A 72,089-nucleotide genomic window follows, 5' to 3' on the forward strand; every position below is an offset into this window, starting at 1 on the left:
TCCCAGGGACAGCACAGGGTTAGATACAAAGTAAAGCTCCCTCTACACTGTCCCCCCCATCCCAGGGACAGCACGGGGTTAGATACAGAGTAAAGCTCCCTCTACACTGTCCTTCCCATCCCAGGGACAGCATGGGGTTAGATACAGAGTAAAGCTCCCTCTACACTGTCCTTCCCATCCCAGGGACAGCACAGGGTTAGATACAGAGTAAAGCTCCCTCTACACTGTCCCCCCATCCCAGGGACAGGGACAGCACAGGGTGAAGCTGTGATGGGGACGGGTGGTGGTGGGGATTAAGTGAGGCAGGTTGCCATGGTGCCCGTACCTGGTTTATCGCCGGTGAGGACCCAGATCTTGATGTTGGCGAGGGTGAGGATGGCGATGGTCTCTGGCACACCCTCCTGCAGTCTGTCCTCAATGGCGGTGGCTCCGAGTAGCTGCAGACCAAAGGGGGGGGGGGGGGGGGGGGGGGTGGAGATGGGGAAGAAGGACAAAGGACATTTCATTGTGCTAGCGCCGGGTGCATCTGTGCTCTGCACGGCCGCCCCGTTTCCCACATCCGGCACTGGCTGATCGGCTGTAAAAGCCCTGGCACCGCAGACTCCAGCTTGCCCCCAATTCCTTCCCCCCCCCCAACACCTTCTCTATCCACACACTCCCTCACCGTCCCCAATCCCCTTCACAACACCCACCCGGCCCCCACCCCCAGCAGCCTCCGGTTCCTTATTCCCCCACCTCGCTCACAGACCTCAGCACTGGAGTGTCGTCCAAATGTCACAGACCAGCTGAGGGAGCGGGCACCGTCGGAGGGTCAGCGCTGAGGGAGCAGGCGCCAACAGAGGGTCAGCGCTGAGGGTGGGGACACCATCGGACGGTCAGCGCTGAGGGAGCGGGCGCCATCGGAGGGTCAGTGCTGAGGGAGCGGGTGCTGTGGGAGGGTCAGTGCTGAGGGAGTGGGTGCTGTCGGAGGGTCAGTGCTGAGGGAGCGGGCGCTGTCGGAGGGTCAGTGCTGAGGGAGCGGGCGCCATCGGAGGGTCAGTGTTGAGGGAGTGGGCGCAGTCGGAGGGTCAGCGCTGAGGGAGCGGGTGCTGTGGGAGGGTCAGTGCTGAGGAAGCGGGTGCTGTGGGAGGGTCAGTGCTGAGGGAGCGGGCGCTGTCGGAGGGTCAGTGCTGAGGGAGTGGGTGCTGTGGGAGGGTCAGTGCTGAGGGAGTGGGTGCTGTCGGTGGGTCAGTGCTGAGGGAGTGGGTGCTGTCGGAGGGTCAGTGCTGAGGGAGTGGGTGCTGTCGGTGGGTCAGTGCTGAGGGAGTGGGTGCTGTCGGAGGGTCAGCACTGAGGGAGTGGGTGCTGTGGGAGGGTCAGTGCTGAGGGAGTGGGTGCTGTCGGAGGGTCAGTGCTGAGGGAGTGGGTGCTGTCGGTGGGTCATTGCTGAGGGAGCTGGTTTGCTGAGTTGGGGTGGGGTGGTCATGGAGATATTCAAGGTGATATTGTCCCGCCAGTACCCCCCCACCCCAGGGAGCAGCCACTCGCCAATGGGAAGACGGGTGTGGACAAAGCTGTGGGGTTGCACTGTGATATTGCTGGCGACCCCAGCGCACAACAGCCACCCACAGAATCCCTGACGCAGCGTGTGCCAGGTAATGGGATCTTGCTGTGCACCAGCGGGTCCTCCTGTGGGGGGAGCGCAGTCTTGTACCATCATGTCTTGCTCGATTTCCCCGTAGACAGTGGCCACTCTCTCATCGCGGTTGTCCATAGCGGCTCTCGCCTGTTGAAGCCTTTCTGACCAGGCCTCGAATTCCTTCTCATCCAGATCCCTGTAGGCCAGCACCAGGGTCCGTAGGCCCTCACTCGCAAACTCCTACCGAGGGGGGAGAGATAGGGAGAGACAGAGAGGCAAGGGAGTCAGACACTGATACTGTGGGGAAAGGAGAGGGGCAACCGAAGGGGGTGGGGATTGAGGATTGGGGTGTCCAATGTTGGGGGGGGGACGGGAGTTGAGGAGAGGAGGCGAACGAGGGGGAATTGGGGAGAGGGGGTGACCGAGGTTGGGTGGGGGGGGGGGGGGGGGGTAGGAAATTGAGGAGAGGGGTGACATTGAGGAGAGGGACAACCGAGGTGGGGGTATTTAGCAGAGGGGCGGGGGGGATTGAGGAGCGGGGTGACTGAGGGGGGGGGATTGAGGAGAGGGGTGACCGAGGGGGGGATTGAGGAGAGGGGCGACCGAGGTGGGGGGGGGGGAATTGAGGAGGGGCGACCAAGGGGGGGAATTGAGGAGAGGGGCGACCAAGGGGGGGAATTGAGGAGAGGGGCGACCGAGGGGGGGAATTGAGGAGAGGGGCGACCGAGGGGGGGAATTGAGGAGAGGGGCGACCGTGGGGATTTAGCAGAGGGGCGACCGGGGGGGGTGGTTTGAGGAGGGGGGGGGATTGAGGAGAAGGGGGATTGAGGAGAGAGGCGACCGAGGGGGGGATTGAGGAGAGGGGTGACCGAGGGGGGAGATTGAGGAGGGGGGCGACCCGAGGGGGGAGATTGAGGAGAGGGCGACCGAGGGGGGAGATTGAGGAGAGGGGCGACCGAGGGGGAGATTGAGGAGAGGGGCGACCGAGGGGGGAGATTGAGGAGAGGGCGACCGAGGGGGGAGATTGAGGAGAGGGGCGACCGAGGGGGGAGATTGAGGAGAGGGGCGACCGAGGGGGGAGATTGAGGAGAGGGGCGACCGAGGGGGGAGATTGAGGAGAGGGGCGACCGAGGGGGGAGATTGAGGAGAGGGGCGACCGAGGGGGGAGATTGAGGAGAGGGGCGACCGAGGGGGAGATTGAGGAGAGGGGCGACCGAGGGGGGAGATTGAGGAGAGGGGCGACCGAGGGGGGAGATTGAGGAGAGGGGCGACCGAGGGGGGAGATTGAGGAGAGGGGCGACCGAGGGGGGAGATTGAGGAGAGGGGCGACCGAGGGGGGAGATTGAGGAGAGGGGCGACCGAGGGGGGAGATTGAGGAGAGGGGCGACCGAGGGGGGAGATTGAGGAGAGGGGCGACCGAGGGGGGAGATTGAGGAGAGGGGCGACCGAGGGGGGAGATTGAGGAGAGGGGCGACCGAGGGGGGAGTGGGGATTGAGGGGAGAGTAATAGAGGGGGTGGGGGGGAGGTGGATTCCCGAGTGGGAGGGAGGGGGAGCACAGGCCGCTCACTCACGTTGAGGTGATCGAGGGTGAGGGACGTCAGTTGCTGATTGGCCGGGTGCAGTCGGTCACAAAGGATCGTGTCAGCCCCTTTACAGTAAAGGCGGATGGATCCCTCAGGATCCCGCACTGAAACACACCCAGAGGGAGAGAGGTTAGAGTGGAACTCCGACTCACTATCCTCCTCACCCTCTGTCCCTTCCCCCCCTCCATGCTTACCCTCCCTCCCTCAACCCTATACCCTCGTTCCAGCTTCTTCCATTGCATAGCCCCCCATTACCCAGCACCCAGGGTGCGCCATAGCCCCTATTACCCAGCACCCCAGGGTGTCACACCCCATTACCCAGCTCCCCGGAGTGCCACACCCCCCCATTACTCAGCACCTCATTACCCAGCACCCCAGGGTGCCAGCCCCCCATTACCCAGCACCCCAGGATGTCACACCCCATTACCCAGCACCCTGGGGTGCCACACCCACAATACCCAGCACCCTGCGGTGCTACACCCCCCATTACCTAGCACCCCCAGGGTGTCAGCCCCCTATTACCCAGCACCCCTGGGTGCCAGGCTCACCATGACAGACATCCTCTTGCGGAGATTGTTGAAGTCGAGGATTGCCAGCAGCTGGTAGGTGATGGGTCGGCCCAGTTCCACCACCGTCACCGAGCCCGGGGTCCGAGAGCGAAAACACAAACCCAAAATTCCTGGCTGCTGTCACCAGGGCACCCTCGTCAGGGGACTGCACCTTGTAATACAGCTCCCCTGGGACAGGGAGGGGGAAACAGGGGGGTGGAGGGAGTGAGAGAGGGAGGGAGTGAGAGAGGGAGGGAGTGAGAGAGGGAGGGAGTGAGAGAGGGAGGGAGTGAGAGGGGGAGGGAGTGAGAGGGGGAGGAGTGAGAGGGGGAGGGAGTGAGAGGGGGAGGGAGTGAGAGGGGGAGGGAGTGAGAGGGGGAGGGAGTGAGAGGGGGAGGGAGTGAGAGGGGGAGGGAGTGAGAGGGGGAGGGAGTGAGAGGGGGAGGGAGTGAGAGGGGGAGGGAGTGAGAGGGGGAGGGAGTGAGAGGGGGAGGGAGTGAGAGGGGGAGGGAGTGAGAGGGGGAGGGAGTGAGAGGGGGAGGGAGTGAGAGGGGGAGGGAGTGAGAGGGGGAGGGAGTGAGAGGGGGAGGGAGTGAGAGGGGGAGGGAGTGAGAGGGGGAGGGAGTGAGAGGGGGAGGGAGTGAGAGGGGGAGGGAGTGAGAGGGGGAGGGAGTGAGAGGGGGAGGGAGTGAGAGGGGGAGGGAGTGAGAGGGGGAGGGAGAGAGAGGGGGAGGGAGAGAGAGGGGGAGGGAGAGAGGGGGGAGGGAGAGAGGGGGAGGAGAGAGAGGGGGAGGGAGAGAGAGGGGGAGGGAGAGAGAGGGGAGGGAGAGAGAGGGGGAGGGAGAGAGAGGGGGAGGGAGAGAGAGGGGGGGGAAGAGAAAGGAAGGGGAGGGAGGGAGACAGAGGGGGAGGGAGACAGAGGGGGAGGGAGAGAGAGGGGGAGGGAGACAGAGGGGGAGTGAGGGGGGGAGTGAGGGGGGGAGTGAGCGGGGGAGTGAGCGGGGGAGTGAGCGGGGGAGTGAGCGGGGGAGTGAGCGGGGGGGGAAGAGGGGGAGTGAGAGAGGGAGTGAGAGAAGGGGGAAGGGGAGAAAGGGTGAGGAGAGAGCATAGTGCGTTGGGAGAGGGGGAGAGATGAGAAAAAATGGAAAATGTTGAACAAACCGGAATCACTTGTCGGGGAATTTCACTTGTCGGGGTGAGGGGTCAGTGTCCATCAGGGGGTGGGGTGAGGGGTCACACTCTCCGGGGGTGGGGGAGGGTGAGGTGTCACTCTGTGCCGGGGGGGGAGGGTGCCAGGGGATGGTGAGGGGTCACTGTGCCAGGGGAGGGGGGTCACTCTGTGCCGGGGAGGGGCCACTCGGGGTCGGAGGGTGCTGAGGGGTCACTCTGTGTCGGGGTGTACCTTGATGACGATCCTCTGACATGACGGTGTGACAGAGCGAGAGCAGGCGGGAAGAACTCGTGAACCGGATGGTGGCCCCGTCTGACCGAATCCAGCAACGTGCCGTCGTAGAAGGTGAAAGGGTCAGCCAACGGGTTCATAGAGAAATCAACCGGCACCTTCTCCTGTCGGAGACACACACCGACTCAACCCCTCACCGCACACACCCACACCGACTCAACCCTCACCGCGCACACCCACACCGACTCAACCCCTCACCGCGCACACCACACCGACTCAACCCTCACCGCGCACACACACACCGACTCAACCCTCACCGCGCACACACACACCGACTCAACCCTCACCGCGCGCACCCACACCGACTCAACCCTCACCGCACACACACACCGACTCAACCCTCACCGCGCGCACCCACACCGACTCAACCCTCACCGCGCGCACCCACACCGACTCAACCCTCACCGCGCACACACACACCGACTCAACCCTCACCGCGCACACACACACCGACTCAACCCTCACCGCGCACACACACACCGACTCAACCCTCACCGCGCGCACCCACACCGACTCAACCCTCACCGCGCGCACCCACACCGACTCAACCCTCACCGCACACACACACCGACTCAACCCTCACCGCGCGCACCCACACCGACTCAACCCTCACCGCGCGCACCCACACCGACTCAACCCTCACCGCGCGCACCCACACCGACTCAACCCTCACCGCGCGCACCCACACCGACTCAACCCTCACCGCGCACACACACACCGACTCAACCCTCACCGCGCACACACACACCGACTCAACCCTCACCGCGCGCACCCACACCGACTCAACCCTCACCGCGCGCACCCACACCGACTCAACCCTCACCGCGCGCACACACACCGACTCAACCCTCACCGCGCACACACACACCGACTCAACCCTCACCGCACACACACACACCGACTCAACCCTCACCGCGCGCACACACACCGACTCATCCCTCACCACACACACACACACCGACTCAACCCTCACCGCACACACACACACCGACTCAACCCTCACCGCACACACACACACCGACTCAACCCTCACCGCACACACACACACCGACTCAACCCTCACCGCGCGCACACACACCGACTCATCCCTCACCACACACACACACACCGACTCAACCCTCACCGCGCGCACCCACATCGACTCAACCCTCACCGCACACCCACACCGACTCATCCCTCACCGCGCGCACACACACCGACTCATCCCTCACCGCGCGCACACACACCGACTCATCCCTCACCGCGCGCACCCACACCGACTCAACCCTCACCGCACACACACACCGACTCAACCCTCACCGCACACACACACACCGACTAAACCCTCACCGCGTGCACCCACACCGACTCATCCCTCACCGCGCACACACACGCCGACTCAACCCTCACCGCACACACCCACACCGACTCAACCCTCACCGCGCGCACCCACACCGACTCAACCCTCACCGCGCACACCCACATCGACTCAACCCTCACCGCGCGCACCCACACCGACTCAACCCTCACCGCGCACACCCACATCGACTCAACCCTCACCGCGCACACCCACATCGACTCAACCCTCACCGCGCACACCCACATCGACTCATCCCTCACCGCGCGCACCCACACCGACTCAACCCTCACCGCGCGCACCCACACCGACACATCCCTCACCGCACACACCCACACCGACACATCCCTCACCGCACACACACACACCGACTCAACCCTCACTGCGCGCACCCACATCGACTCAACCCTCACTGCGCGCACCCACATCGACTCAACCCTCACTGCGCACACCCACACCGACTCAACCCTCACTGCGCACACCCACACCGACTCAACCCTCACTGCGCGCACCCACACCGACTCAACCCTCACTGCGCGCACCCACACCGACTCAACCCTCACTGCGCGCACCCACACCGACTCAACCCTCACCGCGCGCACCCACACCGACACATCCCTCACCGCACACACCCACACCGACACATCCCTCACCGCACACACACACACCGACTCAACCCTCACCGCGCGCACCCACATCGACTCAACCCTCACCGCGCGCACCCACATCGACTCAACCCTCACCGCGCACACCCACACCGACTCAACCCTCACTGCGCGCACCCACACCGACTCAACCCTCACTGCGCGCACCCACACCGACTCAACCCTCACTGCGCGCACCCACACCGACTCAACCCTCACTGCGCGCACCCACACCGACTCAACCCTCACTGCGCGCACCCACACCGACTCAACCCTCACTGCGCGCACCCACACCGACTCAACCCTCACCGCGCGCACCCACACCGACTCAACCCTCACCGCGCGCACCCACACCGACTCAACCCTCACCACGTGCACCCACACCGACTCAACCCTCACCGCGCGCACACACACCGACTCAACCCTCACCGCGCGCACACACACCGACTCAACCCTCACCGCGCGCACACACACCGACTCAACCCTCACCGCGCGCACACACACCGACTCAACCCTCACCGCGCGCACCCACACCGACTCAACCCTCACCGCGCGCACCCACACCGACTCAACCCTCACCGCGCGCACACACACCGACTCAACCCTCACCGCGCGCACCCACACCGACTCAACCCTCACCGCGCGCACCCACGCCGACTCAACCCTCACCGCACACACCCACATCGACTCAACCCTCACCGCACACACCCACACCGACTCAACCCTCACCGCGCACACACACCGACTCAACTCTCACCGCACACACACCGACACATCCCTCACCGCACACATCCACACCGACTCAACCCTCACCGCGCACACCCACACCGACTCAACCCTCACCGCACACACCCACACCGACACATCCCTCACCGCGCACACACACACCGACACATCCCTCACCGCGCGCACCCACACCGACACAACCCTCACCGCACACACCCACAGCGACTCAACCCTCACCGCGCACACCCACATCGACTCAACCCACACCGCACACACCCACACCGACACAACCCTCACCGCGCACACCCACAGCGACTCAACCCTCACCGCACACACACACACCGACTCAACCCTCACCGCGCACACACACACCGACTCAACCCTCACCGCACACACCCACACCGACTCAACCCTCACCGCACACACACACCGACTCAACCCTCACCGCGCACACACACCGACTCAACCCTCACCGCGCACACCCACACCGACTCATCCCTCACCGCACACACCCACACCGACTCAACCCTCACCACGTGCACCCACACCGACTCAACCCTCACCGCACACACCCACAGCGACTCAACCCTCACCGCACACACACACACTGACTCGACCCTCACCGACTCAACCCTCACCGCGCGCACACACACTGACTCGACCCTCACCGCACACACACACACCGACTCAACCCTCACCGCGCACACACACCCCGACTCGACCCTCACCGCACACACACCCCGACTCGACCCTCACCGCACACACACCCCGACTCAACCCTCACCGCACACACACCCCAACTCGACTCTCACCGCACACACACACCGACTCAACCCTCACCGCACACACACACCGACTCAACCCTCACCGCACACACACCCCAACTCGACCCTCACCGCACACACACACCGACTCAACCCTCACCGCGCGCACACACCGACTCAACCCTCACCGCACACACACACACCGACTCAACCCTCACCGCACACACACACACCGACTCAACCCTCACCGCACACACACACACCGACTCAACCCTCACCGCACACACACACACCGACTCAACCCTCACCGCACACACACACCGACTCAACCCTCACCGCACACACACCCCAACTCGACCCTCACCGCACACACACACCGACTCAACCCTCACCGCACACACACACACCGACTCAACCCTCATCGCGCACACCCACACCGACTCAACCCTCACCGCGCGCACCCACACCGACTCAACCCTCACCACACACACACACACCGACTCAACCCTCACCGCGCACACACACCGACTCAACCCTCACCACGTGCACCCACACCGACTCAACCCTCACCGCACACACACACACCGACTCAACCCTCACCGCGCACACACACACCGACTCAACCCTCACCACGTGCACCCACACCGACTCAACCCTCACCGCACACACACACACCGACTCAACCCTCACCGCACACACACACACACTGACTCAACCCTCACCGCGGACACACACCGACTCAACCCTCACCGCACACACACCGACTCAACTCTCACCGCACACACACACACCGACTCAACCCTCACCGCGCGCACACACCGACTCGACCCTCACCGCGCGCACACACCGACTCGACCCTCACCGCACACACACACCGACTCAACCCTCACCGCACACACACACCGACTCAACCCTCACCGCACACACACACCGACTCAACCCTCACCGCACACACACACCGACTCAACCCTCACCGCACACACACACCGACTCAACCCTCACCGCACACACACACACCCCAACTCGACCCTCACCGACTCAACCCTCACCGCACACACACTGACTCGACCCACACCGCACACACACACCGACTCAACCCTCACCGCGCGCACACGCCGACTCAACCCTCACCGCACACACACACACCGACTCAACCCTCACCGCGCACACACACACCGACTCAACCCTCACCGCGCGCACACACCGACTCAACCCTCACCGCACACACACACCGACTCAACTCTCACCGCACACACACACACCGACTCAACCCTCACCGCACACACACACACCGACTCAACCCTCACCGCACACACACACACCGACTCAACCCTCACCGCACACACCCACACCGACTCAACCCTCACCGCGCACACCCACACCGACTCAACCCTCACCGCGCACACCCACACCGACTCAACCCTCACCGCGCACACCCACACCGACTCAACCCTCACCGCACACACACACACCGACTCAACCCTCACCGCACACACCCACACCGACTCAACCCTCACCGCGCACACCCACACCGACTCAACCCTCACCGCGCACACCCACACCGACTCAACCCTCACCGCGCACACCCACACCGACTCAACCCTCACCGCACACACACACACCGACTCAACCCTCACCGCACACACACACACCGACTCAACCCTCACCGTGCACATCCACAGCGACTCAACCCTCACCGCGCACACCCACAGCGACTCAACCCTCACTGCGCACACCCACACCGACTCAACCCTCACCGCGCACACCCACACCGACTCGACCCTCACCGTGCATATCCACAGCGACTCAACCCTCACCGCGCGCACCCACACCGACTCAACCCTCACCACGTGCACCCACACTGACTCATCCCTCACCACGTGCACCCACACCGACTCGACCCTCACCGCACACACACACCCCAACTTGACCCTCACCGCACACACCCCAACTCGACCCTCACCGACTCAACCCTCACCGCGCGCACACACACTGACTCGACCCTCACCGCGCACACACACTGACTCGACCCTCACCGCGCACACACACACCGACTCAACCCTCACCGCGCACACACACACCGACTCAACCCTCACCGCGCGCACACACCGACTCAACCCTCACCGCGCACACACACACCGACTCGACCCTCACCGCGCACACACACACCGACTCGACCCTCACCGCGCGCACACACACCGACTCAACCCTCACCGCGCACACACACACCGACTCAACCCTCACCGCACACACACACACACCGACTCAACCCTCACCACGTGCACCCACACCGACTCAACCCTCACCGCACACACACACACCGACTCAACCCTCACCGCACACACACACACACTGACTCAACCCTCACCGCGGACACACACCGACTCAACCCTCACCGCACACACACCGACTCAACTCTCACCGCACACACACACACCGACTCAACCCTCACCGCGCGCACACACCGACTCGACCCTCACCGCGCGCACACACCGACTCGACCCTCACCGCACACACACACCGACTCAACCCTCACCGCACACCGACTCAACCCTCACCGCACACACACACCGACTCAACCCTCACCGCACACACACACCGACTCAACCCTCACCGCACACACACACACCCCAACTCGACCCTCACCGACTCAACCCTCACCGCACACACACTGACTCGACCCACACCGCACACACACACCGACTCAACCCTCACCGCGCGCACACGCCGACTCAACCCTCACCGCACACACACACACCGACTCAACCCTCACCGCGCACACACACACCGACTCAACCCTCACCGCGCGCACACCCCGACTCAACCCTCACCGCACACACACACCGACTCAACTCTCACCGCACACACACACACCGACTCAACCCTCACCGCACACACACACACCGACTCAACCCTCACCGCACACACACACACCGACTCAACCCTCACCGCACACACCCACACCGACTCAACCCTCACCGCGCACACCCACACCGACTCAACCCTCACCGCGCACACCCACACCGACTCAACCCTCACCGCGCACACCCACACCGACTCAACCCTCACCGCACACACACACACCGACTCAACCCTCACCGCACACACACACACCGACTCAACCCTCACCGTGCACATCCACAGCGACTCAACCCTCACCGCGCACACCCACAGCGACTCAACCCTCACTGCGCACACCCACACCGACTCAACCCTCACCGCGCACACCCACACCGACTCGACCCTCACCGTGCATATCCACAGCGACTCAACCCTCACCGCGCGCACCCACACCGACTCAACCCTCACCACGTGCACCCACACTGACTCATCCCTCACCACGTGCACCCACACCGACTCGACCCTCACCGCACACACACACCCCAACTTGACCCTCACCGCACACACCCCAACTCGACCCTCACCGACTCAACCCTCACCGCGCGCACACACACTGACTCGACCCTCACCGCGCACACACACTGACTCGACCCTCACCGCGCACACACACACCGACTCAACCCTCACCGCGCACACACACACCGACTCAACCCTCACCGCGCGCACACACCGACTCAACCCTCACCGCGCACACACACACCGACTCGACCCTCACCGCGCACACACACACCGACTCGACCCTCACCGCGCGCACACACACCGACTCAACCCTCACCGCGCACACACACACCGACTCAACCCTCACCGCACACACACACACCGACTCAACCCTCACCGCGCACACACACCGACTCAACTCTCACAACACACACACACACCGACTCAACCCTCACCGCACACACACACCGACTCAACCCTCACCGCACACACACACACCGACTCAACCCTCACCGCACACACACACACCGACTCAACCCTCACCGCGCGCACACACACCGACTCAACCCTCACCGCGCGCACACACACCGACTCAACCCTCACCGCACACACACACACACCGACTCAACCCTCACCGCACACACACCGACTCAACCCTCACCGCACACACACACACCGACTCAACCCTCACCGCACACACACACCGACTCAGCCCTCACCGCACACACACACCGACTCAACCCTCACCGCGCACACACACACCGACTCAACCCTCACCGCGCGCACACCCACACCGACTCAACCCTCACCGCGCGCACACACACACCGACTCAACCCTCACCGCGCGCACACACACACCGACTCAACCCTCACCGCGCGCACACCCACACCGACTCAACCCTCACCGCGCGCACACACACCGACTCAACCCTCACCGCACACACACACACACCGACTCGACCCTCACCGCGCACACACACACCGACTCGACCCTCACCGCACACACACCGACTCAACCCTCACCGCACACACACACCGACTCGACCCTCACCGCGCACACACACCGACTCAACCCTCACCGCACACACACCGACTCGACCCTCACCGCGCACACACACCGACTCAACCCTCACCGCGCACACACACCGACTCGACCCTCACCGCACACACACACACACCGACTCAACCCTCACCGCGCACACACACCCCGACTCGACCCTCACCGCACACACACACACACCGACTCAACCCTCACCGCGCACACACACCCCGACTCGACCCTCACCGCACACACACCGACTCAACCCTCACCGCGCGCACACACACCGACTCAACCCTCACCGCACACACACACACCGACTCAACCCTCACCGCACACACACACACCGACTCAACCCTCACCGCGCGCACACACACCGACTCAACCCTCACCGCGCGCACATACACCGACTCAACCCTCACCGCGCGGACACACACCGACTCAACCCTCACCGCGCGGACACACACCGACTCAACCCTCACCGCACACACACACACCGACTCAACCCTCACCACACACACACACACCGACTCAACCCTCACCGCACACACACACCGACTCAACCCTCACCGCACACACACACCGACTCGACCCTCACCGCACACACACACACACACCGACTCAACCCTCACCGCGCGCACACCCACACCGACTCAACCCTCACCGCGCGCACACACACACCGACTCAACCCTCACCGCGCGCACACCCACACCGACTCAACCCTCACCGCGCGCACACACACCGACTCAACCCTCACCGCGCGCACATACACCGACTCAACCCTCACCGCGCGGACACACACCGACTCAACCCTCACCGCGCGGACACACACCGACTCAACCCTCACCGCACACACACACACCGACTCAACCCTCACCACACACACACACACCGACTCAACCCTCACCGCACACACACACCGACTCAACCCTCACCGCACACACACACCGACTCGACCCTCACCGCACACACACACACACACCGACTCAACCCTCACCGCGCGCACACCCACACCGACTCAACCCTCACCGCGCGCACACACACACCGACTCAACCCTCACCGCGCGCACACCCACACCGACTCAACCCTCACCGCGCGCACACACACCGACTCAACCCTCACCGCGCGCACACACACCGACTCAACCCTCACCGCACACACACACCGACTCGACCCTCACCGCGCACACACACCGACTCAACCCTCACCGCACACACACACCGACTCGACCCTCACCGCGCACACACACCGACTCAACCCTCACCGCACACACACACCGACTCAACCCTCACCGCACACACACCGACTCGACCCTCACCGCACACACACACCGACTCAACCCTCACCGCGCACACACACCGACTCAACCCTCACCGCACACACACACACACCGACTCAACCCTCACCGCGCACACACACCCCGACTCGACCCTCACCGCACACACACACACACAGACTCAACCCTCACCGCGCACACACACCCCGACTCGACCCTCACCGCACACACACACACCGACTCAACCCTCACCGCACACACACACCGACTCAACCCTCACCGCGCACACACACCCCGACTCGACCCTCACCGCACACACACACCGACTCGACCCTCACCGCACACACACACACACCGACTCAACCCTCACCGCGCACACACACCCCGACTCGACCCTCACCGCACACACACACCGACTCAACCCTCACCGCGCGCACACACACCGACTCAACCCTCACCGCACACACACACCGACTCAACCCTCACCGCACACACACCCCGACTCGACCCTCACCGCACACACACACCGACTCAACCCTCACCGCGCGCACACCCACACCGACTCAACCCTCACCGCGCGCACACACACACCGACACAACCCTCACCGCGCGCACACACACACCGACACAACCCTCACCGCGCGCACACCCACACCGACTCAACCCTCACCGCGCGCACACACACCGACTCAACCCTCACCGCACACACACACACACCGACTCGACCCTCACCGCGCGCACACACACCGACTCGACCCTCACCGCACACACACCGACTCAACCCTCACCGCACACACACACCGACTCGACCCTCACCGCGCACACACACCGACTCAACCCTCACCGCACACACACACCGACTCGACCCTCACCGCGCACACACACCGACTCAACCCTCACCGCGCACACACACCGACTCGACCCTCACCGCACACACACACACACCGACTCGACCCTCACCGCACACACACACACACCGACTCAACCCTCACCGCGCGCACACACCCCGACTCGACCCTCACCGCACACACACACACACCGACTCAACCCTCACCGCGCACACACACACCGACTCGACCCTCACCGCACACACACACCGACTCGACCCTCACCGCGCGCACACACCCCAACTCGACCCTCACCGCGCGCACACACCGACTCAACCCTCACCGCAAACACACACACCGACTCAACCCTCACCACACACACACACACCGACTCAACCCTCACCGCGCACACACACCGACTCAACCCTCACCGCGCACACACACCGACTCGACCCTCACCGCACACACACACACACCGACTCGACCCTCACCGCACACACACACACACCGACTCAACCCTCACCGCGCACACACACCCCGACTCGACCCTCACCGCACACACACACACACCGACTCAACCCTCACCGCGCACACACACACCGACTCGACCCTCACCGCACACACACACCGACGCGACCCTCACCGCGCGCACACACCCCAACTCGACCCTCACCGCGCGCACACACCGACTCAACCCTCACCGCAAACACACACACCGAATCAACCCTCACCACACACACACACACCGACTCAACCCTCACCGCGCGCACACACACCGACTCAACCCTCACCGCGCGCACACACACCGACTCAACCCTCACCGCACACACACACACCGACTCAACCCTCACCGCACACACACACACCGACTCAACCCTCACCGCACACACACACCGACTCAACCCTCACCGCACACACACACCGACTCAACCCTCACCGCGCACACACACACCGACTCAACCCTCACCGCGCGCACACCCACACCGACTCAACCCTCACCGCGCGCACACACACACCGACTCAACCCTCACCGCGCGCACACCCACACCGACTCAACCCTCACCGCGCGCACACACACCGACTCAACCCTCACCGCACACACACACACACCGACTCGACCCTCACTGCGCACACACACACCGACTCAACCCTCACCGCACACACACCGACTCGACCCTCACCGCGCACACACACCGACTCGACCCTCACCGCGCACACACACCGACTCAACCCTCACCGCGCACACACACCGACTCGACCCTCACCGCACACACACACACACCGACTCAACCCTCACCGCGCACACACACCCCGACTCGACCCTCACCGCACACACACACACACCGACTCAACCCTCACCGCGCACACACACCCCGACTCGACCCTCACCGCACACACACACCGACTCAACCCTCACCGCGCGCACACACACGAACTCAACCCTCACCGCACACACACACACCGACTCAACCCTCACCGCACACACACACCGACTCAACCCTCACCGCACACACACACACCGACTCAACCCTCACCGCACACACACACCGACTCAACCCTCACCGCACACACACACACCGACTCAACCCTCACCGCACACACACACCGACTCAACCCTCACCGCGCACACACACCCCGACTCGACCCTCACCGCACACACACCGACTCAACCCTCACCGCGCGCACACACACCGACTCAACCCTCACCGCACACACACACACCGACTCAACCCTCACCGCACACACACACCGACTCAACCCTCACCGCACACACACACACCGACTCGACCCTCACCGCACACACACACCGACTCAACCCTCACCGCACACACACCGACTCGACCCTCACCGCGCGCACACACACACCGACTCGACCCTCACCGCACACACACACCAACTCAACCCTCACCACACGCACACACACCGACTCAACCCTCACCGCGCACACACACCGACTCAACCCTCACCGCACACACACACACCGACTCGACCCTCACCGCACACACACCGACTCAACTCTCACCGCACACACACCGACTCAACCCTCACCGCGCACACCCACCGACTCAACCCTCACCGCACACACCCACCGACTCGACCCTCACCGCACACACACACCGACTCGACCCTCACCGCACACACACACCGACTCGACCCTCACCGCACACACACACCAACTCAACCCTCACCGCACACACACACCGACTCAACCCTCACCGCACACACACACACACCGACTCGACCCTCACCGCGCACACACACCGACTCAACCCTCACCGCACACACACACCGACTCAACTCTCACCGCACACACACACACACAAACTCAACCCTCACCGCGCACACCCACCGACTCAACCCTCACCGCACACACACACCGACTCAACCCTCACCGCACACACACACACCGACTCAACCCTCACCGCGCACACCCACACCGACTCAACCCTCACCGCGCGCACCCACACCGACTCAACCCTCACCACACACACCGACTCAACCCTCACCGCACACACACACCGACTCAACCCTCACCACGTGCACCCACACCGACTCAACCCTCACCGCACACACACACCGACTCAACCCTCACCGCGCACACACACACACCGACTCAACCCTCACCGCGCGCACACACCGACTCGACCCTCACCGCACACACACACACCCCAACTTGACCCTCACCGCACACACACACACCCCAACTCGACCCTCACCGACTCAACCCTCACCGCGCGCACACACCGACTCAACCCTCACCGCACACACACACACCGACTCAACCCTCACCGCACACACACACACCGACTCAACCCTCACCGCGCACACACACACCGACTCAACCCTCACCGCACACACACACACACCGACTCAACCCTCACCGCGCACACACACCCCGACTCGACCCTCACCGCACACACACACCGACTCAACCCTCACCGCGCGCACACACACGAACTCAACCCTCACCGCACACACACACACCGACTCAACCCTCACCGCACACACACACCGACTCAACCCTCACCGCACACACACACACCGACTCAACCCTCACCGCACACACACACCGACTCAACCCTCACCGCACACACACACACCGACTCAACCCTCACCGCACACACACACCGACTCAACCCTCACCGCGCACACACACCCCGACTCGACCCTCACCGCACACACACCGACTCAACCCTCACCGCGCGCACACACACCGACTCAACCCTCACCGCACACACACACACCGACTCAACCCTCACCGCACACACACACCGACTCAACCCTCACCGCACACACACACACCGACTCGACCCTCACCGCACACACACACCGACTCAACCCTCACCGCACACACACCGACTCGACCCTCACCGCGCGCACACACACACCGACTCGACCCTCACCGCACACACACACCAACTCAACCCTCACCACACGCACACACACCGACTCAACCCTCACCGCACACACACACACCGACTCGACCCTCACCGCACACACACACCAACTCAACCCTCACCACACGCACACACACCGACTCAACCCTCACCGCACACACACACACCGACTCGACCCTCACCGCACACACACACCAACTCAACCCTCACCACACGCACACACACCGACTCGACCCTCACCGCGCACACACACCGACTCAACCCTCACCGCACACACACACACCGACTCGACCCTCACCGCACACACACCGACTCAACTCTCACCGCACACACACCGACTCAACCCTCACCGCGCACACCCACCGACTCAACCCTCACCGCACACACCCACCGACTCGACCCTCACCGCACACACACACCGACTCGACCCTCACCGCACACACACACCGACTCGACCCTCACCGCACACACACACCAACTCAACCCTCACCGCACACACACACCGACTCAACCCTCACCGCACACACACACACACCGACTCGACCCTCACCGCGCACACACACCGACTCAACCCTCACCGCACACACACACCGACTCAACTCTCACCGCACACACACACACACAAACTCAACCCTCACCGCGCACACCCACCGACTCAACCCTCACCGCACACACACACCGACTCAACCCTCACCGCACACACACACACCGACTCAACCCTCACCGCGCACACCCACACCGACTCAACCCTCACCGCGCGCACCCACACCGACTCAACCCTCACCACACACACCGACTCAACCCTCACCGCACACACACACCGACTCAACCCTCACCACGTGCACCCACACCGACTCAACCCTCACCGCACACACACACCGACTCAACCCTCACCGCACACACACACCGACTCAACCCTCACCGCGCACACACACACACCGACTCAACCCTCACCGCGCGCACACACCGACTCGACCCTCACCGCACACACACACACCCCAACTTGACCCTCACCGCACACACACACACCCCAACTCGACCCTCACCGACTCAACCCTCACCGCGCGCACACACCGACTCAACCCTCACCGCACACACACCGACTCAACCCTCACCGCACACACACACACCGACTCAACCCTCACCGCGCACACACACACCGACTCAACCCTCACCGCACACACACACACCGACTCAACCCTCACCGCACACATACACACCGACTCAACCCTCACCGCACACACACACACCGACTCAACCCTCACCGCGCACACACACCGACTCAACCCTCACCGCACACACACACCGACTCAACCCTCACCGCACACACCCACACCGACTCAACCCTCACCGCGCACACCCACACCGACTCAACCCTCACCGCGCACACCCACACCGACTCAACCCTCACCGCGCACACACACACCGACTCAACCCTCACCGCACACACACACACCGACTCAACCCTCACCGCACACATACACACCGACTCAACCCTCACCGCACACACACACACCGACTCAACCCTCACCGCGCACACACACCGACTCAACCCTCACCGCACACACCCACACCGACTCAACCCTCACCGCGCACACCCACACCGACTCAACCCTCACCGCGCACACCCACACCGACTCAACCCTCACCGCGCACACCCACACCGACTCAACCCTCACCGCGCACACCCACACCGACTCAACCCTCACCGCACACACACACACCGACTCAACCCTCACCGTGCACATCCACAGCGACTCAACCCTCACCGCGCACACCCACAGCGACTCAACCCTCACTGCGCACACCCACACCGACTCAACCCTCACCGCGCACACCCACACCGACTCGACCCTCACCGTGCATATCCACAGCGACTCAACCCTCACCGCGCACACCCACACCGACTCGACCCTCACCGTGCATATTCACACCGACTCAACCCTCACCACGTGCACCCACACTGACTCATCCCTCACCACGTGCACCCACACCGACTCGACCCTCACCGCACACACACACCCCAACTTGACCCTCACCGCACACACCCCAACTCGACCCTCACCGACTCAACCCTCACCGCGCGCACACACATTGACTCGACCCTCACCGCGCACACACACCCCGACTCGACCCTCACCGCACACACACACCGACTCAACCCTCACCGCGCGCACACACCGACTCAACCCTCACCGCGCACACACACACCGACTCAACCCTCACCGCGCACACACACACCGACTCGACCCTCACCGCGCGCACACACACCGACTCAACCCTCACCGCGCACACACACACCGACTCAACCCTCACCGCGCACACACACCGACTCAACTCTCACAACACACACACACACCGACTCAACCCTCACCGCACACACACACCGACTCAACCCTCACCGCACACACACACACCGACTCAACCCTCACCGCACACACACACACCGACTCAACCCTCACCGCACACACACACACCGACTCAACCCTCACCGCGCGCACACACACCGACTCAACCCTCACCGCGCGCACACACACCGACTCAACCCTCACCGCACACACACACACACCGACTCAACCCTCACCGCACACACACACACCGACTCAACCCTCACCGCACACACACACACCGACTCAACCCTCACCGCACACACACACCGACTCAGCCCTCACCGCACACACACACCGACTCAACCCTCACCGCGCACACACACACCGACTCAACCCTCACCGCACACACACCGACTCGACCCTCACCGCGCACACACACCGACTCAACCCTCACCGCGCACACACACCGACTCGACCCTCACCGCACACACACACACACCGACTCAACCCTCACCGCGCACACACACCCCGACTCGACCCTCACCGCACACACACACACACCGACTCAACCCTCACCGCGCGCACACACACCCCGACTCGACCCTCACCGCACACACACCGACTCAACCCTCACCGCGCGCACACACACCGACTCAACCCTCACCGCACACACACACACCGACTCAACCCTCACCGCACACACACACACCGACTCAACCCTCACCGCGCGCACACACCCCAACTCGACCCTCACCGCGCGCACACACCGACTCAACACTCACCGCACACACACACACCGACTCAAGCCTCACCGCACACACACACCGACTCAACCCTCACCGCACACACACACACCGACTCGACCCTCACCGCACACACACCGACTCAACTCTCACCGCACACACACCGACTCAACCCTCACCGCGCACACCCACCGACTCGACCCTCACCGCACACACCCACCGACTCGACCCTCACCGCACACACCCACCGACTCGACCCTCACCGCACACACACACCGACTCGACCCTCACCGCACACACACACCGACTCGACCCTCACCGCACACACACACCGACTCAACCCTCACCGCACACACACACACACCGACTCGACCCTCACCGCGCACACACACCGACTCAACCCTCACCGCACACACACACCGACTCAACTCTCACCGCACACACACACACACAGACTCAACCCTCACCGCACACACACACCGACTCAACCCTCACCGCACACACACACACCGACTCAACCCTCACCGCGCACACCCACCGACTCAACCCTCACCGCACACACACACCGACTCAACCCTCACCGCACACACACACACCGACTCAACCCTCACCGCGCGCACCCACACCGACTCAACCCTCACCACACACACCGACTCAACCCTCACCGCACACACACACCGACTCAACCCTCACCGCACACACACACCGACTCAACCCTCACCGCGCACACACACACACCGACTCAACCCTCACCGCGCGCACACACCGACTCGACCCTCACCGCACACACACACACCCCAACTTGACCCTCACCGCACACACACACACCCCAACTCGACCCTCACCAACTCAACCCTCACCGCGCGCACACACCGACTCAACCCTCACCGCACACACACACACCGACTCAACCCTCACCGCACACACACACACCGACTCAACCCTCACCGCGCACACACACACCGACTCAACCCTCACCGCGCACACACACACCGACTCAACCCTCACCGCACACATACACACCGACTCAACCCTCACCGCGCGCACACACACCGACTCAACCCTCACCGCGCACACACACCGACTCAACCCTCACCGCGCACACACACCGACTCAACTCTCACCGCACACACACACACACAAACTCAACCCTCACCGCGCACACCCACCGACTCAACCCTCACCGCACACACACACCGACTCAACCCTCACCGCACACACACACACCGACTCAACCCTCACCGCGCACACCCACACCGACTCAACCCTCACCGCGCGCACCCACACCGACTCAACCCTCACCACACACACCGACTCAACCCTCACCGCACACACACACCGACTCAACCCTCACCACGTGCACCCACACCGACTCAACCCTCACCGCACACACACACCGACTCAACCCTCACCGCGCACACACACACACCGACTCAACCCTCACCGCGCGCACACACCGACTCGACCCTCACCGCACACACACACACCCCAACTTGACCCTCACCGCACACACACACACCCCAACTCGACCCTCACCGACTCAACCCTCACCGCGCGCACACACCGACTCAACCCTCACCGCACACACACACCGACTCAACCCTCACCGCGCACACACACACCGACTCAACCCTCACCGCGCACACACACACCGACTCAACCCTCACCGCACACACACACACCGACTCAACCCTCACCGCACACACCCACACCGACTCAACCCTCACCGCACACACACACACACACACCGACTCAACCCTCACCGTGCACACACACACCGACTCAACCCTCACCGTGCACATCCACAGCGACTCAACCCTCACCGCGCACACCCACACCGACTCAACCCTCACCGCACACACCCACACCGACTCGACCCTCACCGTGCGCATCCACAGCGACTCAACCCTCACCGCGCGCACCCACATCGACTCATCCCTCACCGCACACACCCACACCGACTCAACCCTCACCACGTGCACCCACACCGACTCGACCCTCACCGCACACACACACCCCGACTCGACCCTCACCGCACACACACACCGACTCAACCCTCACCGCACACACACACCGACTCGACCCTCACCGCACACACACACCGACTCAACCCTCACCGCACACACACCGACTCAACCCTCACCGCACACACCCCAACTCGACCCTCACCGACTCAACCCTCACCGCGCGCACACACACCGACTCAACCCTCACCGCACACACACACACCGACTCAACCCTCACCACACGCACACACCGACTCAACCCTCACCGCGCGCACACACACCGACTCAACCCTCACCGCGCGCACACACACCGACTCAACCCTCACCGCACACACACACACCGACTCGACCCTCACCGCGCGCACACACACCGACTCGACCCTCACCGCGCGCACACACACCGACTCAACCCTCACCGCACACACACACACCGACTCAACCCTCACCGCACACACACACACCGACTCAACCCTCACCGCACACACACCGACTCAACCCTCACCGCGCACACACACCGACTCAACCCTCACCGCACACACACACACCGACTCAACCCTCACCGCACACACACACACACCGACTCGACCCTCACCACACACACACACCGACTCAACCCTCACCGCACACACACACCGACTCAACCCTCACCGCACACACACACCGACTCAACCCTCACCGCGCACACACACACCGACTCAACCCTCACCGCGCGCACACCCACACCGACTCAACCCTCACCGCGCGCACACACACACTGACTCAACCCTCACCGCGCGCACACCCACACCGACTCAACCCTCACCGCGCGCACACACACCGACTCAACCCTCACCGCACACACACACACCGACTCAACCCTCACCGCACACACACACACCGACTCAACCCTCACCGCACACACACACACCGACTCAACCCTCACCGCGCACACACACCGACTCAACCCTCACCGCGCACACACACACCGACTCAACTCTCACCGCGCACACACACACCGACTCGAACCTCACCGCGCGCACACACACCGACTCAACTCTCACCGCACACACCGACTCGACCCTCACCGCACACACACACACCGACTCGACCCTCACCGCGCACACACACACCGACTCAACCCTCACCGCGCGCACACACCCCAACTCGACCCTCACCGCGCACACACACACCGACTCAACCCTCACCGCACACACACACACCGACTCAACCCTCACCGCACACACACACACCGACTCAACCCTCACCGCACACACACACACCGACTCAACCCTCACCGCACACACACACACACCGACTCAACCCTCACCGCACACACACACACCGACTCAACCCTCACCGCACACACACACACACCGACTCAACCCTCACCGCGCACACACACCGACTCGACCCTCACCGCACACACACACACACCGACTCAACCCTCACCGCGCACACACACCCCGACTCGACCCTCACCGCACACACACACACACCGACTCAACCCTCACCGCGCACACACACCCCGACTCGACCCTCACCGCACACACACACCGACTCAACCCTCACCGCGCGCACACACACCGACACAACCCTCACCGCACACACACACCGACTCGACCCTCACCGCACACACACACCGACTCGACCCTCACCGCACACACACACCGACTCGACCCTCACCGCACACACACACCGACTCAACCCTCACCGCACACACACCGACTCAACCCTCACCGCACACACACACACCGACTCAACCCTCACCGCACACACACACACCGACTCAACCCTCACCGCGCACACACACACCGACTCAACCCTCACCGCACACACACACACCGACTCAACCCTCACCGCACACATACACACCGACTCAACCCTCACCGCACACACACACACCGACTCAACCCTCACCGCACACACACACACCGACTCAACCCTCACCGCACACACACACACCGACTCAACCCTCACCTCGCACACCCACACCGACTCAACCCTCACCGCGCACACCCACACCGACTCAACCCTCACCGCACACACACACACACCGACTCAACCCTCACCGTGCACACACACACCGACTCAACCCTCACCGTGCACATCCACAGCGACTCAACCCTCACCGCGCACACCCACACCGACTCAACCCTCACCGCACACACACACACCGACTCAACCCTCACCGTGCACATACACACCGACTCAACCCTCACCGCACACACACACACCGACTCAACCCTCACCGCACACACACACACCGACTCAACCCTCACCGCACACACACACACCGACTCAACCCTCACCTCGCACACACACACCGACTCAACCCTCACCTCGCACACCCACACCGACTCAACCCTCACCGCACACACACACACACCGACTCAACCCTCACCGTGCACACACACACCGACTCAACCCTCACCGTGCACATCCACAGCGACTCAACCCTCACCGCACACACCCACACCGACTCAACCCTCACCACGTGCACCCAGACCGACTCATCCCTCACCGCACACACCCACACCGACTCAACCCTCACCACGTGCACCCACACCGACTCGACCCTCACCGCACACACACACCCCGACTCGACCCTCACCGCACACACACACCGACTCAACCCTCACCGCGCACACACACACCGACTCGACCCTCACCGCGCACACACACCCCGACTTGACCCTCACCGCACACACCCCAACTCGACCCTCACCGACTCAACCCTCACCGCGCGCACACACACCGACTCAACCCTCACCGCACACACACACACCGACTCAACCCTCACCGCACGCACACACACCGACTCAACCCTCACCGCACGCACACACCGACTCAACCCTCACCGCGCGCACACACACCGACTCAACCCTCACCGCGCGCACACACACCGACTCAACCCTCACCGCACACACACACACCGACTCAACCCTCACCGCACGCACACACACCGACTCAACCCTCACCGCACGCACACACCGACTCAACCCTCACCGCGCGCACACACACCGACTCAACCCTCACCGCGCGCACACACACCGACTCAACCCTCACCGCACACACACACACCGACTCGACCCTCACCGCGCGCACACACACCGACTCGACCCGCACCGCGCGCACACACACCGACTCAACCCTCACCGCACACACACACACCGACTCAACCCTCACCGCACACACACACACCGACTCAACCCTCACCGCACACACACACACCGACTCAACCCTCACCGCACACACACACCGACTCAACCCTCACCGCACACACACACCGACTCAACCCTCACCGCACACACACACACCGACTCAACCCTCACCGCACACACACACACACCGACTCGACCCTCACCACACACACACACCGACTCAACCCTCACCACACACACACACCGACTCAACCCTCACCGCACACACACACCGACTCAACCCTCACCGCGCACACACACACCGACTCAACCCTCACCGCGCGCACACCCACACCGACTCAACCCTCACCGCGCGCACACACACACCGACTCAACCCTCACCGCGCGCACACCCACACCGACTCAACCCTCACCGCGCGCACACACACCGACTCAACCCTCACCGCACACACACACACCGACTCAACCCTCACCGCACACACACACACCGACTCAACCCTCACCGCACACACACACACCGACTCGACCCTCACCGCGCACACACACACCGACTCGACCCTCACCGCGCGCACACACCCCAACTCGACCCTCACCGCGCACACACACACCGACTCAACCCTCACCGCACACACACACACCGACTCAACCCTCACCGCACACACACACACACCGACTCGACCCTCACCGCGCACACACACCGACTCAACCCTCACCGCACACACACACACACCGACTCAACCCTCACCGCGCACACACACCGACTCGACCCTCACCGCACACACACACACACCGACTCAACCCTCACCGCGCACACACACCGACTCAACCCTCACCGCACACACACACCGACTCAACCCTCACCGCGCACACACACACCGACTCAACCCTCACCGCGCGCACACCCACACCGACTCAACCCTCACCGCGCGCACACACACACTGACTCAACCCTCACCGCGCGCACACCCACACCGACTCAACCCTCACCGCGCGCACACACACCGACTCAACCCTCACCGCACACACACACACCGACTCAACCCTCACCGCACACACACACACCGACTCAACCCTCACCGCACACACACACACCGACTCAACCCTCACCGCACACACACACCGACTCAACCCTCACCGCGCACACACACACCGACTCAACTCTCACCACGCACACACACACCGACTCGAACCTCACCGCGCGCACACACACCGACTCAACTCTCACCGCACACACCGACTCGACCCTCACCGCACACAGACACACCGACTCGACCCTCACCGCGCGCACACACCCCAACTCGACCCTCACCGCGCACACACACACCGACTCGACCCTCACCGCGCACACACACCGACTCAACCCTCACCGCACACACACACCGACTCAACTCTCACCGCACACACACACACACAAACTCAACCCTCACCGCGCACACCCACCGACTCAACCCTCACCGCACACACACACCGACTCAACCCTCACCGCACACACACACACCGACTCAACCCTCACCGCGCACACCCACCGACTCAACCCTCACCGCACACACACACCGACTCAACCCTCACCGCACACACACACACCGACTCAACCCTCACCGCGCGCACCCACACCGACTCAACCCTCACCACACACACCGACTCAACCCTCACCGCACACACACACCGACTCAACCCTCACCGCACACACACCGACTCAACCCTCACCGCGCACACACACACACCGACTCAACCCTCACCGCGCGCACACACCGACTCGACCCTCACCGCACACACACACACCCCAACTTGACCCTCACCGCACACACACACACCCCAACTCGACCCTCACCAACTCAACCCTCACCGCGCGCACACACCGACTCAACCCTCACCGCACACACACACACCGACTCAACCCTCACCGCACACACACACACCGACTCAACCCTCACCGCGCACACACACACCGACTCAACCCTCACCGCACACATACACACCGACTCAACCCTCACCGCACACACACACACCGACTCAACCCTCACCGCACACACACACCGACTCAACCCTCACCGCACACACACACACCGACTCAACCCTCACCGCACACACACACCGACTCAACCCTCACCGCACACACACACCGACTCAACCCTCACCGCACACACACACACCGACTCAACCCTCACCGCGCACACCCACACCGACTCAACCCTCACCGCGCGCACCCACACCGACTCAACCCTCACCACACACACCGACTCAACCCTCACCGCACACACACACCGACTCAACCCTCACCACGTGCACCCACACCGACTCAACCCTCACCGCACACACACACCGACTCAACCCTCACCGCGCACACACACACACCGACTCAACCCTCACCGCGCGCACACACCGACTCGACCCTCACCGCACACACACACACCCCAACTTGACCCTCACCGCACACACACACACCCCAACTCGACCCTCACCGACTCAACCCTCACCGCGCGCACACACCGACTCAACCCTCACCGCACACACACACACCGACTCAACCCTCACCGCGCACACACACACCGACTCAACCCTCACCGCGCACACACACACCGACTCAACCCTCACCGCACACACACACACCGACTCAACCCTCACCGCACACACACACACCGACTCAACCCTCACCGCACACACACACACCGACTCAACCCTCACCGCACACACACACACCGACTCAACCCTCACCTCGCACACCCACACCGACTCAACCCTCACCGCACACACACACACACACACACCGACTCAACCCTCACCGTGCACACACACACCGACTCAACCCTCACCGTGCACATCCACAGCGACTCAACCCTCACCGCGCACACCCACACCGACTCAACCCTCACCGCACACACCCACACCGACTCAACCCTCACCGCGCACACCCACACCGACTCGACCCTCACCGTGCGCATCCACAGCGACTCAACCCTCACCGCGCGCACCCACATCGACTCATCCCTCACCGCACACACCCACACCGACTCAACCCTCACCACGTGCACCCACACCGACTCGACCCTCACCGCACACACACACCCCGACTCGACCCTCACCGCACACACACACCGACTCAACCCTCACCGCACACACACACCGACTCGACCCTCACCGCACACACACACCGACTCAACCCTCACCGCACACACACCGACTCAACCCTCACCGCACACACCCCAACTCGACCCTCACCGACTCAACCCTCACCGCACGCACACACACCGACTCAACCCTCACCGCACACACACACACCGACTCAACCCTCACCGCACGCACACACACCGACTCAACCCTCACCACACGCACACACCGACTCAACCCTCACCGCGCGCACACACACCGACTCAACCCTCACCGCGCGCACACACACCGACTCAACCCTCACCGCACACACACACACCGACTCGACCCTCACCGCGCGCACACACACCGACTCGACCCTCACCGCGCGCACACACACCGACTCAACCCTCACCGCACACACACACACCGACTCAACCCTCACCGCACACACACACACCGACTCAACCCTCACCGCACACACACCGACTCAACCCTCACCGCGCACACACACCGACTCAACCCTCACCGCACACACACACACCGACTCAACCCTCACCGCACACACACACACACCGACTCGACCCTCACCACACACACACACCGACTCAACCCTCACCGCACACACACACCGACTCAACCCTCACCGCACACACACACCGACTCAACCCTCACCGCGCACACACACACCGACTCAACCCTCACCGCGCGCACACCCACACCGACTCAACCCTCACCGCGCGCACACACACACTGACTCAACCCTCACCGCGCGCACACCCACACCGACTCAACCCTCACCGCGCGCACACACACCGACTCAACCCTCACCGCACACACACACACCGACTCAACCCTCACCGCACACACACACACCGACTCAACCCTCACCGCACACACACACACCGACTCAACCCTCACCGCGCACACACACCGACTCAACCCTCACCGCGCACACACACACCGACTCAACTCTCACCGCGCACACACACACCGACTCGAACCTCACCGCGCGCACACACACCGACTCAACTCTCACCGCACACACCGACTCGACCCTCACCGCACACACACACACCGACTCGACCCTCACCGCGCACACACACACCGACTCAACCCTCACCGCGCGCACACACCCCAACTCGACCCTCACCGCGCGCACACACACCGACTCAACCCTCACCGCGCGCACACACACCGACTCAACCCTCACCGCACACACACACACACCGACTCGACCCTCACCGCACACACACACACCGACTCGACCCTCACCGCACACACACACACCGACTCGACCCTCACCGCGCGCACACACCCCAACTCGACCCTCACCGCGCACACACACACCGACTCAACCCTCACCGCACACACACACACCGACTCAACCCTCACCGCACACACACACACCGACTCAACCCTCACCGCACACACACACACCGACTCAACCCTCACCGCACACACACACACACCGACTCAACCCTCACCGCACACACACACACCGACTCAACCCTCACCGCACACACACACACACCGACTCAACCCTCACCGCGCACACACACCGACTCGACCCTCACCGCACACACACACACACCGACTCAACCCTCACCGCGCACACACACCCCGACTCGACCCTCACCGCACACACACACACACCGACTCAACCCTCACCGCGCACACACACCCCGACTCGACCCTCACCGCACACACACACCGACTCAACCCTCACCGCGCGCACACACACCGACACAACCCTCACCGCACACACACACCGACTCGACCCTCACCGCACACACACACCGACTCGACCCTCACCGCACACACACACCGACTCGACCCTCACCGCACACACACACCGACTCAACCCTCACCGCACACACACCGACTCAACCCTCACCGCACACACACACACCGACTCAACCCTCACCGCACACACACACACCGACTCAACCCTCACCGCGCACACACACACCGACTCAACCCTCACCGCACACACACACACCGACTCAACCCTCACCGCACACATACACACCGACTCAACCCTCACCGCACACACACACACCGACTCAACCCTCACCGCACACACACACACCGACTCAACCCTCACCTCGCACACCCACACCGACTCAACCCTCACCGCGCACACCCACACCGACTCAACCCTCACCGCACACACACACACACCGACTCAACCCTCACCGTGCACACACACACCGACTCAACCCTCACCGTGCACATCCACAGCGACTCAACCCTCACCGCGCACACCCACACCGACTCAACCCTCACCGCACACACACACACCGACTCAACCCTCACCGTGCACATACACACCGACTCAACCCTCACCGCACACACACACACCGACTCAACCCTCACCGCACACACACACACCGACTCAACCCTCACCGCACACACACACACCGACTCAACCCTCACCTCGCACACACACACCGACTCAACCCTCACCTCGCACACCCACACCGACTCAACCCTCACCGCACACACACACACACCGACTCAACCCTCACCGTGCACACACACACCGACTCAACCCTCACCGTGCACATCCACAGCGACTCAACCCTCACCGCACACACCCACACCGACTCAACCCTCACCACGTGCACCCAGACCGACTCATCCCTCACCGCACACACCCACACCGACTCAACCCTCACCACGTGCACCCACACCGACTCGACCCTCACCGCACACACACACCCCGACTCGACCCTCACCGCACACACACACCGACTCAACCCTCACCGCGCACACACACACCGACTCGACCCTCACCGCGCACACACACCCCGACTTGACCCTCACCGCACACACCCCAACTCGACCCTCACCGACTCAACCCTCACCGCGCGCACACACACCGACTCAACCCTCACCGCACACACACACACCGACTCAACCCTCACCGCACGCACACACACCGACTCAACCCTCACCGCACGCACACACCGACTCAACCCTCACCGCGCGCACACACACCGACTCAACCCTCACCGCACACACACACACCGACTCAACCCTCACCGCACGCACACACACCGACTCAACCCTCACCGCACGCACACACCGACTCAACCCTCACCGCGCGCACACACACCGACTCAACCCTCACCGCGCGCACACACACCGACTCGACCCTCACCGCACACACACACACCGACTCGACCCTCACCGCGCGCACACACACCGACTCGACCCGCACCGCGCGCACACACACCGACTCAACCCTCACCGCACACACACACACCGACTCAACCCTCACCGCACACACACACACCGACTCAACCCTCACCGCACACACACACACCGACTCAACCCTCACCGCACACACACACCGACTCAACCCTCACCGCACACACACACCGACTCAACCCTCACCGCACACACACACACCGACTCAACCCTCACCACACACACACACCGACTCAACCCTCACCACACACACACACCGACTCAACCCTCACCGCACACACACACCGACTCAACCCTCACCGCGCACACACACACCGACTCAACCCTCACCGCGCGCACACCCACACCGACTCAACCCTCACCGCGCGCACACACACACCGACTCAACCCTCACCGCGCGCACACCCACACCGACTCAACCCTCACCGCGCGCACACACACCGACTCAACCCTCACCGCACACACACACACCGACTCAACCCTCACCGCACACACACACACACCGACTCAACCCTCACCGCACACACACACACCGACTCGACCCTCACCGCGCACACACACACCGACTCGACCCTCACCGCGCGCACACACCCCAACTCGACCCTCACCGCGCACACACACACCGACTCAACCCTCACCGCACACACACACACCGACTCAACCCTCACCGCACACACACACACACCGACTCGACCCTCACCGCGCACACACACCGACTCAACCCTCACCGCACACACACACACACCGACTCAACCCTCACCGCGCACACACACCGACTCGACCCTCACCGCACACACACACACACCGACTCAACCCTCACCGCGCACACACACCGACTCAACCCTCACCGCACACACACACCGACTCAACCCTCACCGCGCACACACACACCGACTCAACCCTCACCGCGCGCACACCCACACCGACTCAACCCTCACCGCGCGCACACACACACTGACTCAACCCTCACCGCGCGCACACCCACACCGACTCAACCCTCACCGCGCGCACACACACCGACTCAACCCTCACCGCACACACACACACCGACTCAACCCTCACCGCACACACACACACCGACTCAACCCTCACCGCACACACACACACCGACTCAACCCTCACCGCACACACACACCGACTCAACCCTCACCGCGCACACACACACCGACTCAACTCTCACCACGCACACACACACCGACTCGAACCTCACCGCGCGCACACACACCGACTCAACTCTCACCGCACACACCGACTCGACTCTCACCGCACACACACACACCGACTCGACCCTCACCGCGCGCACACACCCCAACTCGACCCTCACCGCGCACACACACACCGACTCAACCCTCACCGCACACACACACACCGACTCAACCCTCACCGCACACACACACACACCGACTCGACCCTCACCGCGCACACACACCGACTCAACCCTCACCGCACACACACACACCGACTCAACCCTCACCGCACACACACACACCGACTCAACCCTCACCGCACACACACACACCGACTCAACCCTCACCGCACACACACACACCGACTCAACCCTCACCGCACACACACACACACCGACTCAACCCTCACCGCGCACACACACACACCGACTCAACCCTCACCGCACACACACACACACCGACTCAACCCTCACCGCGCACACACACCGACTCGACCCTCACCGCACACACACACACACCGACTCAACCCTCACCGCGCACACACACCCCGACTCGACCCTCACCGCACACACACACACACCGACTCAACCCTCACCGCGCACACACACCCCGACTCGACCCTCACCGCACACACACACCGACTCAACCCTCACCGCGCGCACGCACACCGACACAACCCTCACCGCGCGCACGCACCGACTCGACCCTCACCGCACACACACACCGACTCGACCCTCACCGCACACACACACCGACTCGACCCTCACCGCACACACACACCGACTCAACCCTCACCGCACACACACCGACTCAACCCTCACCGCACACACACACACCGACTCAACCCTCACCGCACACACACACACCGACTCAACCCTCACCGCGCACACACACACCGACTCAACCCTCACCGCACACACACACACCGACTCAACCCTCACCGCACACATACACACCGACTCAACCCTCACCGCACACACACACACCGACTCAACCCTCACCGCACACACACACACCGACTCAACCCTCACCGCACACACACACACCGACTCAACCCTCACCTCGCACACCCACACCGACTCAACCCTCACCGCGCACACCCACACCGACTCAACCCTCACCGCACACACACACACACCGACTCAACCCTCACCGTGCACACACACACCGACTCAACCCTCACCGTGCACATACACACCGACTCAACCCTCACCGCACACACACACACCGACTCAACCCTCACCGCACACACACACACCGACTCAACCCTCACCGCACACACACACACCGACTCAACCCTCACCTCGCACACCCACACCGACTCAACCCTCACCGCGCACACCCACACCGACTCAACCCTCACCGCACACACACACACACCGACTCAACCCTCACCGTGCACACACACACCGACTCAACCCTCACCGTGCACATCCACAGCGACTCAACCCTCACCGCACACACCCACACCGACTCAACCCTCACCACGTGCACCCAGACCGACTCATCCCTCACCGCACACACCCACACCGACTCAACCCTCACCACGTGCACCCACACCGACTCGACCCTCACCGCACACACACACCCCGACTCGACCCTCACCGCACACACACACCGACTCAACCCTCACCGCGCACACACACACCGACTCGACCCTCACCGCGCACACACACCCCGACTTGACCCTCACCGCACACACCCCAACTCGACCCTCAACGACTCAACCCTCACCGCGCGCACACACACCGACTCAACCCTCACCGCACGCACACACACCGACTCAACCCTCACCGCACGCACACACCGACTCAACCCTCACCGCGCGCACACACACCGACTCAACCCTCACCGCGCGCACACACACCGACTCAACCCTCACCGCACACACACACACCGACTCAACCCTCACCGCACGCACACACACCGACTCAACCCTCACCGCACGCACACACCGACTCAACCCTCACCGCGCGCACACACATCGACTCAACCCTCACCGCGCGCACACCCACACCGACTCAACCCTCACCGCACACACACACACCGACTCGACCCTCACCGCGCGCACACACACCGACTCGACCCGCACCGCGCGCACACACACCGACTCAACCCTCACCGCACACACACACACCGACTCAACCCTCACCGCACACACACACACCGACTCAACCCTCACCGCACACACACACACCGACTCAACCCTCACCTCGCACACCCACACCGACTCAACCCTCACCGCGCACACCCACACCGACTCAACCCTCACCGCACACACACACACACCGACTCAACCCTCACCGTGCACACACACACCGACTCAACCCTCACCGTGCACATCCACACCGACTCAACCCTCACCGCACACACACACACCGACTCAACCCTCACCACACACACACACCGACTCAACCCTCACCGCGCGCGCACACACACCGACTCAACCCTCACCGCGCGCACACACACCGACTCAACCCTCACCGCACACACACACACCGACTCAACCCTCACCACACACACACACCGACTCAACCCTCACCACACACACACACCGACTCAACCCTCACCACACACACACACCGACTCAACCCTCACCGCGCGCACACACACCGACTCAACCCTCACCGCACACACACACCGACTCAACCCTCACCGCACACACACACACCGACTCAACCCTCACCGCACACACACACACCGACTCAACCCTCACCGCGCACACACACCGACTCAACTCTCACCGCACACACACACACACACAAACTCAACCCTCACCGCGCACACCCACCGACTCAACCCTCACCGCACACACACACCGACTCAACCCTCACCGCACACACACACCGACTCAACCCTCACCGCGCACACACACACCGACTCAACCCTCACCGCGCGCACACCCACACCGACTCAACCCTCACCGCGCGCACACACACACCGACTCAACCCTCACCGCGCGCACACCCACACCGACTCAACCCTCACCGCGCGCACACACACCGACTCAACCCTCACCGCACACACACACACACCGACTCGACCCTCACCGCGCACACACACACCGACTCAACCCTCACCGCACACACACCTACTCGACCCTCACCGCGCACACACACCGACTCAACCCTCACCGCGCACACACACCGACTCGACCCTCACCGCACACACACACACACCGACTCAACCCTCACCGCGCACACACACACACCGACTCAACCCTCACCGCGCACACACACCCCGACTCGACCCTCACCGCACACACACACCGACTCAACCCTCACCGCGCGCACACACACCGACTCAACCCTCACCGCACACACACACCGACTCAACCCTCACCGCGCGCACACACACCGACTCAACCCTCACCGCACACACACACCGACTCAACCCTCACCGCACACACACACCGACTCAACCCTCACCGCACACACACACACCGACTCAACCCTCACCGCACACACACACCGACTCAACCCTCACCGCACACACACACACCGACTCAACCCTCACCGCACACACACACCGACTCAACCCTCACCGCGCACACACACCCCGACTCGACCCTCACCGCACACACACCGACTCAACCCTCACCGCGCGCACACACACCGACTCAACCCTCACCGCACACACACACACCGACTCAACCCTCACCGCACACACACACCGACTCAACCCTCACCGCACACACACACACCGACTCGACCCTCACCGCACACACACACCGACTCAACCCTCACCGCACACACACCGACTCGACCCTCACCGCGCGCACACACACACCGACTCGACCCTCACCGCACACACACACCAACTCAACCCTCACCACACACACACACACCGACTCAACCCTCACCGCGCACACACACCGACTCAACCCTCACCGCACACACACACACCGACTCGACCCTCACCGCACACACACCGACTCAACTCTCACCGCACACACACCGACTCAACCCTCACCGCGCACACCCACCGACTCAACCCTCACCGCACACACCCACCGACTCGACCCTCACCGCACACACACACCGACTCGACCCTCACCGCACACACACACCGACTCGACCCTCACCGCACACACACACCGACTCAACCCTCACCGCACACACACACCGACTCAACCCTCACCGCACACACACACACACCGACTCGACCCTCACCGCGCACACACACCGACTCAACCCTCACCGCACACACACACCGACTCAACTCTCACCGCACACACACACACACAAACTCAACCCTCACCGCGCACACCCACCGACTCAACCCTCACCGCACACACACACCGACTCAACCCTCACCGCACACACACACACCGACTCAACCCTCACCGCGCACACCCACACCGACTCAACCCTCACCGCGCGCACCCACACCGACTCAACCCTCACCACACACACCGACTCAACCCTCACCGCACACACACACCGACTCAACCCTCACCGCGCACACACACACACCGACTCAACCCTCACCGCGCGCACACACCGACTCGACCCTCACCGCACACACACACACCCCAAAATGACCCTCACCGCACACACACACACCCCAACTCGACCCTCACCGACTCAACCCTCACCGCGCGCACACACCGACTCAACCCTCACCGCACACACACACACCGACTCAACCCTCACCGCACACACACACACCGACTCAACCCTCACCGCGCACACACACACCGACTCAACCCTCACCGCACACACACACACCGACTCAACCCTCACCGCACACATACACACCGACTCAACCCTCACCGCACACACACACACCGACTCAACCCTCACCGCGCACACACACCGACTCAACCCTCACCGCACACACACACCGACTCAACTCTCACCGCACACACACACACACACAAACTCAACCCTCACCGCGCACACCCACCGACTCAACCCTCACCGCACACACACACCGACTCAACCCTCACCGCACACACACACCGACTCAACCCTCACCGCGCACACCCACACCGACTCAACCCTCACCGCGCGCACCCACACCGACTCAACCCTCACCACACACACCGACTCAACCCTCACCGCACACACACACCGACTCAACCCTCACCACGTGCACCCACACCGACTCAACCCTCACCGCACACACACACCGACTCAACCCTCACCGCGCACACACACACACCGACTCAACCCTCACCGCGCGCACACACCGACTCGACCCTCACCGCACACACACACACCCCAACTTGACCCTCACCGCACACACACACACCCCAACTCGACCCTCACCGACTCAACCCTCACCGCGCGCACACACACCGACTCAACCCTCACCGCACACACACACACCGACTCAACCCTCACCGCGCACACACACACCGACTCAACCCTCACCGCACACACACACCGACTCAACCCTCACCGCACACACACACACCGACTCAACCCTCACCGCACACACACACACCGACTCAACCCTCACCGCACACACACACACCGACTCAACCCTCACCGCACACACACCAACCGACTCAACCCTCACCTCGCACACCCACACCGACTCAACCCTCACCGCACACACACACACACACACCGACTCAACCCTCACCGTGCACACACACACCGACTCAACCCTCACCGTGCACATCCACAGCGACTCAACCCTCACCGCGCACACCCACACCGACTCAACCCTCACCGCACACACCCACACCGACTCAACCCTCACCGCGCACACCCACACCGACTCGACCCTCACCGTGCGCATCCACAGCGACTCAACCCTCACCGCGCGCACCCACATCGACTCATCCCTCACCGCACACACCCACACCGACTCAACCCTCACCACGTGCACCCACACCGACTCGACCCTCACTGCACACACACACCCCGACTCGACCCTCACCGCACACACACACCGACTCAACCCTCACCGCACACACACACCGACTCGACCCTCACCGCACACACACACCGACTCAACCCTCACCGCACACACAGCGACTCAACCCTCACCGCACACACCCCAACTCGACCCTCACCGACTCAACCCTCACCGCGCGCACACACACCGACTCAACCCTCACCGCACACACACACACCGACTCAACCCTCACCGCACGCACACACACCGACTCAACCCTCACCACACGCACACACCGACTCAACCCTCACCGCACACACACACACCGACTCAACCCTCACCGCACACACACCGACTCAACCCTCACCGCGCACACACACCGACTCAACCCTCACCGCACACACACACACCGACTCAACCCTCACCGCACACACACACACACCGACTCGACCCTCACCACACACACACACCGACTCAACCCTCACCGCACACACACACCGACTCAACCCTCACCGCACACACACACCGACTCAACCCTCACCGCGCACACACACACCGACTCAACCCTCACCGCGCGCACACCCACACCGACTCAACCCTCACCGCGCGCACACACACACTGACTCAACCCTCACCGCGCGCACACCCACACCGACTCAACCCTCACCGCGCGCACACACACCGACTCAACCCTCACCGCACACACACACACCGACTCAACCCTCACCGCACACACACACACCGACTCAACCCTCACCGCACACACACACCGACTCAACCCTCACCGCGCACACACACACCGACTCAACTCTCACCGCGCACACACACACCGACTCGAACCTCACCGCGCGCACACACACCGACTCAACCCTCACCGCACACACACACACCGACTCAACCCTCACCGCGCGCACCCACACCGACTCAACCCTCACCACACACACCGACTCAACCCTCACCGCACACACACACCGACTCAACCCTCACCACGTGCACCCACACCGACTCAACCCTCACCGCACACACACACCGACTCAACCCTCACCGCGCACACACACACACCGACTCAACCCTCACCGCGCGCACACACCGACTCGACCCTCACCGCACACACACACACCCCAACTTGACCCTCACCGCACACACACACACCCCAACTCGACCCTCACCGACTCAACCCTCACCGCGCGCACACACACCGACTCAACCCTCACCGCACACACACACACCGACTCAACCCTCACCGCGCACACACACACCGACTCAACCCTCACCGCACACACACACCGACTCAACCCTCACCGCACACACACACACCGACTCAACCCTCACCGCACACACACACACCGACTCAACCCTCACCGCACACACACACACCGACTCAACCCTCACCGCACACACACACACCGACTCAACCCTCACCTCGCACACCCACACCGACTCAACCCTCACCGCACACACACACACACACACCGACTCAACCCTCACCGTGCACACACACACCGACTCAACCCTCACCGTGCACATCCACAGCGACTCAACCCTCACCGCGCACACCCACACCGACTCAACCCTCACCGCACACACCCACACCGACTCAACCCTCACCGCGCACACCCACACCGACTCGACCCTCACCGTGCGCATCCACAGCGACTCAACCCTCACCGCGCGCACCCACATCGACTCATCCCTCACCGCACACACCCACACCGACTCAACCCTCACCACGTGCACCCACACCGACTCGACCCTCACTGCACACACACACCCCGACTCGACCCTCACCGCACACACACACCGACTCAACCCTCACCGCACACACACACCGACTCGACCCTCACCGCACACACACACCGACTCAACCCTCACCGCACACACACCGACTCAACCCTCACCGCACACACCCCAACTCGACCCTCACCGACTCAACCCTCACCGCGCGCACACACACCGACTCAACCCTCACCGCACACACACACACCGACTCAACCCTCACCGCACGCACACACACCGACTCAACCCTCACCACACGCACACACCGACTCAACCCTCACCGCACACACACACACCGACTCAACCCTCACCGCACACACACCGACTCAACCCTCACCGCGCACACACACCGACTCAACCCTCACCGCACACACACACACCGACTCAACCCTCACCGCACACACACACACACCGACTCGACCCTCACCACACACACACACCGACTCAACCCTCACCGCACACACACACCGACTCAACCCTCACCGCACACACACACCGACTCAACCCTCACCGCGCACACACACACCGACTCAACCCTCACCGCGCGCACACCCACACCGACTCAACCCTCACCGCGCGCACACACACACTGACTCAACCCTCACCGCGCGCACACCCACACCGACTCAACCCTCACCGCGCGCACACACACCGACTCAACCCTCACCGCACACACACACACCGACTCAACCCTCACCGCACACACACACCGACTCAACCCTCACCGCGCACACACACACCGACTCAACTCTCACCGCGCACACACACACCGACTCGAACCTCACCGCGCGCACACACACCGACTCAACTCTCACCGCACACACCGACTCGACCCTCACCGCACACACACACACCGACTCGACCCTCACCGCGCACACACACACCGACTCGACCCTCACCGCGCGCACACACCACAACTCGACCCTCACCGCGCACACACACACCGACTCAACCCTCACCGCACACACACACACCGACTCAACCCTCACCGCACACACACACACACCGACTCGACCCTCACCGCACACACACACACCGACTCGACCCTCACCGCGCACACACACACCGACTCGACCCTCACCGCGCGCACACACCCCAACTCGACCCTCACCGCGCACACACACACCGACTCAACCCTCACCGCACACACACACACCGACTCAACCCTCACCGCACACACACACACCGACTCAACCCTCACCGCACACACACACACCGACTCAACCCTCACCGCACACACACACACACCGACTCAACCCTCACCGCACACACACACACCGACTCAACCCTCACCGCACACACACACACACCGACTCAACCCTCACCGCGCACACACACCGACTCGACCCTCACCGCACACACACACCGACTCAACCCTCACCGCACACACACACACCGACTCGACCCTCACCGCACACACACACCGACTCAACCCTCACCGCGCACACACACCCCGACTCGACCCTCACCGCACACACACACACACCGACTCAACCCTCACCGCGCACACACACCCCGACTCGACCCTCACCGCACACACACACCGACTCAACCCTCACCGCGCGCACACACACCGACACAACCCTCACCGCACACACACACCGACTCGACCCTCACCGCACACACACACCGACTCGACCCTCACCGCACACACACACCGACTCGACCCTCACCGCACACACACACCGACTCAACCCTCACCGCACACACACCGACTCAACCCTCACCGCACACACACACACCGACTCAACCCTCACCGCACACACACACACCGACTCAACCCTCACCGCACACACACACACCGACTCAACCCTCACCGCGCACACACACACCGACTCAACCCTCACCGCACACACACACACCGACTCAACCCTCACCTCGCACACACACACCGACTCAACCCTCACCTCGCACACCCACACCGACTCAACCCTCACCGCACACACACACACACCGACTCAACCCTCACCGTGCACACACACACCGACTCAACCCTCACCGTGCACATCCACAGCGACTCAACCCTCACCGCACACACCCACACCGACTCAACCCTCACCACGTGCACCCAGACCGACTCATCCCTCACCGCACACACCCACACCGACTCAACCCTCACCACGTGCACCACACCGACTCGACCCTCACCGCACACACACACCCCGACTCGACCCTCACCGCACACACACACCGACTCGACCCTCACCGCGCACACACACCCCCACTTGACCCTCACCGCACACACCCCAACTCGACCCTCACCGACTCAACCCTCACCGCGCGCACACACACCGACTCAACCCTCACCGCACACACACACACCGACTCAACCCTCACCGCACGCACACACACCGACTCAACCCTCACCGCACGCACACACCGACTCAACCCTCACCGCGCGCACACACACCGACTCAAACCTCACCGCGCGCACACACACCGACTCAACCCTCACCGCACACACACACACCGACTCAACCCTCACCGCACGCACACACACCGACTCAACCCTCACCGCACGCACACACCGACTCAACCCTCACCGCGCGCACACACACCGACTCAACCCTCACCGCACACACACACACCGACTCAACCCTCACCGCACACACACACACCGACTCAACCCTCACCCCGCACACACACACCGACTCAACCCTCACCGCACACACACACCGACTCAACCCTCACCGCACACACACACCGACTCAACCCTCACCGCACACACACACACCGACTCAACCCTCACCGCACACACACACACACACCGACTCGACCCTCACCACACACACACACCGACTCAACCCTCACCACACACACACACCGACTCAACCCTCACCGCACACACACACCGACTCAACCCTCACCGCGCACACACACACCGACTCAACCCTCACCGCGCGCACACCCACACCGACTCAACCCTCACCGCGCGCACACACACACCGACTCAACCCTCACCGCGCGCACACCCACACCGACTCAACCCTCACCGCGCGCACACACACCGACTCAACCCTCACCGCACACACACACACCGACTCAACCCTCACCGCACACACACACACCGACTCAACCCTCACCGCACACACACACACCGACTCGACCCTCACCGCACACACACACACCGACTCGACCCTCACCGCGCGCACACACCCCAACTCGACCCTCACCGCGCGCACACACCCCAACTCGACCCTCACCGCGCACACACACACCGACTCAACCCTCACCGCACACACACACCGACTCAACCCTCACCGCACACACACACACACCGACTCGACCCTCACCGCGCACACACACCGACTCAACCCTCACCGCACACACACACACACCGACTCAACCCTCACCGCGCACACACACCGACTCGACCCTCACCGCACACACACACACACCGACTCAACCCTCACCGCGCACACACACCGACTCAACCCTCACCGCACACACACACCGACTCAACCCTCACCGCGCACACACACACCGACTCAACCCTCACCGCGCGCACACCCACACCGACTCAACCCTCACCGCGCGCACACACACACTGACTCAACCCTCACCGCGCGCACACCCACACCGACTCAACCCTCACCGCGCGCACACACACCGACTCAACCCTCACCGCACACACACACCGACTCAACCCTCACCGCACACACACACACCGACTCAACCCTCACCGCACACACACACACCGACTCAACCCTCACCGCACACACACACCGACTCAACCCTCACCGCGCACACACACACCGACTCAACTCTCACCACGCACACACACACCGACTCGAACCTCACCGCGCGCACACACACCGACTCAACTCTCACCGCACACACCGACTCGACCCTCACCGCACACACACACACCGACTCGACCCTCACCGCGCACACACACACCGACTCGACCCTCACCGCGCGCACACACCCCGACTCGACCCTCACCGCGCACACACACACCGACTCAACCCTCACCGCACACACACACACCGACTCAACCCTCACCGCACACACACACACCGACTCAACCCTCACCGCACACACACACACCGACTCAACCCTCACCGCACACACACACACACCGACTCAACCCTCACCGCGCACACACACCGACTCGACCCTCACCGCACACACACACACACCGACTCAACCCTCACCGCGCACACACACCCCGACTCGACCCTCACCGCACACACACACACACCGACTCAACCCTCACCGCGCACACACACCCCGACTCGACCCTCACCGCACACACACACCGACTCAACCCTCACCGCGCGCACACACACCGACACAACCCTCACCGCACACACACACCGACTCGACCCTCACCGCACACACACACCGACTCGACCCTCACCGCACACACACACCGACTCGACCCTCACCGCACACACACACCGACTCAACCCTCACCGCACACACACCGACTCAACCCTCACCGCACACACACACACCGACTCAACCCTCACCGCACACACACACACCGACTCAACCCTCACCGCGCACACACACACCGACTCAACCCTCACCGCACACACACACACCGACTCAACCCTCACCGCACACATACACACCGACTCAACCCTCACCGCACACACACACACCGACTCAACCCTCACCGCACACACACACACCGACTCAACCCTCACCGCACACACACACACCGACTCAACCCTCACCTCGCACACCCACACCGACTCAACGCTCACCGCGCACACCCACACCGACTCAACCCTCACCGCACACACACACACACCGACTCAACCCTCACCGTGCACACACACACCGACTCAACCCTCACCGTGCACATCCACAGCGACTCCACCCTCACCGCGCACACCCACACCGACTCAACCCTCACCGCACACACACACACCGACTCAACCCTCACCGTGCACATACACACCGACTCAACCCTCACCGCACACACACACACCGACTCAACCCTCACCGCACACACACACACCGACTCAACCCTCACCGCACACACACACACCGACTCAACCCTCACCTCGCACACCCACACCGACTCAACCCTCACCGCGCACACCCACACCGACTCAACCCTCACCGCACACACACACACACCGACTCAACCCTCACCGTGCACACACACACCGACTCAACCCTCACCGTGCACATCCACAGCGACTCAACCCTCACCGCACACACCCACACCGACTCAACCCTCACCACGTGCACCCAGACCGACTCATCCCTCACCGCACACACCCACACCGACTCAACCCTCACCACGCGCACCCACACCGACTCGACCCTCACCGCACACACACACCCCGACTCGACCCTCACCGCACACACACACCGACTCAACCCTCACCGCGCACACACACACCGACTCGACCCTCACCGCGCACACACACCCCGACTTGACCCTCACCGCACACACCCCAACTCGACCCTCACCGACTCAACCCTCACCGCGCGCACACACACCGACTCAACCCTCACCGCACACACACACACCGACTCAACCCTCACCGCACGCACACACACCGACTCAACCCTCACCGCACGCACACACCGACTCAACCCTCACCGCGCGCACACACACCGACTCAACCCTCACCGCGCGCACACACACCGACTCAACCCTCACCGCACACACACACACCGACTCAACCCTCACCGCACGCACACACACCGACTCAACCCTCACCGCACGCACACACCGACTCAACCCTCACCGCGCGCACACACACCGACTCAACCCTCACCGCGCGCACACCCACACCGACTCAACCCTCACCGCACACACACACACCGACTCGACCCTCACCGCGCGCACACACACCGACTCGACCCGCACCGCGCGCACACACACCGACTCAACCCTCACCGCACACACACACACCGACTCAACCCTCACCGCACACACACACACCGACTCAACCCTCACCGCACACACACACACCGACTCAACCCTCACCTCGCACACCCACACCGACTCAACCCTCACCGCGCACACCCACACCGACTCAACCCTCACCGCACACACACACACACCGACTCAACCCTCACCGTGCACACACACACCGACTCAACCCTCACCGTGCACATCCACAGCGACTCAACCCTCACCGCGCACACCCACACCGACTCAACCCTCACCGCACACACACACACCGACTCAACCCTCACCGTGCACATACACACCGACTCAACCCTCACCGCACACACACACACCGACTCAACCCTCACCGCACACACACACACCGACTCAACCCTCACCGCACACACACACACCGACTCAACCCTCACCTCGCACACCCACACCGACTCAACCCTCACCGCGCACACCCACACCGACTCAACCCTCACCGCACACACACACACACCGACTCAACCCTCACCGTGCACACACACACCGACTCAACCCTCACCGTGCACATCCACAGCGACTCAACCCTCACCGCACACACCCACACCGACTCAACCCTCACCACGTGCACCCAGACCGACTCATCCCTCACCGCACACACCCACACCGACTCAACCCTCACCACGTGCACCCACACCGACTCGACCCTCACCGCACACACACACCCCGACTCGACCCTCACCGCACACACACACCGACTCAACCCTCACCGCGCACACACACACCGACTCGACCCTCACCGCGCACACACACCCCGACTTGACCCTCACCGCACACACACACACCGACTCAACCCTCACCGCACGCACACACACCGACTCAACCCTCACCGCACGCACACACACCGACTCAACCCTCACCGCACGCACACACCGACTCAACCCTCACCGCGCGCACACACACCGACTCAACCCTCACCGCGCGCACACACACCGACTCAACCCTCACCGCACACACACACACCGACTCAACCCTCACCGCACGCACACACACCGACTCAACCCTCACCGCACGCACACACCGACTCAACCCTCACCGCGCGCACACACACCGACTCAACCCTCACCGCGCGCACACACACCGACTCAACCCTCACCGCACACACACACACCGACTCGACCCTCACCGCGCGCACACACACCGACTCGACCCGCACCGCGCGCACACACACCGACTCGACCCTCACCGCACACACACACACCGACTCAACCCTCACCGCACACACACACACCGACTCAACCCTCACCGCACACACACACACCGACTCAACCCTCACCGCACACACACACCGACTCAACCCTCACCGCACACACACACACCGACTCGACCCTCACCGCACACACACACACCGACTCGACCCTCACCACACACACACACCGACTCAACCCTCACCACACACACACACCGACTCAACCCTCACCGCACACACACACCGACTCAACCCTCACCGCGCACACACACACCGACTCAACCCTCACCGCGCGCACACCCACACCGACTCAACCCTCACCGCGCGCACACACACACCGACTCAACCCTCACCGCGCGCACACCCACACCGACTCAACCCTCACCGCGCGCACACACACCGACTCAACCCTCACCGCACACACACACACCGACTCAACCCTCACCGCACACACACACACCGACTCAACCCTCACCGCACACACACACACCGACTCGACCCTCACCGCGCACACACACACCGGCTCGACCCTCACCGCGCGCACACACCCCAACTCGACCCTCACCGCGCACACACACCGACTCGACCCTCACCGCACACACACACACCGACTCAACCCTCACCGCACACACACACACACCGACTCGACCCTCACCGCGCACACACACCGACTCAACCCTCACCGCACACACACACACACCGACTCAACCCTCACCGCGCACACACACCGACTCGACCCTCACCGCACACACACACACACCGACTCAACCCTCACCGCGCACACACACCGACATCAACCCTCACCGCACACACACACCGACTCAACCCTCACCGCGCACACACACACCGACTCAACCCTCACCGCGCGCACACCCACACCGACTCAACCCTCACCGCGCGCACACACACACTGACTCAACCCTCACCGCGCGCACACCCACACCGACTCAACCCTCACCGCGCGCACACACACCGACTCAACCCTCACCGCACACACACACCGACTCAACCCTCACCGCACACACACACACCGACTCAACCCTCACCGCACACACACACCGACTCAACCCTCACCGCACACACACACCGACTCAACCCTCACCGCACACACACACACCGACTCAACCCTCACCGCACACACACACCGACTCAACCCTCACCGCGCACACACACACCGACTCAACTCTCACCGCGCACACACACACCGACTCGAACCTCACCGCGCGCACACACACCGACTCAACTCTCACCGCACACACCGACTCGACCCTCACCGCGCACACACACACCGACTCGACCCTCACCGCGCGCACACACCCCAACTCGACCCTCACCGCGCACACACACACCGACTCAACCCTCACCGCACACACACACACCGACTCAACCCTCACCGCACACACACACACACACCGACTCGACCCTCACCGCGCACACACACCGACTCAACCCTCACCGCACACACACACACCGACTCAACCCTCACCGCGCACACACACCGACTCGACCCTCACCGCACACACACACACCGACTCAACCCTCACCGCGCACACACACCCCGACTCGACCCTCACCGCACACACACACCGACTCAACCCTCACCGCGCGCACACACACCGACACAACCCTCACCGCACACACACACCGACTCGACCCTCACCGCACACACACACCGACTCGACCCTCACCGCACACACACACCGACTCAACCCTCACCGCACACACACCGACTCAACCCTCACCGCACACACACACACCGACTCAACCCTCACCGCACACACACACACCGACTCAACCCTCACCGCGCACACACACACCGACTCAACCCTCACCGCACACACACACACCGACTCAACCCTCACCGCACACACACACACCGACTCAACCCTCACCGCACACATACACACCGACTCAACCCTCACCGCACACACACACACCGACTCAACCCTCACCGCACACACACACAGACTCAACCCTCACCGCACACACACACACCGACTCAACCCTCACCTCGCACACCCACACCGACTCAACCCTCACCGCGCACACCCACACCGACTCAACCCTCACCGCACACACACACACACCGACTCAACCCTCACCGTGCACACACACACCGACTCAACCCTCACCGTGCACATCCACAGCGACTCAACCCTCACCGCGCACACCCACACCGACTCAACCCTCACCGCACACACCCACACCGACTCAACCCTCACCGCGCACACCCACACCGACTCAACCCTCACCGCGCACACCCACACCGACTCAACCCTCACCGCACACACACACACACCGACTCAACCCTCACCGTGCACACACACACCGACTCAACCCTCACCGCACACACACACACCGACACAACCCTCACCACGTGCACCCACACCGACTCGACCCTCACCGCACACACACACCCCGACTCGACCCTCACCGCACACACACACCGACTCAACCCTCACCGCACACACACACCGACTCAACCCTCACCGCGCACACACACCGACTCGACCCTCACCGCACACACACACCGACTCGACCCTCACCGCGCACACACACCCCGACTTGACCCTCACCGCACACACCCCAACTCGACCCTCACCGACTCAACCCTCACCGCGCGCACACACACCGACTCAACCCTCACCGCACACACACACACCTACTCAACCCTCACCGCACGCACACACACCGACTTGACCCTCACCGCACACACCCCAACTCGACCCTCACCGACTCAACCCTCACCGCGCACACACACACCGACTCAACCCTCACCGCGCGCACACCCACACCGACTCAACCCTCACCGCGCGCACACACACCGACTCAACCCTCACCGCACACACACACACCGACTTGACCCTCACCGCACACACCCCAACTCGACCCTCACCGACTCAACCCTCACCGCGCGCACACACACCGACTTGACCCTCACCGCACACACCCCAACTCGACCCTCACCGACTCGACCCGCACCGCGCGCACACCCACACCGACTCAACCCTCACCGCGCGCACACACACCGACTCAACCCTCACCGCACACACACACACCGACTTGACCCTCACCGCACACACCCCAACTCGACCCTCACCGACTCAACCCTCACCGCGCGCACACACACCGACTCAACCCTCACCGCACACACACACACCGACTCAACCCTCACCGCACGCACACACACCGACTCAACCCTCACCGCACACACACACACACCGACTCAACCCTCACCGTGCACATCCACAGCGACTCAACCCTCACCGCGCACACCCACACCGACTCAACCCTCACCACGTGCACCCAGACCGACTCATCCCTCACCGCACACACCCACACCGACTCAACCCTCACCACGTGCACCCACACCGACTCGACCCTCACCGCACACACACACCCCGACTCGACCCTCACCGCACACACACACCCCGACTCAACCCTCACCGCGCACACACACACCGACTCGACCCTCACCGCGCACACACACCCCGACTTGACCCTCACCGCACACACCCCAACTCGACCCTCACCGACTCAACCCTCACCGCGCGCACACACCGACTCAACCCTCACCGCACACACACACACCGACTCAACCCTCACCGCACGCACACACACCGACTCAACCCTCACCGCACGCACACACCGACTCAACCCTCACCGCGCGCACACACACCGACTCAACCCTCACCGCACGCACACACCGACTCAACCCTCACCGCACACACACACACCGACTCAACCCTCACCGCGCGCACACACACCGACTCGACCCTCACCGCACACACACACACCGACTTGACCCTCACCGCACACACCCCAACTCGACCCTCACCGACTCAACCCTCACCGCGCGCACACACACCGACTCAACCCTCACCGCACACACACACACCGACTCAACCCTCACCGCACGCACACACACCGACTCAACCCTCACCGCACACACACACACACCGACTCAACCCTCACCGTGCACACACACACCGACTCAACCCTCACCGTGCACATCCACAGCGACTCAACCCTCACCGCGCACACCCACACCGACTCAACCCTCACCACGTGCACCCAGACCGACTCATCCCTCACCGCACACACCCACACCGACTCAACCCTCACCACGTGCACCCACACCGACTCGACCCTCACCGCACACACACACCCCGACTCAACCCTCACCGCGCACACACACACCGACTCGACCCTCACCGCGCACACACACCCCGACTTGACCCTCACCGCACACACCCCAACTCGACCCTCACCGACTCAACCCTCACCGCGCGCACACACACCGACTCAACCCTCACCGCACACACACACACCGACTCAACCCTCACCGCACGCACACACACCGACTCAACCCTCACCGCACGCACACACCGACTCAACCCTCACCGCGCGCACACACACCGACTCAACCCTCACCGCACGCACACACCGACTCAACCCTCACCGCACACACACACACCGACTCAACCCTCACCGCACGCACACACACCGACTCAACCCTCACCGCACGCACACACCGACTCAACCCTCACCGCGCGCACACACACCGACTCAACCCTCACCGCGCGCACACACACCGACTCAACCCTCACCGCACACACACACACCGACTCAACCCTCACCGCACACACACACACCGACTCGACCCTCACCGCGCGCACACACACCGACTCGACCCTCACCGCACACACACACACCGACTCGACCCTCACCGCACACACACACACCGACTCGACCCTCACCGCGCGCACACACACCGACTCGACCCTCACCGCGCGCACACACACCGACTCGACCCGCACCGCGCGCACACACACCGACTCGACCCGCACCGCGCGCACACACACCGACTCGACCCGCACCGCGCGCACACACACCGACTCAACCCTCACCGCACACACACACACCGACTCAACCCTCACCGCACACACACACACCGACTCAACCCTCACCGCACACACACACACCGACTCAACCCTCACCGCACACACACACACCGACTCAACCCTCACCGCACACACACACCGACTCAACCCTCACCGCACACACACACCGACTCAACCCTCACCGCACACACACACACCGACTCAACCCTCACCGCGCACACACACACACCGACTCGACCCTCACCGCACACACACACCGACTCAACCCTCACCGCGCACACACACACCGACTCAACCCTCACCGCGCGCACACCCACACCGACTCAACCCTCACCGCGCGCACACACACACCGACTCAACCCTCACCGCGCGCACACCCACACCGACTCAACCCTCACCGCGCGCACACACACCGACTCAACCCTCACCGCACACACACACACCGACTTGACCCTCACCGCACACACCCCAACTCGACCCTCACCGACTCAACCCTCACCGCGCACACACACACCGACTCAACCCTCACCGCACACACACACACCGACTCAACCCTCACCGCACGCACACACACCGACTCAACCCTCACCGCACACACACACACACCGACTCAACCCTCACCGTGCACACACACACCGACTCAACCCTCACCGTGCACATCCACAGCGACTCAACTCTCACCGCGCACACCCACACCGACTCAACCCTCACCACGTGCACCCAGACCGACTCATCCCTCACCGCACACACCCACACCGACTCAACCCTCACCACGTGCACCCACACCGACTCGACCCTCACCGCACACACACACCCCGACTCGACCCTCACCGCACACACACACCCCGACTCAACCCTCACCGCGCACACACACACCGACTCGACCCTCACCGCGCACACACACCCCGACTTGACCCTCACCGCACACACCCCAACTCGACCCTCACCGACTCAACCCTCACCGCGCGCACACACACCGACTCAACCCTCACCGCACACACACACACCGACTCAACCCTCACCGCACGCACACACACCGACTCAACCCTCACCGCACGCACACACCGACTCAACCCTCACCGCGCGCACACACACCGACTCAACCCTCACCGCACGCACACACCGACTCAACCCTCACCGCACACACACACACCGACTCAACCCTCACCGCACGCACACACACCGACTCAACCCTCACCGCACGCACACACCGACTCAACCCTCACCGCGCGCACACACACCGACTCAACCCTCACCGCGCGCACACACACCGACTCAACCCTCACCGCACACACACACACCGACTCAACCCTCACCGCACACACACACACCGACTCAACCCTCACCGCACGCACACACACCGACTCGACCCTCACCGCGCGCACACACACCGACTCGACCCTCACCGCACACACACACACCGACTCGACCCTCACCGCACACACACACACCGACTCGACCCTCACCGCGCGCACACACACCGACTCGACCCGCACCGCGCGCACACACACCGACTCGACCCGCACCGCGCGCACACACACCGACTCGACCCGCACCGCGCGCACACACACCGACTCGACCCGCACCGCGCGCACACACACCGACTCAACCCTCACCGCACACACACACACCGACTCAACCCTCACCGCACACACACACACCGACTCAACCCTCACCGCACACACACACACCGACTCAACCCTCACCGCACACACACACACCGCCTCAACCCTCACCGCACACACACACCGACTCAACCCTCACCGCACACACACACCGACTCAACCCTCACCGCACACACACACACCGACTCAACCCTCACCGCACACACACACACACCGACTCGACCCTCACCACACACACACACCGACTCAACCCTCACCACACACACACACACCGACTCAACCCTCACCGCACACACACACCGACTCAACCCTCACCGCGCACACACACACCGACTCAACCCTCACCGCGCGCACACCCACACCGACTCAACCCTCACCGCGCGCACACACACACCGACTCAACCCTCACCGCGCGCACACCCACACCGACTCAACCCTCACCGCGCGCACACACACCGACTCAACCCTCACCGCACACACACACACCGACTCAACCCTCACCGCACACACACACACCGACTCAACCCTCACCGCACACACACACACCGACTCGACCCTCACCGCGCACACACACACCGACTCGACCCTCACCGCGCGCACACACCCCAACTCGACCCTCACCGCGCACACACACACCGACTCAACCCTCACCGCACACACACACACCGACTCGACCCTCACCGCGCACACACACCGACTCAACCCTCACCGCACACACACACACACCGACTCAACCCTCACCGCGCACACACACCGACTCGACCCTCACCGCACACACACACACACCGACTCAACCCTCACCGCGCACACACACACCGACTCAACCCTCACCGCACACACCCACACCGACTCAACCCTCACCGCACGCACCCACACCGACTCAACCCTCACCACGTGCACCCAGACCGACTCATCCCTCACCGCACACACCCACACCGACTCGACCCTCACCACGTGCACCCACACCGACTCGACCCTCACCGCGCACACACACCCCGACTTGACCCTCACCGCACACACCCCAACTCGACCCTCACCGACTCAACCCTCACCGCGCGCACACACACCGACTCAACCCTCACCGCACACACACACACCGACTCAACCCTCACCGCACGCACACACACCGACTCAACCCTCACCGCACGCACACACACCGACTCAACCCTCACCGCACGCACACACACCGACTCAACCCTCACCGCACACACACCGACTCAACCCTCACCGCGCACACACACCGACTCAACCCTCACCGCGCGCACACACCGACTCAACCCTCACCGCGCGCACACACACCGACTCAACCCTCACCGCACTCACACACACCGACTCAACCCTCACCGCGCGCACACACACCGACTCGACCCTCACCGCGCGCACACACACCGACTCGACCCTCACCGCACACACACACACCGACTCGACCCTCACCGCACACACACACACCGACTCGACCCTCACAGCACGCACACACACCGACTCGACCCTCACAGCACACACACACACCGACTCGACCCTCACCGCACACACACAGACTCGACCCTCACCGCACACACACACACACCGACTCGACCCTCACCACACACACACACCGACTCAACCCTCACCGCACACACACACCGACTCAACCCTCACCGCACACACACACCGACTCAACCCTCACCGCGCACACACACACCGACTCAACCCTCACCGCACACACACACACCGACTCGACCCTCACCGCACACACACACACCGACTCGACCCTCACAGCACGCACACACACCGACTCGACCCTCACAGCACGCACACACACCGACTCGACCCTCACAGCACGCACACACACCGACTCGACCCTCACAGCACACACACACACCGACTCGACCCTCACCGCACACACACCGACTCGACCCTCACAGCACACACACACACCGACTCGACCCTCACCGCACACACACCGACTCAACCCTCACCGCACACACACACCGACTCAACCCTCACCGCACACACACACCGACTCAACCCTCACCGCGCACACACACACCGACTCAACCCTCACCGCGCGCACACCCACACCGACTCAACCCTCACCGCGCGCGCACACACACCGACTCAACCCTCACCGCGCGCACACCCACACCGACTCAACCCTCACCGTGCGCACACACACCGACTCAACCCTCACCGCACACACACACACCGACTCAACCCTCACCGCGCGCACACACAACGACTCAACTCTCACCGCACACACCGACTCGACCCTCACCGCACACACACACACCGACTCGACCCTCACAGCACGCACACACACCGACTCGACCCTCACAGCACACACACACACCGACTCGACCCTCACCGCACACACACAGACTCGACCCTCACCGCACACACACACACACCGACTCGACCCTCACCACACACACACACCGACTCAACCCTCACCGCACACACACACCGACTCAACCCTCACCGCACACACACACCGACTCAACCCTCACCGCGCACACACACACCGACTCAACCCTCACCGCACACACACACACCGACTCGACCCTCACCGCACACACACACACCGACTCGACCCTCACAGCACGCACACACACCGACTCGACCCTCACAGCACACACACACACCGACTCGACCCTCACCGCACACACACAGACTCGACCCTCACCGCACACACACACACACCGACTCGACCCTCACCACACACACACACCGACTCAACCCTCACCGCACACACACACCGACTCAACCCTCACCGCACACACACACCGACTCAACCCTCACCGCGCACACACACACCGACTCAACCCTCACCGCGCGCACACCCACACCGACTCAACCCTCACCGCGCGCGCACACACACCGACTCAACCCTCACCGCGCGCACACCCACACCGACTCAACCCTCACCGTGCGCACACACACCGACTCAACCCTCACCGCACACACACACACCGACTCAACCCTCACCGCGCGCACACACAACGACTCAACTCTCACCGCACACACCGACTCGACCCTCACCGCACACACACACACCGACTCGACCCTCACCGCGCACACACACACCGACTCGACCCTCACCGCGCGCACACACCCCAACTCGACCCTCACCGCACACACACACACCGACTCGACCCTCACCGCACACACACACACCGACTCGACCCTCACCGCACACACACACACCGACTCGACCCTCACCGCACACACACAGACTCGACCCTCACCGCACACACACACACACCGACTCGACCCTCACCGCGCACACACACCGACTCAACCCTCACCGCACACACACACACACCGACTCAACCCTCACCGCGCACACACACCCCGACTCGACCCTCACCGCACACACACACACCCCGACTCGACCCTCACCGCACACACACACCGACTCAACCCTCACCGCGCGCACACACCGACTCAACCCTCACCGCGCACACACACCGACTCGACCCTCACCGCGCACACACACCGACACATCCCTCACCGCGCACACACACCGACTCAACCCTCACCGCGCACACACACCGACTCAACCCTCACCGCGCACACACACCGACTCAACCCTCACCGCGCACACACACCGACTCAACCCTCACCGCGCACACACACCGACTCAACCCTCACCGCGCACACACACCGACTCAACCCTCACCGCGCACACACACCGACTCAACCCTCACCGCGCACACACACCGACTCAACCCTCACCGCGCACACACACCGACTCAACCCTCACCGCGCACACACACCGACTCAACCCTCACCGCGCACACACACCGACTCAACCCTCACCGCGCACACACACCGACTCAACCCTCACCGCACACACACACCGACTCAACCCTCACCGCACACACACCGACTCAACCCTCACCGCACACACACACCGACTCAAACCTCACCGCACACACACACACCGACTCAACCCTCACCGCACACACACACACCGACTCAACCCTCACCGCACACACACACCGACTCGACCCTCACCGCGCACACACACCCCCACTTGACCCTCACCGCACACACCCCAACTCGACCCTCACCGCACACACACACCGACTCAACCCTCACCGCACACACACACACACCGACTCGACCCTCACCACACACACACACCGACTCAACCCTCACCACACACACACACACCGACTCAACCCTCACCGCACACACACACCGACTCAACCCTCACCGCGCACACACACACCGACTCAACCCTCACCGCGCGCACACCCACACCGACTCAACCCTCACCGCGCGCACACACACACCGACTCAACCCTCACCGCGCGCACACCCACACCGACTCAACCCTCACCGCGCGCACACACACCGACTAAACCCTCACCGCACACACACACACCGACTCAACCCTCACCGCACACACACACACCGACTCAACCCTCACCGCACACACACACACCGACTCGACCCTCACCGCGCACACACACACCGACTCATCCCTCACCGCACACACCCACACCGACTCGACCCTCACCACGTGCACCCACACCGACTCAACCCTCACCGCGCACACACACCCCGACTTGACCCTCACCGCACACACCCCAACTCGACCCTCACCGACTCAACCCTCACCGCGCGCACACACACCGACTCAACCCTCACCGCACACACACACACCGACTCAACCCTCACCGCACGCACACACACCGACTCAACCCTCACCGCACGCACACACACCGACTCTACCCTCACCGCACACACACCGACTCAACCCTCACCGCGCACACACACCGACTCAACCCTCACCGCGCGCACACACCGACTCAACCCTCACCGCGCGCACACACACCGACTCGACCCTCACCGCACACACACACACCGACTCGACCCTCACCGCACACACACACACCGACTCGACCCTCACAGCACGCACACACACCGACTCGACCCTCACAGCACACACACACACCGACTCGACCCTCACCGCACACACACAGACTCGACCCTCACCGCACACACACACACACCGACTCGACCCTCACCACACACACACACCGACTCAACCCTCACCGCACACACACACCGACTCAACCCTCACCGCACACACACACCGACTCAACCCTCACCGCGCACACACACACCGACTCAACCCTCACCGCGCGCACACCCACACCGACTCAACCCTCACCGCGCGCACACACACACCGACTCAACCCTCACCGCGCGCACACCCACACCGACTCAACCCTCACCGCGCGCACACACACCGACTCAACCCTCACCGCACACACACACACCGACTCAACCCTCACCGCACACACACACACCGACTCAACCCTCACCGCACACACACACCGACTCGAACCTCACCGCGCGCACACACAACGACTCAACTCTCACCGCACACACCGACTCGACCCTCACCGCACACACACACACCGACTCGACCCTCACCGCGCACACACACACCGACTCGACCCTCACCGCGCGCACACACCCCAACTCGACCCTCACCGCACACACCCCAACTCGACCCTCACCGCACACACACACCGACTCAACCCTCACCGCACACACACACACACCGACTCGACCCTCACCACACACACACACCGACTCAACCCTCACCACACACACACACACCGACTCAACCCTCACCGCACACACACACCGACTCAACCCTCACCGCGCACACACACACCGACTCAACCCTCACCGCGCGCACACCCACACCGACTCAACCCTCACCGCGCGCACACACACACCGACTCAACCCTCACCGCGCGCACACCCACACCGACTCAACCCTCACCGCGCGCACACACACCGACTCAACCCTCACCGCACACACACACACCGACTCAACCCTCACCGCACACACACACACCGACTCAACCCTCACCGCACACACACACACCGACTCGACCCTCACCGCGCACACACACACCGACTCGACCCTCACCGCGCGCACACACCCCAACTCGACCCTCACCGCGCACACACACACCGACTCAACCCTCACCGCACACACACACACCGACTCGACCCTCACCGCGCACACACACCGACTCAACCCTCACCGCACACACACACACACCGACTCAACCCTCACCGCGCACACACACCGACTCGACCCTCACCGCACACACACACACACCGACTCAACCCTCACCGCGCACACACACCGACTCGACCCTCACCGCACACACACACACACCGACTCAACCCTCACCGCGCACACACACACCGACTCAACCCTCACCGCACACACCCACACCGACTCAACCCTCACCGCACGCACCCACACCGACTCAACCCTCACCACGTGCACCCAGACCGACTCATCCCTCACCGCACACACCCACACCGACTCGACCCTCACCACGTGCACCCACACCGACTCGACCCTCACCGCGCACACACACCCCGACTTGACCCTCACCGCACACACCCCAACTCGACCCTCACCGACTCAACCCTCACCGCGCGCACACACACCGACTCAACCCTCACCGCACACACACACACCGACTCAACCCTCACCGCACGCACACACACCGACTCAACCCTCACCGCACGCACACACACCGACTCTACCCTCACCGCACACACACCGACTCAACCCTCACCGCGCACACACACCGACTCAACCCTCACCGCGCGCACACACCGACTCAACCCTCACCGCGCGCACACACACCGACTCGACCCTCACCGCACACACACACACCGACTCGACCCTCACCGCACACACACACACCGACTCGACCCTCACAGCACGCACACACACCGACTCGACCCTCACAGCACACACACACACCGACTCGACCCTCACCGCACACACACAGACTCGACCCTCACCGCACACACACACACACCGACTCGACCCTCACCACACACACACACCGACTCAACCCTCACCGCACACACACACCGACTCAACCCTCACCGCACACACACACCGACTCAACCCTCACCGCGCACACACACACCGACTCAACCCTCACCGCGCGCACACCCACACCGACTCAACCCTCACCGCGCGCACACACACACCGACTCAACCCTCACCGCGCGCACACCCACACCGACTCAACCCTCACCGCGCGCACACACACCGACTCAACCCTCACCGCACACACACACACCGACTCAACCCTCACCGCACACACACACACCGACTCAACCCTCACCGCACACACACACCGACTCGAACCTCACCGCGCGCACACACAACGACTCAACTCTCACCGCACACACCGACTCGACCCTCACCGCACACACACACACCGACTCGACCCTCACCGCGCACACACACACCGACTCGACCCTCACCGCGCGCACACACCCCAACTCGACCCTCACCGCACACACACACACCGACTCAACCCTCACCGCGCGCACACCCACACCGACTCAACCCTCACCGCGCGCACACCCACACCGACTCAACCCTCACCGCGCGCACACCCACACCGACTCAACCCTCACCGCGCGCACACACACCGACTCAACCCTCACCGCACACACACACACCGACTCAACCCTCACCGCACACACACACACCGACTCAACCCTCACCGCACACACACACACCGACTCAACCCTCACCGCACACACACACCGACTCGAACCTCACCGCGCGCACACACAACGACTCAACTCTCACCGCACACACCGACTCGACCCTCACCGCACACACACACACCGACTCGACCCTCACCGCGCGCACACACACCGACTCGACCCTCACCGCGCGCACACACACCGACTCGACCCTCACCGCACACACACAGACTCGACCCTCACCGCACACACACACACACCGACTCGACCCTCACCGCGCACACACACCGACTCAACCCTCACCGCACACACACACACACCGACTCGACCCTCACCGCGCGCACACACCCCGACTCGACCCTCACCGCACACACACACACCCCGACTCGACCCTCACCGCACACACACACCGACTCGACCCTCACCGCGCGCACACACCGACTCGACCCTCACCGCGCGCACACACCGACTCGACCCTCACCGCGCACACACACCGACACATCCCTCACTGCGCACACACACCGACTCAACCCTCACCGCGCACACACACCGACTCAACCCTCACCGCGCACACACACCGACTCAACCCTCACCGCGCACACACACCGACTCAACCCTCACCGCGCACACACACCGACTCAACCCTCACCGCGCACACACACCGACTCAACCCTCACCGCGCACACACACCGACTCAACCCTCACCGCGCACACCCACACCGACTCAACCCTCACCGCGCACACACACCGACTCAACCCTCACCGCGCACACACACCGACTCAACCCTCACCGCGCACACACACCGACTCAACCCTCACCGCGCACACACACCGACTCAACCCTCACCGCGCACACACACCGACTCAACCCTCACCGCGCACACACACCGACTCAACCCTCACCGCGCACACACACCGACTCAACCCTCACCGCGCACACACACCGACTCAACCCTCACCGCGCACACACACCGACTCAACCCTCACCGCGCACACACACCGACTCAACCCTCACCGCGCACACACACCGACTCAACCCTCACCGCGCACACACACCGACTCAACCCTCACCGCGCACACACACCGACTCAACCCTCACCGCGCACACACACCGACTCAACCCTCACCGCGCACACACACCGACTCAACCCTCACCGCGCACACACACCGACTCAACCCTCACCGCGCACACACACCGACTCAACCCTCACCGCGCACACACACCGACTCAACCCTCACCGCGCACACACACCGACTCAACCCTCACCGCGCACACACACCGACTCAACCCTCACCGCGCACACACACCGACTCAACCCTCACCGCGCACACACACCGACTCAACCCTCACCGCGCACACACACCGACTCAACCCTCACCGCACACACCGACTCAACCCTCACCGCACACACACACACCGACTCAACCCTCACCGCACACACACACCGACTCAACACTCACCGCACACACACACCGACTCAACCCTCACCGCACACACACCGACTCGACCCTCACCGCGCACACACACCGACTCAACTCTCACCGCGCACACACACCGACTCAACCCTCACCGCACACACCCACACCGACTCAACCCTCACCGCACACACACACCGACTCAACCCTCACCGCACACACACCGACTCAACTCTCACCGCACACACACCGACTCGACCCTCACCGCACACACACACACCGACTCAACCCTCACCGCACACACACACACCGACTCAACTCTCACCGCACACACACCGACTCGACTCTCTCCGCACACACACACACCGACTCGACCCTCACCGCACACACACCGACTCGACCCTCACCGCACACACACACCGACTCAACTCTCACCGCACACACACACCGACTCAACCCTCACCGCACACACACACCGACTCAACCCTCACCGCACACACACACCGACTCAACTCTCACCGCACACACACACCGACTCAACCCTCACCGCACACACACACCGACTCAACTCTCACCGCACACACACACCGACTCAACCCTCACCGCCTCAACCCTCACCGCGCACACACACCGACTCGACTCTCACCGCACACACACACCGACTCAACCCTCACCGCGCACACACACACCGACTCAACTCTCACCGCACACACCGACTCGACCCTCACCGCGCACACACACCGACTCAACCCTCACCGCGCACACACACCGACTCAACCCTCACCGCACACACACCGACTCAACCCTCACCGCGCACACACACCGACTCAACCCTCACCGCGCACACACACCGACTCAACCCTCACCGCGCACACACACCGACTCAACTCTCACCGCGCACACACACCGACTCAACTCTCACCGCGCACACACACCGACTCAACTCTCACCGCACACACACACCGACTCAACCCTCACCGCACACACACACCGACTCAACCCTCACCGACTCGACTCTCACCGCACACACACACCGACTCGACCCTCACCGCGCGCACACACCGACTCGACCCTCACCGCGCGCACACACCGACTCGACCCTCACCGCGCGCACACACCGACTCGACCCTCACCGCGCGCACACACCGACTCGACCCTCACCGCGCGCACACACCGACTCGACCCTCACCGCGCGCACACACCGACTCGACCCTCACCGCGCGCACACACCGACTCGACCCTCACCGCGCGCACACACCGACTCAACCCTCACCGCACACACACACCGACTCAACTCTCACCGCACACACACACCGACTCAACCCTCACCGCCTCAACCCTCACCGCGCACACACACCGACTCGACTCTCACCGCACACACACACCGACTCAACCCTCACCGCGCACACACACACCGACTCAACTCTCACCGCACACACCGACTCGACCCTCACCGCGCACACACACCGACTCGACCCTCACCGCGCACACACACCGACTCAACCCTCACCGCGCACACACACCGACTCAACCCTCACCGCGCACACACACCGACTCAACCCTCACCGCGCACACACACCGACTCAACCCTCACCGCGCACACACACCGACTCAACTCTCACCGCGCACACACACCGACTCAACTCTCACCGACTCGACTCTCACCGCACGCACACACCGACTCGACCCTCACCGCGCGCACACACCGACTCGACCCTCACCGCGCGCACACACCGACTCGACCCTCACCGCGCGCACACACCGACTCGACCCTCACCGCGCGCACACACCGACTCGACCCTCACCGCGCGCACACACCGACTCGACCCTCACCGCGCGCACACACCGACTCGACCCTCACCGCGCGCACACACCGACTCGACCCTCACCGCGCGCACACACCGACTCGACCCTCACCGCGCGCACACACCGACTCGACCCTCACCGCGCGCACACACCGACTCGACCCTCACCGCGCGCACACACCGACTCGACCCTCACCGCGCGCACACACCGACTCGACCCTCACCGCGCGCACACACCGACTCGACCCTCACCGCGCGCACACACCGACTCGACCCTCACCGCGCGCACACACCGACTCGACCCTCACCGCGCGCACACACCGACTCGACCCTCACCGCGCGCACACACCGACTCGACCCTCACCGCACGCACACACCGACCCGACCCTCACCGCACACACACACCGACCCGACCCTCACCGCACACACACACCGACTCAACTCTCACCGCACACACACACCGACTCAACCCTCACTGCCTCAACCCTCACCGCGCACACACACCGACTCAACCCTCACCGCGCACACACACACCGACTCAACTCTCACCGCACACACCGACTCGACCCTCACCGCGCACACACACCGACTCAACCCTCACCGCGCACACACACCGACTCAACCCTCACCGCGCGCACACACCGACTCAACCCTCACCGCGCGCACACACCGACTCAACCCTCACCGCGCGCACACACCGACTCAACCCTCACCGCGCACACACACCGACTCAACCCTCACCGCGCACACACACCGACTCAACTCTCACCGCACACACACACCGACTCAACCCTCACCGCACACACACACCGACTCAACCCTCACCGCGCACACACACCGACTCAACTCTCACCGCACACACACACACCGACTCGACCCTCACCGCGCGCACACACCGACTCGACCCTCACCGCGCGCACACACCGACTCGACCCTCACCGCGCGCACACACCGACTCGACCCTCACCGCGCACACACCGACTCGACCCTCACCGCGCGCGCACACACCGACGCGACGCTCAACCCCCACCACACAGACTCAACCCTCACCACACACCGACTCAACCCTCACCACACACCGACTCAACCCTCACCACACACCGACTCAACCCTCACCACACACCGACTCAACCCTCACCACACACCGACTCAACCCTCACCACACACCGACTCAACCCTCACCACACACCGACTCAACCCTCACCACACACCGACTCAACCCTCACCACACACCGACTCAACCCTCACCACACACCGACTCAACCCTCACCACACACCGACTCAACCCTCACCACACACCGACTCAACCCTCACCACACACCGACTCAACCCTCACCACACACCGACTCAACCCTCACCACACACCGACTCAACCCTCACCACACACCGACTCAACCCTCACCACACACCGACTCAACCCTCACCACACACCGACTCAACCCTCACCACACACCGACTCAACCCTCACCACACACCGACTCAACCCTCACCACACACCGACTCAACCCTCACCACACACCGACTCAACCCTCACCACACACCGACTCAACCCTCACCACACACCGACTCAACCCTCACCACACACCGACTCAACCCTCACCACACACCGACTCAACCCTCACCACACACCGACTCAACCCTCACCACACACCGACTCAACCCTCACCACACACCGACTCAACCCTCACCACACACCGACTCAACCCTCACCACACACCGACTCAACCCTCACCACACACCGACTCAACCCTCACCACACACCGACTCAACCCTCACCACACACCGACTCAACCCTCACCACACACCGACTCAACTCTCACCGCGCACACACACCGACTCTACCCTCACCGCGCACACACACCGACTCAACCCTCACCGCGCACACACACCGACTCAACCCTCACCGCGCACACACACCGACTCAACCCTCACCGCGCACACACACCGACTCAACCCTCACCGCGCACACACACCGACTCAACCCTCACCGCGCACACACACCGACTCAACCCTCACCGCGCACACACACCGACTCAACCCTCACCGCGCACACACACCGACTCAACCCTCACCGCGCACACACACCGACTCAACCCTCACCGCGCACACACACCGACTCAACCCTCACCGCACACACACACACCGACTCAACCCTCACCGCACACACACACACCGACTCAACCCTCACCGCACACACACACACCGACTCAACTCTCACCGCACCCACACACCGACTCAACCCTCACCACACACCGACTCAACCCTCACCACACACCGACTCAACCCTCACCACACACCGACTCAACCCTCACCACACACCGACTCAACCCTCACCACACACCGACTCAACCCTCACCACACACCGACTCAACCCTCACCACACACCGACTCAACCCTCACCACACACCGACTCAACCCTCACCACACACCGACTCAACCCTCACCACACACCGACTCAACCCTCACCACACACCGACTCAACCCTCACCACACACCGACTCAACCCTCACCACACACCGACTCAACCCTCACCACACACCGACTCAACCCTCACCACACACCGACTCAACCCTCACCACACACCGACTCAACCCTCACCACACACCGACTCAACTCTCACCGCACACCGACTCAACTCTCACCGCACACACACACCGACTCTACCCTCACCGCACGCACACACCGACTCTACCCTCACCGCGCGCACACACCGACTCTACCCTCACCGCGCGCACACACCGACTCTACCCTCACCGCGCGCACACACCGACTCTACCCTCACCGCGCGCACACACCGACTCTACCCTCACCGCACACACACACCGACTCGACCCTCACCGCACACACACACCGACTCGACCCTCACCGCACACACACACCGACTCAACTCTCACCGCGCACACACACCGACTCAACCCTCACCGCACACACCCACACCGACTCAACCCTCACCGCACACACCCACACCGACTCAACCCTCACCGCACACACACACCGACTCGACCCTCACCGCACACACACCGACTCGACCCTCACCGCGCACACCGACTCGACCCTCACCGCACACACACACACCGACTCAACCCTCACCGCACACACACACACCGACTCAACCCTCACCGCACACACACACACCGACTCAACCCTCACCGCACACACACACACCGACTCAACCCTCACCGCACACATCCACACCGACTCAACCCTCACCGCACACATCCACACCGACTCAACCCTCACCGCACACACACCGACTCGACCCTCACCGCGCACACACACCGACTCGACCCTCACCGCGCACACACACCGACTCGACCCTCACCGCGCACACACACCGACTCGACCCTCACCGCACACACACACCGACTCGACCCTCACCGCACACACACACCGACTCGACCCTCACCGCACACACACACCGACTCGACCCTCACCGCACACACACACCGACTCAACTCTCACCGCACACACACACCGACTCAACTCTCACCGCACACACACACCGACTCAACCCTCACCGCACACACACACACCGACTCAACCCTCACCGCGCACACACACCGACTCAACTCTCACCGCACACACACACCGACTCAACTCTCACCGCACACACACACCGACTCAACCCTCACCGCACACACACACCGACTCAACCCTCACCGCACACACACATCGACTCAACCCTCACCGCACACACACACACACCGACTCGACCCTCACCGCGCACACACACACCGACTCAACCCTCACCGCACACACACACACCGACTCAACCCTCACCACCTCAACCCTCACCGCACACACACACACCGACTCAACCCTCACCGCGCACACACACACCGACTCAACCCTCACCGCGCACTCACACCGACTCAACCCTCACCGCGCACACACACCGACTCAACCCTCACCGCGCGCACACACACCGACTCAACCCTCACCGCACACACACACCGACTCAACCCTCACCGCACACACACACCGACTCAACCCTCACCGCACACACACCGACTCAACCCTCACCGCGCACACACACACCGACTCAACCCTCACCGCACACACACACATCGACTCAACCCTCACCGCACACACACCGACTCAACTCTCACCGCACACACACACCGACTCAACTCTCACCGCACACACACACCGACTCAACCCTCACCGCACACACACACCGACTCAACCCTCACCGCACACACACATCGACTCAACCCTCACCGCACACACACATCGACTCAACCCTCACCGCACTCACACATCGACTCAACCCTCACCGCACACACACACACACCGACTCGACCCTCACCGCACACACACACACCGACTCAACCCTCACCACCTCAACCCTCACCGCACACACACACACCGACTCAACCCTCACCGCGCACACACACACCGACTCAACCCTCACCGCGCACACACACCGACTCAACCCTCACCGCGCACACACACCGACTCAACCCTCACCGCGCACACACACCGACTCAACCCTCACCGCGCGCACACACACCGACTCAACCCTCACCGCACACACACACCGACTCAACCCTCACCGCACACACACACCGACTCAACCCTCACCGCACACACACCGACTCAACCCTCACCGCGCACACACACACCGACTCAACCCTCACCGCACACACACACATCGACTCAACCCTCACCGCACACACACCGACTCAACCCTCACCGCACACACACCGACTCAACTCTCACCGCACACACACACCGACTCAACCCTCACCGCACACACACACCGACTCAACCCTCACCGCACACACACACCGACTCAACCCTCACCGCACACACACACCGACTCAACCCTCACCGCACACACACCGACTCAACCCTCACCGCGCACACACACCGACTCAACCCTCACCGCACACACACACCGACTCAACCCTCACCGCACACACACACCGACTCAACTCTCACCGCACACACACCGACTCAACCCTCACCGCACACACAACGACTCAACCCTCACCGCACACACACACCGACTCAACCCTCACCGCACACACACACCGACTCAACCCTCACCGCACACACACACCGACTCAAATCTCACCGCACACACACACCGACTCAACTCTCACCGCACACACACACCGACTCAACCCTCACCGCACACACACCGACTCAACCCTCACCGCACACACACACCGACTCGACCCTCACCGCACACACACCGACTCAACCCTCACCGCACACACACCGACTCAACCCTCACCGCACACACAACGACTCAACCCTCACCGCACACACACACCGACTCAACCCTCACCGCACACACACACCGACTCAACCCTCACCGCACACACACACCGACTCAACTCTCACCGCGCACACACACCGACTCAACCCTCACCGCACACACACACACCGACTCAACCCTCACCGCACACACACACCGACTCAACCCTCACCGCACACACACACCGACTCAACCCTCACCGCACACACACCGACTCAACTCTCACCGCACACACCGACTCGACCCTCACCGCACACACACACACCGACTCGACCCTCACCGCACACACACACACCGACTCAACCCTCACCGCACACACACACACCGACTCAACCCTCACCGCAGACACACACCGACTCAACCCTCACCGCACACACACACCGACTCAACCCTCACCGCACACACACCGACTCAACCCTCACCGCACACACACCGACTCAACCCTCACCGCACACACCGACTCAACCCTCACCGCACACACACACCGACTCAACCCTCACCGCACACACTCACCGACTCAACTCTCACCGCACACACA

The sequence above is a fragment of the Chiloscyllium plagiosum genome, unplaced genomic scaffold (assembly GCF_037043375.1).
Source record: "Chiloscyllium plagiosum isolate Xiang-an unplaced genomic scaffold, Cpla_swu_hap1 HiC_scaffold_50, whole genome shotgun sequence".
In the NCBI taxonomy this organism is placed as follows: Eukaryota; Metazoa; Chordata; class Chondrichthyes; order Orectolobiformes; family Hemiscylliidae; genus Chiloscyllium; species Chiloscyllium plagiosum.